Source organism: Panicum virgatum, chromosome 8K, assembly GCF_016808335.1.
Source record: "Panicum virgatum strain AP13 chromosome 8K, P.virgatum_v5, whole genome shotgun sequence".
Taxonomy (NCBI): Eukaryota; Viridiplantae; Streptophyta; class Magnoliopsida; order Poales; family Poaceae; genus Panicum; species Panicum virgatum.
Genome location: NC_053143.1, coordinates 38,067,274 through 38,128,221, shown reverse-complemented (window position 1 = coordinate 38,128,221; position 60,948 = coordinate 38,067,274). Strand labels below are relative to the sequence as shown.

Genomic DNA, 60,948 nt, shown 5'->3' with positions numbered 1-60,948 from the left:
CCAAGTAACTGCCTGGCCATTCCTTGCAAGTTCAGATTAAGTATTGCCACATAAAATATCGTGTGGTTGCACTTAAAGAGTTAGGCAAGATGAAACAACAACTCGGTCCTTAAACGAGAGAGGATGGATAAACCAACATAGCTTAGTCATTTCCCTAGGCGTTTCATGCCGAAACCTTAGCCATTCAGGCATACCAAACCAGGGACCGTAACACCATCCTGCTCACATGTAGCGTCGATAATAACCGCTCGCATTTCCGTTTCATAAACATTTTCCCTTTTGAAAATCCCACACAAGTTTCTCAAATCATTTTTCATAAACATTTACATGAAATAGTAAATAATATCTTTTCCTAAGCGTAGCAAAGTCTAAGCTGAGCTAGGGTGGTTATCCTACCATGTTTTAACTTTTCAACAAAATAATGCAATAGAGATATATTTAAATGGCTCGTGGTTGTGTTTATAAAACTGGGTATTTTATGCATCAAAGGGATCTAGTGGACTTGTCGTTGCTTTGTCCGGTAAAGAGTGAGGACTTGCGGAACCAGCTTCTTGACCATGAACACGAACACACCAGCCTCCGTCTTGTGGTACTAGCTTTGAGAAATGGCTTCTTGATACTCAACGAAGCACAACAAGAAAATACACATACAAGCGAGCTTATCAATAATGCAATCCAGTGGTCATGGAGGATGGATGGGAGCTTCCACTAGGATATGAGTCTGGCTTATTCTTGGGACAGAATGGGGATGCTTACCAGTGGTCAACCAACAACTGACTTGAAGCTCGATGTGAGGAGTGGAACGAATAGGGCACTTGGGGAGCCTAATGCTTGCTGAGATCGGGCGAGAGAGTGCGAGTGGTGTCAGTGTGTGAGAATGGGGTGGTAACTCAAGAGGTATATTTATAGATGGGGTGAGCCTGTTGGAGTGGGTCTAGGTAGATAGGTCTTGTGATGAGGTAAAGTTTGGCGGAAGAATCGCTCGAATCGGGGTTCGGATGGCGGAGCTATGAATAAAAAGAGGGGCAAGGGCAATTCTAGAATTTCAGAATATGTGGTCAGCTTAATAAAGTGTATGGTTGTGTAGAGGACAAATTTAGAGGAATTTAGGAACAAAAATTATCAAAATCGGAGTTTAAACGGAGAAGATATGAAATTTATATGGCCTAGGGGTAGTTTTATTCTTTCTGCGAAAGTTCAAGGGTAAATTTAGACTTTTCAAAAGACTGCTGCTGGGCTGATTTTATTCCAGCTGCTAAGGGGTGAAAATAGACCTAGGGTAATAGTCTGGGGGTTATTTAGGTTTTCTGGATAGAACTTCATAGTCACCGACATGTGAGCCAAGTGGAGGCCTCGGGCCTACATGTAAGATTAGGCTGACCACAGCGGGGGAGCATCCTCTCCCCCATCCCTATTCCCTACCCCACCTCCCACTCTATCTATAGTGCATCTACAGCGTGATTCCGTTCTTTGCTCGTCCATTTGCTCGATCCATTGTGGTCAGCTTAAGAGAGAGGAAGGGAGTATGAGTGGTGGGCCTTGGGGGGCTGTGGCCCACCTTTCATAACAGAAAGAGATGGAGGGAGCGGGCAGAAGGGGCCCAGGCGGGGGCGCTCGGTGTCGGGAGTCGGCGACGCCGCCGAGACAGCATAAGCTCACTGGAGCTTCGCCGGAATGGAGCTCCCGGCCACCAATTTCAAATCTAAGGATACTGGGAGAAAGAGGATGATGACGTGAATCCATCCTAAGGTTTCCAGGCATGCGGGGAGGGATGGAGGTGAGTCGGCCATGGGCAGCCATTGACGCCGCCTAGGAGCTCCGTGGAGAGCTCGGCACGGGCTCCGGGATGGGGAAAGAAATGGGGGCGAAGGTAGAGGGGGTGGTGGAGGTGCTCCCTATCAGAGGAATTGGATTATGGTGGCTTGTGAGTGGAGTGTTTTGCTCCACGGCCATGGATACCGGTGAAGTACGCGAGCTGCTCGGGTGAGCAATTGGAGGAGGTAGAAGGCGAGCGGCGAAGCGGGACGGCTCGGCAAGCTCGGCGTAGAGGAGGAGAGTGCCCTAGGGTGGTATTCATAGGCGGTGAGGGGGCGACGGTGAACAGTGGGGGCGGCCATGTCTGTTTGAGTTCTCGCGTGCACTCACAGTGATGTTCGTAGGGAGGTGGCGACGGGGAAGACGGCAACGGAAAGGTCGCAACGAGGAGGCTGCTCCGAGGGGGAGGTGACAGGGCTAAGCCAGCACGCGTGCTAGCGTGTAGCACAGAGGAGGGAGGAGGAGGAAGGAAGAAGATGACAGGTTATAGAGAGGGAAAAGGTGAAGGAAAGGAAATGATTTTTCTTGAGATTTTTGGGAGGAATTCTTTGTAGAAATAATTTTAGAATATTTTGGGGGAACTTTAGGGTATATTTTGGAGATGACTTTCAGGCCAAATGTATTTGGAGAATATTTTTGGGGATTTCTAGAGAAAGATTTTCGGAGGGAGTATAGGCTCTAAATTTAGGGAATTATTTGGAGATGATTTTGGGATATATCGGGATAGAATTTTGAGAAATATTTTTGTGGTATGTTGACCACAGAATCTTGTAGAGCTCAAACTTGTACACAAACATTTTAAATTCATTCATTTTGAATTTAGGACAAAGATAGAGAAAATTATCGGGAGTGATTTTTCGGGCGTTGCAATGACCAAAGAAGCTACCGAGCGAGGCGAGAGGGCATCGACCAAGCTTGAAAGGCGGCAGAAGGTAGGAGAATAACGCAAGGAGCCGACTGAGGATGCAACAGTGCCCGGGAGCCCACACCAAGGACCCCCAGGACACAAGGGACCGCGCCCAGCGCTAGCAGGCCTCCTCCATGCCGAGGAGGGAGAGGGCACCGAGCGCGCCTCAAGATGACCCAAGGGCGCAACTTCCCATGACCAGGCCATCCGCCGCCAAGGGCCACCAACGTCGAGACCACACCGCCATGGACGACCAAAGAGAGAAGGGGGAAGAAGGGAGAGAGGGGGGTTTAGTCGGCTCCGGTGTTAGGCCGAGCCACCCGTGCCATGGACCTTGATGGAGTGGGAGGAATGAGGGAGAGAGCGTCATTGCGGGCCTCGAGTGCTGCCGCTATTGGGCCAAGCCACCCGAACCATGGACCCCAGTAGAGGGGGGGGAAGGAGGGACATGCCGAGCCACCCGTTCCATGAGCCCCCGGTAGAGAGGGAGGGAGGGAGCGCCGCTGCGGGCGCCAAGCCACGCCATCATGGGCCTCGCTAGGGGCACTGGGCCGCGTCCAGAGCCGCCCAGCTACTACTGCCAGATCTAAGGTGGGAGGGGAGGCCGCCGCCGCGGATCCCGGTCGGCACCGACGCAAGCCAACAGCCAGCCCACCACCATCGGTCTGGGCTGCCGCCAGCCATAGGAATGACCAAGACAGAGGGAGGAAGAAGACCATCGCTGCCATCATGCCAAGTCCTAGAAGGACCGGTAGGGAGGAAGAAAGCGGAAGAGGGAGAAAAGGAAGGAGGGGAGAGGGGGCACTACTGCCACCGGAGGCCCTGGGGCTCGGCGGCTGACAAGGTCTAGGGGCGAGGCTAGGGAGGAGGCGACAGGTCACCCCTGAGTCACCACCAGGGACGGCGTGAGGGTCAAAGTTTCGGCGTTCCTTTGCTAGAATGCTGCAATTAGAGACTCAATAGTGTAATTAGCTCAAACGAATGTTTAAGATTTAACTATTACTCCCTACGTCCCAAATTATATGAGGTTCTAGGCTTCTACTAGATTCGTTTGTTTTCACATGCATGTGGTTTGTATACATGTCTAGATTCATCAACATGCATATGCACCTAGACAAACAAAAAGTGGGCTAGAACCCCTTATAATTTGGGACGGAGGGAGTACTTAACATCTTTAATATATGTTTGATGGGCACAGCCCGCACATAAACTTAGTCTGGCTGGGCCTTGGCTCCACCAATGTTGCACGGGGTTGATTGGGGTTGTTTGGTTTGATGCCTAACTTTGACTGGATAAATTTAGAACAATTTTGAGCACGATTGAGTCTAAATAAAATTTGGCAAATAATATTTTTCTCAATCACACGGTTTATTTAGGGTCACAGTAAGTCGTGTGAATGAGAAAAAAATTATTTGGCTGAATTTAATTTAAATCAAAATGGGGTCAAATTAGTCACCGGCTAAAATTAGACATCAAACCAAGCAGCCGCGTAACTGGGAAAGGCCCAACCCTCCTTGGATATGGTGAGTTTTTATCTGGCAAAAGAAAGGCTTATTGGGAGAGTGCGGGATTATTAAGAAAAGGTATCTATTTCTTTTGAGGGTGACTCTAGCAGATCTTTTATCTCACCTTTCACATTCAAAATTCAAATTCCACTATGTATACAGTGCATTCACTTGCTCAAACAATGTTTAAGCATGGCCATATATACAATATGGTGGACTCAGCCTTTAGATAGCAGTGCACAAGGGTTTATGAAAATTACGAAGGAGAATAGGAGACACCTAGAGATGCTCGACAAGCATGCAGGAAACGAACTAATAGAGAATTAAATAACAAGAGTTTAAAGCAAACAAAGGATATAAAAGGGATTCTAAACTACCTCTAAACTAGCCCTAAACTATATCTAATCTACGTCTAATCTATACTAAATATATAATAAGATAAGCAATTAGAACTCAACAAGAACAATGATCAAAAGGGTATTAACCAAAGTCTAATCTAGCTCTAATTGGATCCAAGACAAGCATGATAAAGCACACCAAAGAGATTAGAGCAATGAGATAAAATCACCATGATCACAAGAACTAGAAACACAACTATATCATTAGTAAACTAGATCATCGATCAAGAACGCTAGATGAACATAACCTTTAAAGACATGATCTAATCAACAAGCATCTAGACCTAAAGTTAATTAGAGCTAGAACAAGAATAATTAGAACAAGAATATGATAATTAGACATGAATAATACTTCATTAGTAAATTGTATCATACTTACAACCACGGCCGTAGCTTCTTGATGATACAATTAGACCTCTGGAGCTAGGTAATTAGAGCACCATGCAAGGGCTCTAATCACCTCTACGAATTAGAAGAACTCTAATCCTACACTAGAAACTCGACCCTCAGCTCTCCTCTAGTTGATGTCCCTCTTCTCTACATCCTATCGCCTTGATAATGAATTGGAAGGTTGAACCAGGGGCCTACCCCGACTATATATACCCTGGAGAAGGTTCTATAAAAAGGAAACTGCAAACCGACTCAGGAACAGGGGGGTCGGCCGACCTCAGCCCTTCCTTCGCCCGTTTCTTTCCATCTTTCACCGGTAGATTGCTTGACGCTTAAGAAATATATGTGCGGGGGTTCTTGGACTCTTAGGGCTCTAGAATCTTCGGTATTCTTTGAGGTTGGACGAGGCCTTCTAGCTTTTGATATATCAGAAATATTTTCTCCATAAATTCTTCCATAAACTTGTAGCTCTTGATATCTCTATGAAGTTTCTGATTTAAGAAAGCCTTGATTAATACAGTGACAGCCCATGAATTAACCAAGCCCTTCTCTTGTCATCTTCTTCATAGAATAATGTCTCGGAGGTCTTTTCTTACTTGCCACCAATTATGATGAATTTCGTGAGAAATCGGTCAAAAACCTGTAAAAATCACATATAGCAAATTTCCAAGACAATATTGCAAAATCCACAATAATTGGTGATAATTGTTAGTAAAAGATAAAGTTGACGCATAAAAATAGTGAAAAACACGCAAAATGATATAAAATATTTGTACATATGTCGCGGCAACAATCTGTGAATGAAGTCTAGCGCAAATTCATTCAGCTCTGCTGCCCATTTTCCAATTCTTCCACTTGCTTCCCTATTTCTGAGCACGTCGTTCAACGGCTAGGAGGACGGCACCATTATTTTGTGTGCCTGGAAGTAATGCCGAAGCTTACGCGAAGCCATAACCACGACGTATGCTATTTTCTCAATCTCTGAATAATTGGACTTCGTGGGTGTCAATGCTTTAGATACGAAGTATACGGGCGACTGCTTCTTCTGCCCATCGACTTGTTTCTCCTGCACCAGCACTGCGTTGACTGCCGAAGGGGCCGCTGCTATGTAGAGCAATAGAGTGGCTCCGTGTTCCGGTGGTGACAGTGTCGTGAGATTGATAAGGTAACTCTTGAGCTCTTCAAATGCCTTCGGTTGCTTGGGTCCCCATTCGAAGGGGTTTGTTCCTTTAAGGACTTCGAAGAACGGCAGGCTCTTCTCTGCGGAACGCGATATGAATCTACTGAGCGTGGCCAGTCTACCTATCAACGTTTGCACGGATTTCTTGGTTGTGGGTGGTTGCATGCAAAGTATAGCATCGATCTTTGAGGGGTTCGCTTCGATGCCCCTTGCTGAGACAAGCTATCCCAGGAACTTGCCCTTCGTGATTCCAAAGATGCTCTTGTCTGGTATAAGTTTCAAGCCTACCTTTCGGATATTGTTGAACGTTTCTCTCAAATCGGCTGCTCTGCTGGTCCTGCCTTTTCTGCTACGATCTTCTCTTTCTCTGGCTCTGCGTGGCCTTCGTCGGCCTCAATGTTGGTCACTATCTGGTAGCCCTGAAAGAAGTTATTTTCCACTCTTCGTGCGTTGTCTTGGCTTTCGAAGACGGATAAAACTCCCCTTGGTCCGGGTATCTTCATACATAGGTAGGCGGAGTGTGTTGCGGCTTCAAGGGCGTTGAGGGTCCCTCTCCCTAGAATGGCATTGTATGGGTATTCCAGTTCAACGACGTCGAATGTGATACACTCAGTTCTTAGGTTCCCCACGTAGCCGAAGGATACCAGTAGTTTCGCTTTTCCCAGGATGTCGACCCTTTTGCCTCCGAAGCCGCACAGGGGATTGCGGGTTTCGTCAAACACGGTGTCGGGGAACTTCATCTGTTTTTACGCCTTGTTGAAGAGGATGTCTGCTGAGCTTCCATTATCGACCAGGACATCATGAACGATGAAGCCGGCAATTTTGCACGAGATGACCATTGCATCGTTGTGGGTGTAATCTCTCAAGCAGAGATCGCTCTGGTTAAAGGTGATTGGTATGTGGGATCACCTCGTTCGCTGGTATGGGCCTCTGACCCCAATGTGATGTACCCTTCGATCGTGCTCTCTTTTCTGCTTCTTGATTTCTGGTTCAAGGGTGGAGCCCCCATGATAGGGAATATGTGGTTGGCACGCGGAACTGTGTTGTTTATGGGCTGTACTTTGGTAACATCTTCAGTTTTGGGTTGCTCTCTCGGTGGCGGTGACAGCGCTGGGTATACTGGTGGCGCTGGTAACTTCTGTTGTGGATGTTGGTGCCGCTGTATTTGCTACTGGTTCAAAGGCTCGCCATTGGTTTGGTGGAGGGTGTAGTTGGGATGCAGTAAGTCTGGGATGCCGTAGTTCACGGGGCAGTACTGGGGTATGTTGTTCACTTCTCTCGGTTTTGGGTCTTGTGCTTTTAGCTTGGCATCGTTCGATTCCTTCAACTTCGCCTTGGTATGCTCACAATTCGTGGTCGTATGCCCCTTGTCGACACCACAAAAGGTGTAGTAAAGCTGTCTTCTGGAGCTGTTGTTGACTCTTCCAGCGAAGCTCCTGCCTCTTCCTCTCGAAGTGTACCCCCCTCTGTATGAGTTGTTCTTTGTGTATGGTGTTTGGGTGGCTTCCCTAGGAGGCTGCTGCTGTTGATCTACGCTCATGACTGGCCTTGGCTACCTTGAATTGCCGAAGTAGTTTCTCTGTGCTGAACCGCCGAAGTGCTCATGTGTCTGCCTTGGCGATGGGCTTGCCATGGCCTTGGTCTTGTTCTGTTCATCCCGTTTCTGGCGAAGGTTGTTGTCCGCATGGGAGTACTCGATTATCTTGCTATAGAGCTCTTGAATGGTCCGCGGGGACTTCCTCACGAAGTACTCCGCACATGACCCGATTCGAAGCCCGTTGATGGCTGCTTCGATGACAACAATGTCCGGGAAGTACTCATTTGCTTCTTGCTTACAATTGAAGAGTGATTGAGAGGTGACTGGCTACTCCTAGTAGTCTTGAAAGTTTTCCATTAAGGCTTCTTTCAGTTGTGCCCATGACCGGAAGGAGCCTGGTGGTTGCGAAGTGTACCACCTTTGTGCTGCGCCCTACAATGTCATAACAAGTGACTTTGCTAGCACGTTGGTGTCTCCCCTGAGGGCTGATATCAAGGCTTCGTAACTCATCAGGAAGGGCATCGGGTGGGACGTACTGTCCGTCGTATGTTGGCAGCGGCGCTGGTTTATAACTTGCTGGCCATGGCGCAGTCTGAAGGTCACACGACAGTGGCGAAGCATTGTCTACGATGGCTTCGTACTGGGGTCGCTAGGGTACTTCCTCTTGAGTACGGTGCTGGTTGTCACTTTGCTGCTGACGTTGCTGGGCGTCCATGTGGTCAGCTTGGCCTTCGTGGTCTTGTGGCTGGCCCATGTTGCATATGTCCATTTCTGCATCATCGATGTCTTTCCTGAGCTGCATGATCCGCTAGAGCCTTCGCCTCTTTTCTTGCAAGGCGTTGTTGATTGAGTCCAGCTCTTGTATTTCTTCCTCGCTGATGTCTAGAATGACATCAAGCTACTGTAGTGCTCTCTTCTTTTGCTCTACCAGCTGCAGTCTGAAGCCTTCGTCTGTGTTGGTTTGACCGGTTACTCCATTTTGTGTGGTTTCATCGTTGGTGGAAGTCGGCTGGACCGAAGTGCCATCTCCTGTGGGTGGTACCGATGTTCCCATGGCCACCGACTTCGAGTTCGCCTTCTTTGCAGGTGCCATGGGTATCTTGGACTTGTTCACGTGGGAACACCGCGGGTGGGCGCCAGATGTTGGGGGTCTGCAGATATATAGGTGTGCAACTGTAGGGCAACACCAGATGGGAACGGATGTAGCTCGTGAAGGGGATACTGCATGCACGCTTCGGGAAAGCAGGGTCGAAGTGCGCATGTACCCTTCGCTTGGTGAGGTCCTGGGTTGCGGTGAAGGGAACGGTGATTCTTAGTTTTGAGCGAAGCGGGCGGACAGGGAATAACGGATCGAGTAGGCTGAAGCCTCCCAGCTTTGTATTACGGCGCGGTCAGACGTGCGGTTACAATGACGTGACCGGGGACCAACCACCTCTCGATGGGTTGGCCTCCCCTCTATTTATACCAGCCTACCTACCACCCTTCTAGAAGGGGTGTCATTTACTGCCCTACCCCTTCTTTACAACCAGAGTGCTCTCACACGAACCCGTACCCCTAACCGTAATTTACACGGGGGAGTGGTTGGCCTTTGGGGGAAACCACCCCTGGCTCGTGTACTTCGTAGTTCGGCCCTTGGCACCTTCGACGCCTCGAGGCTTCGCTCCCGGTTGCCTTCGGCACTTCTTCGGGAGAGACTTCTCGCTTTATCCCTTCACACATTCCGTTCTGGCTTGGTGCGACGACACCGGGCCTTCGCACGCTCTTCGCGGCGAAGCCCCCTTCGAGCCGCCCGAGCCAACCCGAGGTTGCTGGGCCTTCGAAGCACCTATTCCTGCAAGGAATTTTCAGGATCCGATCGTCAGTGTTGTTTGTCACCGAGAGCCTTCTCCCCAACATAACTTATAACCAACTTTCATCACAATCAGATAAATCTTGCTCTTGGAGCTAGACCAACAGGCGCTAAGCCAATGCTTAGTACTACACCCATTCACAAATGTATGACGTCGTTGATTTTTTTTCTATATATTTAATCATTTGTCTTATTGAAAAAATATATTAGTTATTTTTTATTTTGTTGTTATTTATTTTATCGTTAGAGTCAGTTTGAGTATGACTAGAATTTATACATGTTTGCACAAATATTTAAATAAATATAAGTTTTAAAAAAGTCAATCGTGTCATACATTTGTAAACGGGGGGAGTATTGGTCAAGAGTAGTTGCTTTGAAGTTAGTTCCGCCGTCAATATTAGCGGGCTCTTAATTTGTAGGAACAATAACTCTGATCCTTGTCACTTGAGGACTACATAACCGATCAAGAAAAGAGCGACAATGACTCAACAAGGTTCACTGCAGGCTGCAGCGTACTCGGTACGTATCTTACTATTTTCGGACCTCCAGATTAATCCTAGCGAGATGTTCTAGGAAAAAAAGATAAATTCTAGAAATTCTCACAAAAAAGCAAAACATCCATCCAACCATCCATCTGGTAGCCAAAACAATAACAGCCGTTGGATCTATTATGTTTTCTAAAAAATTACCCACTATATCATTATAAAAGACGAGTTAAAAAATAACCCCCTAAATTTACATATAAATTATCCACCATACCATTATAAAATGTAAATTAAATTAACCTCCAAATTTATATATAACCACCATCACTACTAAAAAACGTTGATTTGTCCCGGTTGGGAAACCGCTGTTGTCCCGGTTTCCCAACCGGGAACGCCTGTACCGCCTTTTGTCCCGGGTGTGGCAACCGGGACAAAAGAGGACCTTTTGTCCCGGTTGGTAACACCAACCGGGACAAAAGGGTGCGCCAGCCACAACCGGGACAAAAGGTCTCTTTTTTTTCATGTTTTTCTTTTCTCAATTCTTTTTCTATTTCAATTATACTTTTGCATTTCAATTAAACTTATGTATTGGAATTCAGTGTGTATGATCTCCACTAATATATACATATATATATAGTTACTTATATAATATTTGTCCTAGATAGTTTTCATATATAAATTAATTCACTTATATATATATATATGTATACACATATCTATACATGTGAATTCCTTTACATATGAAAATGTCTAGGACCAATATTATATAAATATATATATACACATATATATTATTGGAGTGCTTATATATATAATACATACATACTCCATCATATTTGCATAGGTATATTCGTTCTTAATTACATAGTAGAATTCGCCTTTTGGAAATTTAATACATACATACATACATACTCATAAATAGAAATTTAATACCTATGAGTCACATATATATTTACATAGTTATATTCGTTCTTAATTACATATATACGCGTATATTGTCATATTTGTTGTGATTGTCAATATTAGATATTCCATCATAGTAGAATTCGTCTTTTGGATCGAGGACTTGCTCAACAATAAATCCGGAGATTTGTTCTTGAATCGCCATAATCTTTTCCTCCGGTATGAGTTTATCGCGCATCTCCCCGACCTATGGAAAAAGGGGATAATTAATTTCGACTAATTACAAGTAATTGGGTCGATGAATTCGATTACAGAATAGAAAGAGTTAGACGGAAGGAATCACTCACGCAAAGTTGTAAGGAAACAATATCATTTGCTTGTTGTGATGAACGCTTATGTACTTGAACAAGTTTTGGAATATCTCATCGGGATTGTCACGTAGAAGCCTCCAATTACAAGTAATTGGGTCGATGAAGCCGAGGTGAGAGTATCCCTTTCTTCTTCAAGTATGTATCTCCATTCTACATGATACCGAATAAATCAAGAGATCAGTATGTTGAGATCATGCAAAACAATACGTAAGGAGAGTAAAATACTTACAGAACCCACAAGCCGACCATAGAGATGTCGAGGGCCTCCTGATGGAATAGTTGGTAAATTTCTTCCCAGTTTATCCATATAATGGCCTCCCCCCGTAAGAAATCGTCATCTTTGATCTTTGCGCCCTGCATGAAGATGCAATCGGCCATCGCACGCATGTAGTGCTGGTGCAGCTTATACATTTGCGTTGGAAGCACAGACACTACTTCGGGGGGTACAAGAGTTTTGCCGATCTCAAACGTCCATTTGACGACCACATCGGCCTTTGGAATATCTTCTCCCCCTGCAATCTGAGCGGCCGTCAGGTTTGATTCTTTCAGAAATGTAACAAAGTCTTGTTCTTGCGTCATCTGTCCCACTACGAGAGACTCTATTGATTGTTTCTTTTGGGCTCCGAGCTGGGGAACGTCGGACGACGACGACTTTGATTGTCTCTTCTTTTTCTCAGTAGTTTTGATAATTGTGCGTTCGTAGTCTGAAGGGGGGTCTCTCGGAATGAATTTTCTCTTATTTGCTTCGCACATTCCCTTAAAAAATTTCAAATCTATCGGATTTATCACTTTCTCGGGCTCCGGCTTCGGCTTCGGCTTGAAGTGCTCTTTAACTCTTTCTTGAGTTATCCGATCGCATTCTTCAAGGCTCATGTCCCAGGGTTTAATAGGAGCCTCCTTGGTTTTCTTCTCCTTTTCCTTCTTCTTCTTTGGAGGTTCCTTAGCCGGTGCAGCTACCTTCTTTGCCGGCGGCCATTTCTGCTTCTTTGCTGGCGGCGGAGGGGGTGACCATGGAGGCGACGGTGACGCTTGAGTGTTCATCGGCGCATGAGATGATGGTGATGGAGAATGTGCCGGTGAACCTTGCCGAGATAGTGCTGCCCTTGGGGAGTTTTGCGGAGATGCCGGTCTTGGAGAGGCATGCTGAGATGCCGGTCTTGGTGTTTGATCATCCGACTTTAGGACAATGTAGCGCTTATCCCATAGGATGTAGCCATGAATGGCTTCTGCTAGTGTCCTCTCCCCATCGCCTCCAGGAATATCAAGCTCGAGCGTCTCCCAACCCTGGCACACCTGCTCCACGCCAACTCTTGTGTATCTAGGCGGAATTTGTTGGCCGTGGTACACGTCGCCTGGTTCGGTTGGCATGGCGGTACCGTATGCAACAGTGAACATTAAGTTCTTAACGGCAGTCTGCAGGTCACAAGGTGTCCGGTGGGTGATCTCATCCACTGGAAATCGCTGCGGGGTCGACGCTTCAACTGCGGCCTGGATCCCCGTCTGTGGAAGCGCAGCTGCTTTTCCGCTGAGACAGGTGATCGGCTGCGACACTAGGCTCTGGAGGCACCGTTTGCGCTTGCTATTGCTGGCTCATTGCTACGGCCACTTGGCGTTGAACCTCTTCCTCCAGTCTTTGATCGTGTGACATGAGCCATTACTCTAGCCTTCGCAAGTGCTCCCGCTCATCATTCTTTCTTCTCTGCCGACTTCTATATGAATCAATGTAATCCCTGAACCCATACTTCCACCGAACCACGCCTTTGCCTCTTGTGCGGCCCGGATGCTCTGGATTCCCAAGGGCGTAAGTCAGCTCGTCCCTCTCTCTATCCGGCTGGAATGTTCCCTCGGCCGCTGCTTGTATGGCCTCCTGTAGTCTCTGGGCTGCTCGCTGGATGTTTGGCCCATAGATGCAGTCACCAGTCATTGGGTCCAAGGTTCCCCCGTGACCATAAAACCAGGTCCTTGACCTTTCAGGCCAGTTCATGGTCGCAGGTTGGATGCCTCTGTCAAGCAGATCCTGCTCCATCTTCTCCCATTTGGGTACTGCAAGCTTGTAGCCTCCTTGGCCTAGAGTGTGATGGTACACTTTCTTCGAGGCGTTGTCTTTGGCCTTCTGCACCTTCTGAAGCCCAAGCTCTGAAGACTTGTATTCCACAAATGCATCCCAGTGACCCCTGAGCTTTTCGAGCTCGCCGGTAAATACGGGTGTGGTCCCGGTCTTGATATATTTCTTCGTCAAAATTTTCTTGAATGATCGCAGCTGTTCGGCCATCTTACTCAGGGTCCAGCGCTTGCATATCTCTTCGGATTCAGCTGGAACCGTGAAGTTTTTCTTAAGCTCCCGCCAGCACCATTCTTTTTCTCTTTCGGGTACCGCATCGCGTTCCTCGCTTGGATTGGAAGCTTTCCAAAGCCTGAAGCTGATCGGGATGTGGTCCCTGACAATACATCCGGATTGTCTTATGAATTTTTTGGCGGCAGCTTCTGGAGCGATCGGTTCGCCATCTGGACCAACTTCCGTTATAATGAACCGCCCTTCCAGTTTTTTTGTTGGGCCTCGTTTCGTCTTTTTCTGCTGCGACGATGATCCAGACGGCTATAAAAAAACATTCATAGTATTCATATAGATTCAGATGAAAATATGATTGTCACTACAAATAAGTATAGTTGTGATGTGTACATTAGCACTTTGTTCAGCAGCAGCGTCATCCTGAATAGATGGTGCCTCAATTCCATCACCGGACATATTCAAATATATGTCGGTATTGCTGCCATCATCAGCTTGTTCAGCGACATCTCCTTGACCTTCGCCAATCATATTCAACAGGAACTGTTCGTCTTCCGCGTCTGTGTGTCGCGGGTCCATCGTAACTAAAATATGAATACAAATAAAACCCTTAAAAAATTCTCTAAATAATCCACATATTTGCGAGCATTTAACTAAGTACCGATCGATGGATGAGGTCGAGTAATATTCTCTAAGTAATTCAAGAAATAAACTTGAAATATTCTATATATGAAATATTCTAGACGGTTTTTTCACTAAGTACCGATCGATGGATGAGGTCGAGAAATATTCTATCTATAATTTCACTAAGTATCGACTTTGAAATACTCTAGATGGTTTTTTCACTAAGTACCGATCGATGGACGAGGTCGAGTAATATTCTCTAAGTAATTCAAGAAATAAACTTGAAATCATCTATATATGAAATATTCTAGACGGTTTTTTCACTAAGTAATTCAAGAAATATACATGAAATATTTAAAAGAAATTTAAACTCACTTTACACATACATACATACATTCATACATTTAAAAATTTGTAAATATACCTTTATTTACACAACTAATTATGATTTCACTCTTAACAACTAATTATGATTTCACTCTAAATTTGATGAGCCCACGCAACCACAAAACGCCCAGCTGCTTCCAGGGAATGATCCCCACTAGTACACACGCCAAAATCAGTTCCTTGGCCGCCCGACGCTTCATCCTCATCTTTTTTCTGCTTGCAAGTATCGACGTTTCATCTTCTCATCTACCACTACCAGCCAGCTCACATGAATCCCATGGATGCACGCTTGCCCTCTCTGATTCTCTGCTGAGTGCTGACTCCTAGGCGCCCTAGCAGTGGAGTAGCCGAGCACGCATTGCCCAAGATTGCTTTGCTTCCTGACTGGCCGGCGGCCACAGCAGCATAATCTCGAATCAAGGTAAGAAACCTGTCAAGTTGAGCCTCCAAATTGAATAACCTAGTCGTTTTGGTTTTTCTAGGTGCATAGCTTTTGATACGTATCTAGGTATATATCATGTCTAGGTGCATAGCAAAATCGATGTATCTAGAAAAGCCAAAATGACTAATAATTTGGGATGGAGGGAGTATTTATTTAGACGGTAGTCCTGCATTGTGTAGAACTAGAGTTTTCTGATTAGTTGATTAAATGAATATAATGATAGCAAGCAACTGAAATTCATTAATTCGTACAAATGGTAGCCAAATCATGAAAAGGTTTTTTAAATAGAAATCACTAGAAATTGATGGTGCTAATAGCTCAAGAAATCTATGTCCAGCTGATATCAATTGGGAAGAAAAAATCAAATTGCTAGAATTCTGGTAAAAATTATCTACATAGTTATTGTTCCACAATGCTAGATCAGTGATCCATCTATTAGTAGTACCTTAATTTCTTCTGGTAGCATGTTACTGCTCAACCTTTAAATAAATTACTTCAAAGCTCAAGACGCTGAAAACAATAATTAGCTCCTGATAGTCATTCATCAATCGATTCTAACACTATCTGAATGACAACATCATCCAGCAGGTCCTCCACCATCAGATCCTCCATGTCCAATGCGGTGCGCAATACCAATACGATGAAAGACGAATTTTTTTTACAACAGCTTGCTAGTATACCAATGCGCGCGCGGAGTGGAGGCCGGGGGCGGCGAAGACGAGGGCGGCGGACGTCAACGGCGGCGGCGCTCGCAGGGACGACGGCGCTCGGTGACGTGGGCTCGCGCGGCGGGGCTTTGGGCGGCGACGTCGACGGCGGCGGTGCTCGGGGAGCTCGAGCGGTGGGGGGAGCAGGGGAACGGACGGCGGGAGGGAGGAAGGGCGAAGGAGGGAGGAAGCTAGGAAATATATGGGGGGGGGGCCTTTTGTCCCGGGTGAATCCACCACCCGGGACAAAAGGCCCCCCCCTTTTGTCCCGGGTGAAGCCACCACCCGGGACAAAAGCCCCTTTTGTCCCGGGTGGTGGCTTCACCCGGGACAAAAGGGGATTTTGGGCGGGCCGGGAAAATTCCCAGCCCGCGGCCCACCTTTAGTCCCGGGTAGATCTACCACCCGGGACAAAAGGGGCCGTTTTCCCTCGTTCCCGCCTAATGTTATGTTTGTTTTTGTTTTTTTTACTTCTCTTTTAAAATTGGCTTTCATTTGTTAATTTAGTTAATAAAATTATGATTCCAAAAATTATGGAACAAAATTTCTTATCTCTATATAAACTTGATACACGCAACAAAAATAATTAATTTTCATTCAAGTGATTGGGTCAATGAAATATCTAACTTTTTTGAAATCATATTTGTTATTTTGACCATGCAAAAATATATTAGGTGAATTTTTTTTTCAAACTGTTGCTTTTCGACAGAAAGTGGATTCTATCACGATATTAACATTTAAAAAGTGAATTTTAGATAAAATTAAGCAATTTCATGATATTAATGAGTAGTGTGTGAGTTTGAGAGATAGTGTGTGTTAGTGAGAGAGTATAGTGTGTTAATGTGAATGTAATTTCATGAAATAAATAAAATTTGTTGAGTAATCCATTATTGAATGAAAATTATAATTGAGTCTAGTAATTAATTGAAAAATATATAAAATAATATATATGACACATAAAGTATAATTGTACAGTACATATATAATAAAAGTATTCGAATTGCGATTATGTTTTTATACAATAATATCAAATGATTCAAGTACATGAAGGATTAGCGGTAACAGACTTTCTCTTCACAAATGTCCCTTGATTATGATCACGGCGCAAGTATGGAGCATCATCATTGGCTAGCAGGATGCATGGATCAGCATTTCCTTCGAAAGGTGGAATGGTAACAAAATTATTATATTCTTCTGAAAAGTCTGTCTTGTCCTCCACTCCAACGATGTTTCTCTTTCCTGATAGAACTATGTGTCGCTTAGGCTCATCCTTTTGCTTGTTTATCCCCTTCTTTGGCTTGCTGGACATGTCCTTAATGTAGAAAATCTGAGCAACATCCTGGGCTAGGACAAATGGCTCGTCTCTATACCCAAGATTGTTGAGATCAACTATTGTCATCCCATACTCATCTTTTGTTACCCCTCCTCCAGATAGCTTAACCCATTGGCAACGAAATAGAGGCACCTTGAAATTGGGACCGTAATCCAGCTCCCATATCTCTTCAATATAGCCGTAATATGTGTCCTTTTTTCCATTATTGTCCGTGGCATCCATACGAACACCGCTGTTTTGGTTGGTACTCTTTTTATCTTGGGCTATCATATAAAATGTGTTTCCATTTATCTCGTACCCTTGGTATGTTAAGATATTCCAAGATGGTCCCCTACCCAATAAGAACAGTTGTTCACTTATATCCATGTTATGCATTAGATGCTTCCACAACCAGCTGCAGAAAGTGTTCATGTGCTCACGTGTAATCCATGCCTCAGACTTTTCCGGGAAATTGGAGAGCAGAATTTTCTTGTGTTCCTCTATATATGGGTCAACCAAGGATGATTGTTGAAGAACCGTATAATGCGCTTTCTTGAATGAGAAATCATCTGTGCAGACATAAGATTTCTTTCCTAATGTACCCTTTCCAGTTAGTCTCCCCTCATATCGCGATTCAGGGACTCCAATCGGTTTAAGGTCATCAATAAAGTCAACACAAAAGTCAATGACCTCCTCAGTTCCGTAGGCACTGGCGATGCTTCCTTCTGGACGAGCTCTATTACGAACACATTTCTTGAGTACCCCCATGAACCTTTCGAATGGAAACATGTTGTGTAGAAATACTGGTCCGAGGATATCAATCTCTTTGACAAGGTGCACTAGAAGATGTGTCATGATGTTGAAGAAAGATGGTGGAAATATCAGCTCAAAGCTAACAAGACATTGCACCACATCGTTTTGCAGCTTTATCAAATTCTCCGGGTCAATTATCTTCTGAGAAACTGCGTTGAGGAAGGCACATATCTTTACGATGGTTAACCGGACGTTATCAGGCAGAATCCCCCGCAGCACAACCGGAAGAAGTTCGGTCATAAGCACATGGCAGTCATGGGACTTGAGATTTGTAAATTTCTTCTCTGCCAAATTTAAGATTCCTTTTATATTGGATGAGTATCCAGATGGAACCTTTATACTGCTCAAGCAGTCAAACATGGTTTCTTTCTCTTCCTTGCTAAGAGTATAGCTGGCAGGACTTAAGTATTGCCGTCCATTATCTCGCTGTTGTGGATGTAAGGCATCTCGTTCTTCCATACGTTGCAATTCTTGACGTGCTTCTACTGTATCTTTTGTCTTTCCGTACACTCCCAAGAATGCTATCAGGTTGACGCAAAAATTCTTCGTGAGGTGCATCACATCAATTGCATGACGAACATCTAAGACTTCCCAATATGGTAGCTCCCAAAATATAGATTTCTTTTTCCATATGGGCGCCATTCCGTTTTCGTTCGGAACAGGTTGGCTACCAGACCCCTTTCCAAAAATAACTTCTAGATCTTTTACCATGTTGAAGACGCCTTTACCACTACGGTGCATCGGTTTTGTTCGGTGGTCCGCTTGGCCTTTGAAATGCTTGCCCTTCTTTCGTACCGCATGCCTGATGGGAAGAAACCGACGATGACCCATGTATACAACCTTCTTACAGTGAGTCAACCATATATTATTGGTATCATCTAAACAGTGTGTGCATGCTTTGTATCCCTTGTTCGAATGTCCTGACAAGTTACTAAGAGCAGGCCAGTCATTGATCGTTACGAACAGCAATGCTCGTAGGTTGAAACTTTCCTGTTTGTATTCATCCCACATCCGTACACCTTCATCGCCCCAGAGCAATAAGAGTTCTTCGACCAATAGTCTTAGGTACACATCAATGTCATTTCTGGGCTGCTTTGGACCCGGGATAAGCAATGGCATCATGATGAACTTTCGTTTCATGCAGAGCCATGGTGGAAGATTGTACAGACAAAGAGTCACGGGCCAAGTGCTATGACCACTGCTCATCTCACCAAAAGGATTCATGCCATCCGTACTCAAACCGAACCTTATGTTTCTCGCATCCAAATCAAATTTAGGGTACGTTCTATCTATTTTTCTCCACTGCGACCCATCAGCGGGGTGTCTCAACATCGAGTCTTTCTTGCGTTCCTCTTTGTGCCATCGCATCAACTTAGCATTATCTTTATTTCTAAACAGACGCTTCAAACTTGGTATTATAGGCGAATACCACATGACCTTCGCAGGAACTCTCTTCCGGGGAGGCTCCCCCTCGACATCTCCAGGATCATCTTTTCTAATCTTGTAACGCAATGCACTGCATACGGGACATGCATCCAAATTCTTGTACTCGCCTCGGTAGAGGATGCAGTCGTTGGGGCATGCATGTATCTTTTGGACTTCCAGTCTCAAAGGGCAAACAAGTTGTTTGGCTTCATACGTTGTGGCAGGCAATTCATTGTCCTTAGGAAGCATTTTTTTAACAAGTTTGAGTAATTCACCAAATCCCTTGTCGGATACACCATTTGTCGCCTTCCATTGCAGCAACTCCAAGGTGGTGCCAAGTTTCTTAAATCCATTTTGACAATCTGGGTACAACAACTTATGGTGGTCCTCTAACAACTTCTGGAACTTCAACCTCTCCGTTTCACTCTCACAGTCTGCCTGCACATTGTGCAATGCCTGCCCCAGATCGTCGCTGGGATCATTTTCTGCTACATCTACTTCGGGCTCTTCCATGGGAATATCGTCATCGAATGCACCGATTCCAGCATTCCCGGGAAAGTGGTCATCAAAATCTTCTTCTTCATTGTCTTCCATGGTAACCCCCTGTTCTCCGTGCTTCGTCCAACAAACATACTTTTTCATGAAACCATTTGCGAAAATGTGGCTGTGTAGGATTCTTGAAGATGAGTAATCCTTGTTATTGTTGCAATGAACACACGGGCAGCACATAAAACCATTCTGCTTGTTTGCCTCAGCCACAGACAAAAAATAATGCAGGCCATCAATGAATTCTTTCGAACGTCGGTCAGCATTGTACATCCATTGCCGGTCCATCTGCATTTTAAATAAATCGATTTGAATTCTTTACACGTATCGAATAAATAAAATATATCAAACCTAAATTAAACTAAATGTAACATAACATGAATAATTAAAAGATATGCAATATCCATCATACATCTTGATTAATTAAAAGGAGTACTTAATCCATTACAGAACTTAACAAAGGAGTACTATACATGAAATTTAAAAATTCGGTCAACAACTCATAGGTTTTCAACCGTCCTTGCGTTGGAACGCAGAATGTTCTAACGGATTTCTTGCTGGCGCAGAAGAAGATGGCGGAGCTGAAACCTCCGAGTTTGGTGGTGACGAACCGTAACGCCGCAATAAATCTTCAAGATCAAACGGAGGTTCCTCGCCCCTTGCCATGCATTCTCTATATTATTTTTCCAAATAACGGAGCGCTGCCCTATGAAAAGCACTAGGTTTTTTGGACCGACGACCTACTCGAGTTGTGCCCTTCTCTCCAGAAGGACAACGATCACCCCCACCGGCGCCACTCCCTCCAGCTGCTGAAGCCATGTTTTATTGAAAAATACCTTTATTTTCCACAAAATTATAAATTCTTACCATTACAAAGCAAAAATTATTTACTATTACAATTACAATGATCAGATTAATAACTCTTGCAAATAATAATGAAATTTGATAAAAAAGACGAAATGTATCATTAATCCTCAAGAAATCTCTAATTAATTGAAAGAAATCTCTATAACTTCTAATTACTTTGACACCCTTTAGTTCCAGGAGTACACTCTTTTCAATATCCATAAACCCTCTAGAAGAAAAATAAACCTTTATTTCTGAAAATGTATATGTCAGTAACCTCAACCCTGCGGTGATGACACTGCCTTTCGGGGGGACACGGTGCGGTACAAGGATGTCACCAATCGGCCAGTCGCAGCACCAACATTTACGATTAATAGGCACAGCACTTGGCACAGGCAGCATGCTCGTTGATATGCTCTCAGTACAACAACGGGCATGCTGACTGCGTCAAATGCTGTCTTCTTATCAATCGGAAGTGCTGGTGATGCGACCAACCGATTTGCGACGTCCTTATAGCGCATCGTGTATCCCCGAAAGGTAGTGCCATCACCGTTGGATGGAGATTAACGACGTATACTTGTTACGAAATAAAGATTTTTTTAGCTTCTAGATGGTTTCAATGTGAGCCTGATTAAATACATCACTAGAGTGTCAAAATAATCCATTCATAATACAAAAAATTCTAATATACTCATTTCATTAATTCATTCATGAATAAAAAAATCAACTATCCACAATATGGTCATATATACAAGTACATCACATGAAGTGTCTACAATCATTCTAAAAATTTCTACTATCCACATACTCATCTAAATCTAAAAGAAAATCACACCTACATATATATGCAATCTAGCTAAATGTCCAAGAAATGAGCTAACTACACATTTTACATGTATTAAACTTAACGTTAGTAGCTAAATTGATAGTGATATAAGTTGTTATAAAAAATATAGATGCACTTTTGTTTATCTAATTTTAAATAGTATAATTTGGTAATTTAAATACAGATTTAACGTTAGATTTCTTTTTTAAGAACCGGTATTTACATACAACTAAAGGGCTAAACACATTATATATTAAATTGATTATATCAATTTAGTTTGAATTATAACTTATATTATACTATCTCTCTTAATGCATATGTGTGTAGTTTAAATGTAGATTTATGTAGTCGTTGTAAGTCATATTACGTAATAGCATAATGGGTAATTTAGAGGATTAATTTAGGATAATCTTTCATAGTTACGTATATTTGCAGTTACCATGTAAATTTAGGAGGTTATCTAGAAATATTCATAATGGCATGTTGGTAATTTTATGTAAATTCAGGGGATTACTTTAAATTATATTTCATAATTAGCATGGTGTGTAATTTATATGTAAATTTAGGAGGCTTTACCAATGTCTTTGATGTTTTTATTCATGTGACCATACAGTAGGCCGTAGCGGAACTGTAGCAGTACATTTTCACACCTAATCAAACAATTCATATTGAACCGAGGGCTCTGCGTTAGGTACTAAAATTGGCACAAAAATAAATACAGAAGCGAGAAGTCAGATGGTTGCCATGGAAAGGGAAAGCACAAAGCACATATTTTATTGAAGATCAGTATATCTTGAGCAAGTTACATGCATCCAAAATCTGCATCATAAGTACCTGTTGAATTTAGTCTACTGATGACACCAAAATAAAGAGATCATATAAATATGTAACAATAGCACATGGTAAAATAAATGACAACAGATAAGAAGTTATTTGAAGTTGTATCATGGTTATAATTAAATTTGGAGTAGAATTATTTCATGAAGTACACATTCTTAAGTCCAGAATTAAACAAAGCCCTGCTTTGTAATATAAAGATGGGCACTGTGAAGCATCTTGGGGTTAATAGATGACTTTAATTATTTGATGGAAAAAATGAGTTGGTTCATAGTGATGTCGTTATGAAGGTAATTTTTATTTTTAGTAGAACAAAAGATCGGAAAAATTTTAGACCATGACTGGCTTGCTTTGTTTTTTGTTTTATGGACTCCATGCAAAAGTAATTTACTTTAGTGTGAGATATTGACCATGAGGTATACATACCGATGGTGCATCTTGATGACCGTGTAGTGGCATTTTGCGACAGGCAATAGAAATATTCATCAATTAAGAGAGGACCTCTAAATTGCGACTACAAACTATATATAACACATTTTAACACTTGCGAGCAAAACATTCATAGCATGGAATATAATCAGCATGCTGCCTAATAGAAGCTAAATTAAAGGCCAGTCTTTTTGCTATCCTAGATACTTTGGAAAATCAAATTTAAATATGGAGCTCCAGAGTTGCAAAATCTATGGGAGCATAATCGCTAGGATGATGCACTATACAGAATGTTGTACCACCGATCTTTTATAGTTTTCTTAACAGTGAGATCTATTTGTTGACCATTTTATATTGTGACACATGTTCTCAAATCAGCTTCTGGGTACACCAAATATACTGGGTTACAGGTTTCATCCCTTGCACAAAGATAGATAATGTCTTATAATGTACATCCTTCTAATCAGTTATTGTTTCAAAGCATATCATACTATGAAACTGAAATTAGTAGAAAAGAATACTTTGACATAAAATGCATTTAATTTATGTAGTACAATAGTATCCTGTAAAGAGATAAATTGTATTTTTGGTCTTGAAATAGTTTAGGAAAAAATGTATTCTGCTCTATGGAACTCTGAGCTCACCTGAAGAACCTGCTTAATTTATCCGTGTATTCAGGGCCTAAGGCAACTAATCGGCCTGAAATGAAGGAGAGTTTTAAGACAACAACCATGGATATATGACTTACATGAGAAACAGGGGTAGTTAGATTTGGCCACCTCTCACAAAGTGATTGGTGTGGACTTGTCTTGTGTGCAGCCTGTGCTAGGATTGGTCTACTCCAAGATAGTGCGGGCAGGCACCCACCACTACTGTAAACGCGATGAAGAGAATTCATCGACTTGTTATGTGACACTGCTGAATTAACGTCTTAAATTAATGGTTGGAGCAAAAGAGCATGAAGTCAGAGCAGGGAAGCAGCTTTACTACATCATGCCTATCTTTACTACAACTTGTTGAGCATTACCTCGAACACATCATCCACATCTCTGAAGCCATATATGCTTGTGGCTCTTTAGTCTGCCGTCACATGTTTCACAGCAGGAGCTAATGCTGAAGACAAACCAAGGGGCGAGTAAAAGGTTGAACACTTGAACATGTCAGATGTGGTGGACGACGACCATGATGGATCTTGCTAGTGTGGCAAGAGAAACAGAGGTTCTTGTTCGCTTATCAAGGAGCAGGGATATGATCTGCAACACGATGTCATGGCATAAATTGAAGACGAATTGGTCTTGCCAGGATGAACACATGCCGTGTCATATTAGCATCAGCTACAGTGGCTCTGGTGCTCGGTGAGGATGGTCTCGTCCGTGAGATACTTCTTACCTTGGACTTCCCAACCTGCATACCACCGGCATATGCCGTATCTCGCAGTCGTCCTCGCACGGTGCCGGTGCCGCGTCTCCTACCACAGAATAGAATGGGGTTAGGATCGACTGGAAAGAGGGAGTGGATGAACGGGTCATGAGAGAATCTGACGTTATGCCGCCGGCTGAGCATGTAGGCCAGGGGCTTGAGCTAGCGAGGGAGAAGGCAGGGGCGCTATGTGGTCTGGTCAACTCATGGGGGCTCGATCAACCTTGCCCTCCCAAGCTCCGGTGGTTGTTGTTGCCGACCTGCTGTGCCCATGGTCAGATCTGGGAGACGGGGGAAGACGTGGCAATAGAGACAGTGGAGGCGGCAAGGGGATTGCACACCGATTTTATCCCCCCCCACATGCGCTTCGGTTGGTTGAGCGCGTGAGGCCTACGTAGCGGCACGCGGTGCAGTGCAGTTGGCAGAGACATAGTGTCCAGTGGAAGAATGGAGGAGGGGGGCAGCCAGGCCGGTGCCGCTATGGGCATAACAGGAGAAGAAGGCGAGCGACAGCGTATCCTATCGGCAAGGCCCTAGAGCAGGGGAAACGGTAGCGGCCCCAGAGCGACGCCGGGGGGCGGCACCGGCGCCTTCCCAAGCAACAGGACAGCGTCCTTTCGGCAGGGAAGATGAAGACGTTTACAGGGCCACATGAGTTCAGAGGAGCCGGTAGAGCTATGGGGTAGAATGGAGCCGGAGAGGCAGATGTCGGCGGCGGCTGGTGGCGGCGACGACGGGTGTCCAGACCCCCGCAGCAGGAGAGGAGTCCATGAGCCCCGCGACCGAGCTGACAGCGGGTCATAAAACGTAAAAGCCCATGATGAACAGTGCAACACGGTTTCGCGTGGAACCGACGCTACGGTCAGAGGAGCGGAGGAGTGTGATGCTGCGATGGACGTACAGGAGCGCAAAATGCATCACAGGGCGAGAAAGCTACGCATGTTATGAACCTTACTATTTTTGTGAGAATTTTTTAATATATTTTTTTCTAGCACGTCTGGTTGGAATCTCTAATTAGTAATAGTAAGATTTGATTTGCCAAATTTAGACCTCAAACCAAACAGCCACATAAGTGGGAAAGGCCCAACCTTCCTTTTATTTGGGGCATATGGTGAGTTTTTTTGGCCCAAAAAAAAAGCTTATCGGGAGACCGCAGGATTAAGAAAAGGTACTCTCATAATAATAAGATACATAGAGGTCTACGAAAATTAGGAAGGAGAATAGGAGACAGCTACAGATGCTCGACAAGCAAGCACAACAAAGTAGCGACACCAGGGCCAGCAGGGCAAGTGGTCTGGTCCACAACAGCAATGCATGGCATCGGTGTCTCACCCATCGTTTGTTGATCGGTAGTTTTACAAAGGCTTGGATGTGGTAGCAGCATGTAATGCAATCCATGCACACTGGTGTATCGTCACAGAAACGCTACCCCTCACCTTTAATCTTCAATTCATCTCCTGCCTGATGGCTTCTTGGAGAGGACCAGTGGCCGTGGCCCGTGGATTTATTGTCAAGCTGGCGCCGCAGGTGGACGTGCTCTATCATCACAAGACGACAGGCGCGTTCTTGACACGCTGCGGGTGGAACTCGGTGCTGGAGTAGATCACAATCTAATGGACTTCGCAATGTTGTGTTGGCCTTTATATGCGGATCAAAAGATGAATAAGACGTTTATGGTGGAGGAAGCCGATATCGGCAATTCGGCATGTTGCTGGATGGGTGGCGACATGGGTTTGTTAGGGCTGAAGAGGTGGAGGTCAAGGTGAGACTAGTGATGCAGTGCAAGGCAGGGGAGCTCCTTAGAGAGAGGGTGACAACGTACAAAGAGGCCGCGGCCATGGCGTGGAAGGATGGTGGTTCGTCCAGAATGGCGCGTTTGTCCAGTTCTTGTCAGATGTGCGCAATGTTAGATTGGGCTTGACGCTTGGCTGATGCACAGGATCGTGGGGGCTGTGGCACAGAGGATTTTGCGAAGACGCCATTGGTATGGTCTATGATGCATACACATCCTATCTATATGGTTTCTATTAAGGCCAGTTATGTAAGTTTGATGTAAATTACCCACCTTTATAATTGTTCAAATAAAAACTGTCGCTCAAATCTGCATCCACATCATCGACATATATTATTACAAAACATTATAAATAAAATTAAATGTATATATATTTCAATAAACCACCCAATTCCGCCATTAATACCATATAAAAAATGTTCAACTCAAACCGGTAACTGATAAATACTCCAACTGCTTCTAATTGTAAGGAGTGTGACTTTTTTACACCAAATTTGACCCAGTTGTCTTATTTAAACAAATCATTATTTTTTTATTACGATTTAGTTTATCATATAATATACTTTAATCATGAGATGATTTTTATCATATAATATACTTTAATCACGAGTTTATTTTTCTAGAGACTCAAAAGTGTAATTAGCTCAAACGAATGTTTAGAATTGCACTATTACTAACATATCTACTACATGTTTGATGGGCCCGACCAGGCCTTGGCTCCGCCAATACTGCACGGGCTTGACAGAGGCTGTTTGGTTTGAGGCCTAACTTTGGCTGTCCAAATTTATACTAATTTTAACCACAATTGAGTCTAAAAGTTTTTTCAGCCAAACAACATATTTTTCTCAATCACATGGTTTGTTTAGGGCCCCAATAAGTCGTGTGAATGAGAAAAAAAATAGTTAGCTAAATTTAAATTTAAATATGGTCAAAATTAGTCTAAATATGACCGGCTAAAGTTTGACCTCAAACCAAACAGACACGTAGCTGAGAAAGGCCTGACCCTCCTTTTACTTGGGGGATACAGTGAGGATTTTTTGGCAAAAAAAAAGCTTATTGGGAGACTGTGGGATTATTAAGAAAATGTATCCATTTCTGCCGACTTTAGCAGATCGTCTATCTCACCGTTTATATTTAAATTCCACCCTACGTACGGTGTATCCAAAGTGTTCAAACAACGTTATGCACGGCATCTGGACTCAGCCTTTGGATAGTACTAGTACATGGAGGTTTATGAAAATCAGGAAGAAGAATAGGAGACAGGTAGAGCAGGGCCAGCCCGGCAAGTGGTCTGGTCCACAGTTGCAGCATTCACGTCTACGAAACATATGATACTTTTCATCACATATGAGCATGAAGTGGAGAGGATAAATGAAAACCGGCACTAATGACCGGGCCGCAACCCCAATTGCATCCATCTAAGATGAAAATGACCTCTTTTTTCCCCTTAAGAACAACAATAAGTTATAAAAACAATATGGTAATACAAGCTACAAAGCATATATAAATTTCTAATTTTAGCTTTCCTTGTGAAAATAGCATTTCGGGGTAAATTACCAACTTGTTGTAACTATATCCGTATTTAAAGAAAATATATGTAACATGAAAAATAATTGTTAAGACATATAAATGAAAGAAAAATATTAATAAGTCAAAACATTACAGATAAAGGTTATGAAGTATTGCTCAATTATTTACAGCAAAAAAAATTAGTTAAATAATTTTATAGAGCAAGCTATCATTTTTGTTCAAATTTGAGCAAATTCAAATTTGAATTTAAAAAACTCAATTCAACTGGTTCGTACCGGTATACTGACCGGTTAGACCGGTTTACCGGTCGGTTTGACCGGTTTGAATTCAAATCCAAATTTAAAATCGCATGTGTAACCGGTATACCGGCCGGTTTGACCGATTTACCAAGTGGGCCTTAATGGGCCGTCTCATTTTTTTTCTTTTTCTTTTTTGTTTTAACTTTAAATGCCCAAAAAGTATGTTAAACGAATGAATTTTTGAAAAAAATTGACACCATTAGATTCATCACACCTTGAAGTATTTTTAGGAATTTTTTAGAAATTTATAATTTTTTTAAATTCAAATTTGAATTTTGAATTTTGGCCGGTTGGGTACCGGCCGGAACCGGAACCGGTCCGGACCGGTTTGACCGGTAACCGGTCAAACCGGACCGGTTCCCACCGGTTAGGTGAACCCTGGATGCAATAATGCGAACACTTCTGCATCTGTTAGGCATTGCCACTGTGTGTTTGCCTCCACTACATTAGGGGCATCCTGTATTTCTTCAGATCATCGCGTCCATAACATTATTCTCCCCCACCGCAACGCAAGAACTTGGGGTCTTGGGCAACTGCGCAGCAGGGCCTGCAGCTGCAGGGGCATACATACTGCTACGACTGAGCGAGCCACGAAAACCATGAAGAAGACCGTCGTGCTGTACCCGGGCCTCTCCGTCAGCCACTTCGTCCCCATGCTGCAGCTCGCCGACGCCCTCCTGGAGGCGGGCTATGCCGTCACCGTGGCCCTCATCGACCCCAGCCTGAAAGGAGACATCGCCTTGGCCGCGGTCATCGACCGCGTGTCCTGCTCCAAGCCGTCCGTCGTCTTCCACAAGCTGCCACGGATCCAGGACCCTCCCACCATTGTCCACGACGAAAATTTCATCGTCAGGTACTTGGAGCTCGTGGCGCGCCACCACGGTCACCTGCACGACCTCCTCGTCTCCATGGCTCCTGGCAGCATTCACTGCTTGATCGTGGACATGATGTCCATAGAGGTACTTGATGTCACCGACAAGCTCGGGATCCCAGTATTTGCCTTCTTCCCCATGAATGCCTCTGTCCTCGCCGTGTCCGTTCAGCTGGTTTCATCGACCCGTGCTGAAGGCCAGCCAGCTGGTTTCGAAGAGGAAGGAGACACGCCCCAAATTTTCTATGGCGTCCCACCCCTGCCGCCCTCTCACCTCTCTGATAAGTTGCTTGGGAATCCAGGGAGCGAGGCAAAAAAGGTACGACTGAACATGATGCGCAGAATCCAAGAAACCAAAGGAATTCTAGCGAACACGTTCGTGTCGCTCGAGGCTCGTGCGGTGAAAGGTCTTGGGGATCCACGGTGGTTCCCCACGATGCCTCCGCTGTACTGCGTCGGGCCATTGGTCGCCGGGTACAGCGAGGCCACAGAAAGGCACGAGTGCCTGAAATGGCTCGACGAGCAACCAGATCACAGTGTTGTGTTCCTCTGCTTTGGGAGCGTAGGGACAGGCAACCACTCCGAGGCGCAGCTCAAGGAGATCGCCGCTGGCCTCGAGAGGTCCGGCCACCGGTTCCTATGGGTGGTGAGAGCCCCTTCCCACGATGACCTAGAGAAACCATCAGACCCCTGCGCTGACCCAGACCTTGATGCCCTTCTGCCCGAGGGCTTCTTGGGGAGAACCAATAGCCGTGGTCGCGTAGTCAAGCTATGGGCACCGCAGGTGGAGGTGCTCCACCACCGGGCGACGGGGGCGTTCGTGACGCACTGCGGGTGGAACTCGGTGCTGGAGGGGATCACTGCGGGCGTGCCGATGCTCTGCTGGCCTCTGTATGCGGAGCAGAAGATGAACAAGGTGTTCATGGTGGAGGAGTACGGGGTTGGCGTGGAGATGGTGGGGTGGCAGCAGGGCCTGGTCACGGCGGAGGAGGTAGAGGCCAAGGTAAGGCTTGTGATGGAGTCCGAGAAAGGGGAGCAGCTCAGGGCACAGGTGATGGCACACAAAGAGGCTGCAGACATGGCGTGGAAGGATGGTGGATCGTCTCGCGCGGCGTTTGGCAAGTTCTTGGTGGACGTTCACGCTGGCCCTGGGGCTAGCACGCCGCTGAATTACTAGTAACATGATTATGACGTTCTTACGCGCGTTACATTATTATATTACACTCCTACTCTCTTTGAATGGAGGGAATAAGCTATGCAGTCCTTGAGGTTTTCTTCATGCGTCATGTACCTTGTTAGTTGTTTGTACATCTTTTTCTTAAGCCCACATCTTTTGGTATTGCGACAATGTAATAATGTTGATTGTGTTGTGTTGTTCGTATAATTTGGACAAGATATGCTTTAAAACAAGTTTGTTCCGCGTGCACCATGCATGCATACAGCCCAGAGAGGACTTGTAGCTCCACTAAGATCATTTTTAAATAGTTTCAAAAATTATTTTAATCTAAACTTTGAAGAAAATAACTCATCTAAATATCTTCTACATAGTCATAACTTCAACTCTACGATTTTCTAAGCTTATAGTAACCAGCTCCACCTCCAAAAAATTTATATAGCTGGAGCTATCCCAAACAAAGCATGAGGCCTCTTTGTCGGTTCATCGTCGACTAAAGCTCTTCAAAAATAAATATTAAATGCCATATGGCTCGTGACTTTTTTCTACCATAACAGGATTGTAATTGACTATGTTATATATGAAGGGTACTGGTCCTATGAAAAAGGGAGAACTATGACCACATATGGAAAAAGCATATTGAGTAACTGATAACTAACTTTCATCATAACCAGACAAATCTTGCTCTTTGAGCCACACCAAACGGCCTCTAAACTAATGCTTAACCGGCCTCTAAAATTGAATTGGTTAAGAGTAGTTGCTTTGAAATTGCGTACTTCAGCCATCAACATTAGCTGGCTCTTTAATTTGTAGGAACAATAAATCTCATCCTTGTCACTTGTGTTGAGGACTACAGTACCGAGCAAGTAAAGAGCGACAATGACTCCATAAGGTCCCCTACAGGCTGCAGCATCCTCCGCATGTGGAAAAATTCAGCTTGTACGTAGAAAAAGATAGTAGAACTTCTCGATGTGCGGCCTGCCATCACCCACGCACTCGTCATCGTCGATGTCCACTGGAAGCTTGGAATCTCTATCTCCTAGAGTTAGATAGAACTGAACTGCCATGTGCTGGCAATGAAGAATTCCCCGTCAGGGAATGCCTCCCCATCCCCGTCCCCGTAGGGAGAAAAATTCTCCATCCCCGTCCCCACAAACAGCAACGGAGACAACATTCTTCTCATCCCCATTTCCGTGGGGATTTTCCGTCCCTGTCTCATTTTACTCATTGTCATCACCAATTCGTCTCAAATAAAGATAAGAAGACATGATCTTAGTGTGGCTACCTCTAATTATAACATTTTATGGTTGGTTAGTGGAAGAATTGGACACATGGATGGAAATGTGAAGTATAATGTATGATATATTTTATTAGATTTTATAGGTGACACATTAAATAGGGATCCCCACGGCCAACGGTACGGGGGATGCTCCCCCATCCTCATCCCCACCAAACCCGACGGGGGAGAAATTTCCTCACGAAGATCGCCGTGGGAAGTAAAATGCCCCATACCTAGCCCCTAATAAAGGAATTCCCCATGAGAAATTGGGGATCGGTCCCTATTGCCATTTTTTTTAACTCCTATTGTGAAAAATCATTTCGGAAGACGGTTACACATGCAACTGCTATCCTGACCGTCCCATAGAAAGAAGAACAAAGCTGTTGCGTTGGGATATGTGCTATTTTGTCCCTTGTATATGTATTTCATTGTATTTTTATTTTTTTTCTTCCATTTTTGTCAGGTATAGGCAGTGTTTCATGGGCTGGGTGGCGTTTTTGACAACTTCTACTGTACAATGACATGACATAAAGATGTTTTCATGAGACATAAAGTTTGATGCTTCATGTACCCCCTCACATGCTGCACAGGTGACTATTTGCATGCTTTATTGTACTGGACAGGTGGCACATTTTCCCACCATGTATTTATTATTTAATGCATATTTTGAACCGGAGCCTCTACGCTGCATGCCCAATACAGACTTAGCAACACAAATAAACACACGTAGTACATGTGAGAACAGCCTACTATGACAACAAAGTACAATAGTTAACTTAAATCTAAATTTTTCTCTGTTTTGTTTCTGAAGAACATCAATATTTTTTCTAATGACATAAAATTTTTGTACACCTAAATATATGTCAATGAACTTGTTCTCAGCAAGTCATACTTTGACTAGATCAAATGTAACAAATATAATACAATACACCTGTCAAAAGTAAATGATAAATCATGATGCACCGGCAGGAACATTGTAGGGACAAAACTCCTTGACAGCTTGTACAATTTATTTCCTAGGTAAATAAGAATAATCTTCCTACACGGAAATAATTGTTCTCTCCATTACTCAACCACATAACTGATGAGGTACATAAAAATAATTTTATGTTGTAATATGGAGTGCAGATTAGGTACACCAAAATGAGATTGAAGGACAATTCCTCGTTTATGAAATATGAAGATGAACATACTTCTTTTTATAAATATTTAATGGGGTTTCTTGATGATCTGAGCTTCCAATGTCCTCAAAATTGATTCAGCAACCACAAGAACGACTTTCCAATTCTCGATTTTGTTACACAAAGGTCATCAGTCGTTCTTGCAAAAGCGAAACAGCGGCCTAACTGCTCGGTGAATGGAGTAATGGTTACCTGAAAGGAATTCAAGACATAGTTTAGATAGGAGCAAGATGTTTCAAATATCTAAGAAATGACCAAGTAAAATAAAACCCGAAAAATGGTGTACTACAGACGTGTGCTCCTTTAGAGCGAATGTGTACTACAGGCGAAGGCAGACAGCCCTCATATACAAATATACAAATCCTTATCGAGGAAGGATTCCGTGGCTTCTGAGGCATGCCACGTGTCAGCCATCGATTGAGCTATTTTTAGTACAACTGTACTTTTTGATCCAAATAAATTGAAACATGTACATATATCCTTATACGTTATTATGTTGGGAATATATCAGGTGCAAACTAGGTCCTTGGTGCAACCGTGAAAACAACTCATCTTTGGTGTAACCGTGAAAACAACTCATCTCGTGCATCCAACTCCCATCCTACAGTGAGAAGCATTTTACAGTTAACCCCTCGCTTATTCTATTTTTTTAAAGGAGATTCCTCCGCTGATCCTATCATGCCGTTGGATGTTCATCATCATGTGTGTAGGGATGGCCGTTTTTACGGTTGCACCATGTGCTCGGTTTGCACTGGATATGCTCTCCATTATGTTGGTTCAAGTTTGTCTGTTCATTTTGGCCACGTACGTTCGATGCAGCGGTAGCCCAAAAATAGAATAATATCCAGACCCACGTTCATCCTGTAACAAGGCAAACATGTCAGTAAATTCTTTTACTTTTCATACGTGCTCTTCTTACTCCAGACTTTGTTTGTGAAACCACACGTCGACCGTACTCATTGATCAATGCATGGCAAGCACACTCAAATTATGTCTACATACATCGTTCCAACAATGCTTATAAACTCTGGCTGATGCAGCAACTGCCCACAAATAGAATAATACCTAGACGCACGTTCACCCTATAATAAGATAATTAGACTCATTAACTCTTTTACTTTTTTATGTGTTTGTTGTTATTTTTCTCCACCCCTTCCTCGGAACACATTGACTCTCCTCATCGATACATGATAAGCACACTTAAATTACGTGTATGTACTTCGTTCCAATAATGCTTATAAATACATGTCCTATACATCAGCAGACCAGAAACAAAATAATATATAGCCCCACGTTCACACTACAATAAGATAGGATGCATTAATTTTTTTTACTTTTTTATATGTCTGCTACTCTTTTGCTTCAGCCTTTCCCCTCTGTATGTGACAAGCACACTCAAATTTACGTGTCCATACTTAGTTCTAGCATATGCTTCTAAACCAAAAACACGATCGCATCAACAAACCCATCATGTAGACTCGCACTAATATGGGCGTGGTGTTAGCGTGGCTTATCTCCTAATTTTCTATATATCCAGTCAATCAAGGGAACAAAAATGGACACCAAGTACAGTTAAAGACATGTATCTAATCTAGTACGAACAGGCAATAACACATAAAAATTATACAGCCAAACTATATGATATCAAGGATACGTCATCCTTTTCGGGTATTGTTCTACGAGCTACCATATTTTTAATTATCGTAAAGGTTTAGGTACACCTATCATTATAGTTTAGGTACACCTATCATCATGCTTTAGGTACACACCTGATGTGCAGTATGTTGGAACAAGAAAAGAAAAATAGCAAAACTAGTCTGTCCATCCCGTCCGAGTTTCTAACTAAGAATTAAGCACGGATTATAAACTCCTACATTCTGATTGAACATGTATAGGATTGAACATGTACGCGATTGGGATATGAGTTAACTATTACTCCCTCCATTCTCGAATGTTTGTCACGGTTGACTTTTTTTCAAAACTTTCATCCTTTGTCTTATTCAAAAAATTTAATGAACTGTCATTTATCTTATTAGGATTTGCTTTATATCATTGATAGTAGTTTAAGTATGACGGGTGCGGGTGTCGGTGTCGGACACGGGTGCGGGTCTCCGATTCGGCAAATCCTAAAAAATAGGATTCGGGGACTTGGCAAATATATCAATTTTTTTATTTTTACAAATAAAAAACAAATATTACTCTATACATCCAGAAAGCATGAAACAAGCAATGAAACACGTAATGAAATGTTGAGATACTCACTATGATTCTATCATTCTGTGACGTGTGAATAACTGAATATTGAACGTCTGAACACTGAATATATGAGATTAGATCATGATCACGTCTTTGTTAACATCGAATAGTCACCTGTGAGGCTTTGAAGCATCCAGCAAGGTAGTAGAAATAAGCAAAATAGAGTTGTTTTCATATCGAATAGTCTCCCTTTTTCTCTTTTTCCCTTTTTCCCCGGCTCTCTCATCCTCTCATTTTCTCCGCCGCTCCCTCTGCTCCTCCCCCGCCACCCTCTACTCCTCCGCCCCCTCTGCTCATGCGCGCACCGGTCGCCGTTCCCTCCAGCTCGCGCTCGTGCGCCGACCGCCGCCCTCCCTCCTCCCTCCAGCTCGCGCCGCCCTCTGCTCCTCCTCCCCCTCTACTCATGCTCGCCGCCGCCCTCCCTCCTCCCTCCTCAGTCTCGGGCTGGTGGAGGGCCTCGCGGCAGAGTTGGGCCCCCGCCCCCGGCGAGATATCCACCCCGAGACAGCGAGCGCGCGGACCGGAGGGTGTGGTGGCCGGCGATCGTCGGCGGCGCGCGCGCAGAAAGTACTCCCCTTGCAGCGTTCGACGGAGGCGGACGACCTCGGCATGTGGCAGCGGGGGACGACCTCAGTGTGCGGTGGCCGGATCCGGCTCCCTCCTGGAGGCGGACGAGCTCGATGAGGGCGGCCAGATCTATCCCGGCGATGGCCGGATCCGGCTCCTTCCTGGCAGCGGCGGCCCCCTCCTCTCTCCCAGCGGCGGCGGATTCCGGATGGACGCGGTGAGGAGTGTCAGATACGCGTCATGCCGCGTCGGACGCGAGTCGACGCGGCAAAAATATATTAGACTCGCGTGTTCCTGTAACACAGCTTGACACCCGTGAGCTGCTAGAGGCTGAGATTATAGGAATGCAGGAGCAGCTAGCCGGCTTCATCTTGGACGAGTTGTTAGCTGAAGATGGAAAGTTCAACATTATACATGCTCTGCCACCTCAAGATTAATACAATTGTACATTTAAGTGATGTAATTGTTATATGTGCTTTTTGTCTATGTAATAATTGTAGTATGTAACTGTGATACTCAATTTGATACAGTCGTATAATATTAGTGCCAGTTAGATATATGTGACGTATTGATAAGCAACAATAGCCAATCATTACCTCATCAGGACAAAACAGGCAGTGATAGTCCTACCATCACTACCGGTAATACTAATAGGGCGTGATACCAGCAATATCACTGCTGGTTAGGTTCCTGAGCAGGCAGTGACACCTAGATTATCACTGTCGGTTAGAAGCAAGAACCGACAGTAATACAAGGAATGACACTGCCGGTTTGTGAACTAAACCGGCAGTGATATTCCGAGTAACACTGCCAGTTGGTGTACAGAACTGGCAGTGATATATAGTTATCACTGCTGGTTGTGTAAACCGGCAGTGATGACCAAGCCCCATCACTGCCCATTACGCTCTACCGGCGCCAAAACCAACAGTGAATGTGTTTTTGACCCGGCAGTGATCCAGTAGTGGTTGACTTCTCAATTTGATAACATTTAAGCAATGTACTAATACACTTGGAACTGTATGCATGCTTTTTCTACAACTTTGGTACGGACCAGGCGAGGAACTTGCAGAATAGGTGAGGAAGCTCACAAATCGAGCAGGGACCATACCTTAATCTGCTTGGGCTTGATGCTGCTGAGGATGGGGCAGTCCCTGATGTGCTGCTGCTTGCCAGCTAGGCTTGGGGCATTCACTATAGACGCGCTCCAGCATCTTCACTTGCTTCGTAGTGTACCGCACATACTTGCCCACGTGCACCTGCGGTGACCATGGCGTCGACAGTCTGCCGGATCCGCATAGATAGGCATAATCACAATCAAAATGAAGTATAAGTATTCCAATGCCAACCAAGAAAAACAATAGTGAACAGGCTGGCAGAGGCACAAAATATTAAGTTCGACAGCACAAGTATTTTTCTAACTACATAGTACCATCAGAATACCACATGTCAACACATGAAGCTTAGACATATTGCATTATGCTAACTTTATCCTTGTGTTGCATCTGATTCAAGTGCAGACATGATTAAAGAAGTCAAGTATTGATTCAGTTTGGCTATTTTTCCATCTCAGATTCTATATTTCACAAAACAAGAACCTCATGATTAAACAAGGGTTTTTATAATATCCCTTCTTAGTTTCTTGATCAATCTCAGTGAAAACTCATCATACACATTGCTCCCAAAAACAATAGATCAGATCATTCATTCCATGGTTCAGACAGACTGAGCAGAGCATACACCTACAATTTGTCCAGCATATAGATTCTGGATAGATTAATATGTACACTTAAGTACAAACAATAGTTCCAATAACATACAACTAGAATATGTCTTCCATATAGCAACCGCATAACAAGTACATCCAGAGAAATCTCAAGTCATGCAACTAGCCTCAATCATTCCGTACAACAACTAATATTTGATTTTTGGAATGTTAAAACTTCATAGCGAAAATCGAAAACCAGCTATTTTTGCTACACAATGACATGGACAAATCAAGAACAAAGTACATAATTGATTTGGCAAGTACAATAGGAGCTAATTATGTGAATTTGTAAGGGTGGTGATTTGCAATTACCTGATTCAGGACAGCCACTCAGCCACAAGTGTTCACGCATTCACCAGAAATATTGAGAATTATTGATAGTACAAATCGTCCAATTAAACCATACTTTATCCATAGAGATCAGACACAACTCTAGGTACAGGATCAACTCTACAACCCTAGCAATGTTAAATATTAAGCATTGGTAAATTTGATTTTTAAATGACAAACAACTCTACTCAGATCATTATAGATATGAACAGATGTAGCTATCTGTTCACATCACTCTGTTCTTTAATGTACAATGGCAAATATCAACTGGCATAGTATTCATCCACAATCTACAACCTGATCATGTGGGTGGTTTATTTGTTAATTAGAATAATGTTGTGTACCTTTCAACACCCTACAAATAATTGCAAAATAAGAACATCCATATGGAGTTGTGACTTGTGAGTGCATTCTGTACCGTCTTTCATTTGTTAGTAGCTAGCACATTGGAAACCAGTTATACTTTAACCTCCTTAGTTTTCAAGGGAAATTTAGTTAGTTTCCCAGATGCAGGAAATTACATGAAATTTTGATCTGTACCTATTTGCAGAATATATATATACTTGCTTTGGTGCATTCTAATTCGTCCTGGAACAAATATATCGTTTCTAACACGCTGTTTCAGGAATCAGTACACACCTGAATTAACCAATCAGGCCTAATGGAAATGAGAAATGAGAGCATACAATTTTCCTCTTACTATCAGCCATACCCTTTTTTTTTGACAAATCAGTAGCACCAAGCACTGAATAAATCAGCAAAGGAGACATGAGTACCCATATCTTATCTCTGAATCAATTCATTCTCACTGTGCAACAAAAAGGCATCAACCATGGGTAGGAATAAGTAACAAAGCAGCCATACAACATAGTTCACCAAAAGGTTAAGCATGTATGCTTATGCTTACCCTTGGGAGAACCAAGAACCACACAAATACAGTTCGTACTATTACCAAAGTTCAAGCTATGCATATGGTTTGTCACTTTGTCTAACTTACAAAGGGAAAAACTAAACTAAATGGAAGCATGGAACAATTAATTGAGTGCTGTCTAAATCTCACATGTAAGCATGGATGCATACCCTTGTCTTGTTCTTCACCAAAATGGAAAGAAAAAGGGAAGTAGAGCGAGCACCTGTCCTCCCCTTTGCTGCTTCCTTGTGTCATTGCCGGGTCAGGAGCCAATGACGCAGCCCATCCTCATCAGGCCGCTGAGCGTAGCTCCGCCCCTACTCTTCCAGCCGCTAGCGTGCCCTCAACCTGTCAGGCCAGAGTATTGGTACCAGTACCAAGCATGCCATGTGAAGAATTGGTATTTGGTAAGGTAAAATACGAACTAAGAAACAATTAAGTACACTTATGGTTAAAACTAAATTGATTCATGGTATATAAAGTTGGGCATCTGAACTTTTGAGAACCCCAACCGAGTCAAACTATTTTTAGAAAAAAGAATTCAATCTCACATTGTTCTCGCTGTGAGTTGTGAGCATTGAGACTCTCCTCAATTGCTAGATCTACATTTTGTACTACTGAATAGCTAAGAAAGAAGATCACAAGAATTCTGATCCTCACACATTTTGATTCACGAAAAGTTGTTTAAGAATGCAGAAGAACACAAGACGAGATTAACTGTATTTCCAATGAAATGATCATGTGGCGACTATGCTGAACCTCTAGATCCTATTTAGTCAATCAAATTTGCAGTTCCACTTTGCTAAATAGAATCCACTATCAGGGCTTGCAAACACTGAAAGAAAATTTACTTCTAGTAAAAATGTAGCATGCAGGAGGATGCAGCTAAGGTCTAACAGCGGAGGCTATCTCACTTACATCTTCCTGGGGTCGTCGACCTCCTCAGTGACCTGCCCCCGAACACCACCTTCCTGAACTCCTCTGTCGACTGCAGGGTGAGCGAGCGTATATGCTCAGGCGGCGGGAACTGGAGGCGGAGGCATCCGGACATGGAGTCCTACAGCGGTGGCGGCTGGCCATGGTGCAGGCACTGGATCTGGCGAAGGAAGCCCGCGCGGCACTAGATCTGGTGGAGTGAGCCTACGGAGCACTAGGATCAAGCGGCGGAGGTGAACAACCATGGCGTGTGGCTGGATCTGGCGTAGGGAGGCGATGCGGCACCGAATCCGATAGCAAAGGAGGAGCAGGGTTGTCAGTATCTCGATACGTATCGTGGTATCTTACGATACTACGATACTACTCAGACTAAATGATGCGCACGTAGTATCTTTTTTGGTAGTATCTAAGTAGGATCCCGATACGTATCTTAGTATCCTTAGTATCCCGATACAAGTGCGATACTAGAAAAGCAAGTTATATGCCTTTGTAGCATCAATTGTGGAGCTAGGTTGTGGACTACCAAGCGGTACAGGTACTCGACAAAGCATCGTGTCATTTGGTACAGGTCTTGTGGGGCTAGTATATAGCCTTTCAAGTCACCGCTGGCAGAGCAATACGTCACTGAAGCCTAGCCCCATATAAAAGTCAACCATGAGATCCAAACTAATGAAGGACTACTTGAAGTCGTATATGCATGCATTAACTGCTAAGTAAGAGTAATTTACTAAATTAATTTTCATATGGTATATTTGTCAAATTAAATTAAAAAAAATATGTTTCATAGGATCCCCATACTATGGTAGAATCCTGATCTTACGATTCTATTAAACCAAAAACGATCCTATCTAGTATTCCGATACTGACAACCTTAAGGAGGAGGGAAGGCGGCGGCGGTCATGGCGAGGCTAAAGGACCGAAATGGCGACCTAGAGGGGGTGAATAGGGAGCCAATATAAATTCTTGCAAACAAGAACGTGGCCTATGCCCCAATTCGACCTCGAACCTCTCTCCTAGCAAACGTGCAAGGTAACATAGTACAGAAAGGCAACTTACCTAGGATACGGCTAGAAAGGCAAGGGTGGAAGCTCTTGAACTCAAACTCACACCAACGGATGCACAAAAACCAAAGCCAACTTGAATGGACTTGCCAACCGGAGATAGCAGACACAGCGCGACAAAGTTGCAAAGATTGAAGCCAAAACCTAAGTAAAAGACCTCCAAACATTCCTCAGAAATTACCAAAGCTTCACCAGGGAGTTGGGACCGAGCTCAGGAAAAATAATCTCAATTGGATCAAGTTTGGTATGCCGGACGGCCCGCCTTTTAGCGCAGGACAGTCCGGCATTAACTGCAGAAAGTTCTCCAAAAGGAAGAGCAAAACCCCAAACTGGAAAATTCCATAAATTCTGAAAAAATACTAAAGCTTCAGGACCCACTGTGGAACACCTCCACAAATTTTCGTATCATTTGGATGAGATTTGAGCCACCAAATAATCACCGGACGGAACACCGGACGAAGCGCTGGACCGTCCGGCGCTACTGACAGCCTGAGCAACCCCTCAATAAAAATTTCAAACCCTAAGCAAATGAGCTCCAAAAATTATGCAATTTTAACTGGAGCTTCATAACATGTCAGTGAACATCTCCAAAAATTTTGGGCTCATTTGAAGTTGGTTTGGATGCCAGACCATCCGGCGTTAGGAGATTAACAGTAAAAACAGAGAGCAGAATCAGCAGCAGATCTTGCACAAAATCGACTCAAACCTCAATGAAATCTTGTCTAGAAAATGTGAAACTTTGGGGAAACAATCTCTATCACAAGAACGAGGTAATACAAAAAGATCCACTGAAAAAGATCTCAGATTGACCTCAAAATGAATCACACAAGAGAAGGGGACAGATTTTGACTGATTTTGGGAAAACGAAATCAAACACTTGCTAGTGGTTTCTGGGGTCAATGCATGATTGGAATATGTTATACCACCTCATATCAAGGTCTCTAACCAGCACTGACGAGCTCAAACTTAGATTTGAAGAAATCACCAAAAGAGCTCAAGATCAAAGGGAAAATAGGGAATTTCAGGGAAGATCTTGTGCAGCAGATATGGAGGACTTGTCTTGATGATTTTGCACCAGATCTAGCACCCCAAATCCACCACAAACTTGCACTAACTTCCAGCCAAAGATTGAACTCGAAAATCACAAGAAAATGGCTCCAAAAATGGCAAAAAGGATAAATTTCAGCACATAGAGAAGGGAGACAAATTGAGAAGGAAATTGGACTTTGAATTACTTTATGATGTGAGATTACAAGCCACTCCTTGTAGCAATCGAAGCATGGATGGCAAAAAGCTCAAGCAAAGAGCCTCTCCCTCTCTTGCTCACCAACCCTAGCCTAACTCTCGCAAATCGAAATGAGAGGACCTCTCCAAAGGGGGAAGGAGAAGTGGCTGCCACAAGCAGCCCACACACATATATATAGGCCTCAACCAAAAGACCAAAGTGCCCTTACATGAAGTACTCAACCCAAATACCCTCTGGGGGTAATTCCGTCCAACTTTTCCATCTCTCATGAGACGGACACGACGCCTTTATGACTTTGCTTCGTCTCGATGCAAGCTTCACGATGACGCCACATACACCGACTCCTCGAGCCACCAAGTCACATTTTTGGGGAAACTGTGAAACCGTCTCCGGTGGTAGTTTTGAGAAAACCGCCAAAACCTCTGATGCACGACGCATGTCTAGCCTCCATGCTGAAACCCTAGACACCATCCCTCCTAGGCTTCCCAAGACCCTAGACACCCGTCCCTCCTCAGTGAAGTTCCCGAGGCCCGAGACGCCCGTCCCTCCTCAGCGTCCTGAGGCCCTAGACGCCCATACCTCCTTGGCTTCTTCTGAGGCCCTAGAAGCCCGTTCCTCCTCGGCTTCCCAAGGCCATAGCGCCCATTCCTCTTCGACTTCGCCGATGTCGCCGCCATCTCCTCTTGTTGGTTTTGAGGCCCAAACCAACCAAACCCGCATTCCACATGTGCTTGCATCTTGGCCCAGGATTGGATGCCCAACGGCATCGCCCGGCCCAAGTCCTAGTCCCGGTCTCCCTCCACCGCCGCACAGTCCATCGGTACGACTCCTCCGCGGCAACTCTCCGTCGACTCGTGACGCCCGTGTACCTACGCAACCACAGACTAAGAAAACACACATCTTCTCGGAGTGCATAGGTTAATCCACCCAACTTACCACCCTAAGCACCACATGCCACCTACGTGACAAGAACACACCACACACAGCACCAACACACGCAGCACAACCCTCCGATTAGCCTTAACCGATTAAGCACACAACCAAAGAATGCTAAACCTGCAAAACCTCCAAATCATCAAAAGACAATCGCTCATCATAATATATGAGGTCAAGGTACTTGTCCACTTGACCTCTCAAAGGCAGCGGCAGTGGTGACTGTGTAGGTGAGGAGGCGGCGGCGACACCCGTGTCGATGAGGAGGAGGCGGCAACGCTCACGTGGGTGAGGATTGTGGATACGGCAGCGCCTGTTGTCCTCCTTTGTCGTCGTCAGCATTGGATGGTGGAGGTGGAGGAGGTGGCGGCCCTAGAGCGACCGCAGTAGCAGGGGCAACGAACGAGGTGGACCGAGAGGAGCACGGAGAGCAGGAGATCGAGATAGATGAACAGTAAAAATCAAGTGGAGGAGGTTGGGATTCAAATGATTTTGAATTCCCAGAGAGGCCCGTGCATGTGATATATATCCTTTCGATGTATATGTATGAAATACATATATGGTATATAATTTTATGTAAATATCTATCATCTATCCTTGGTACATATCTCAATGTTCATCGTTACTAGTCCTTGGATGGTCTAGATAAGCACTATATGTGTAGTGGTATACAATTTGTAAGTGTCTGTCCCGTCGCCCTATAATAATGGCATCTTTTGGTGGCATTGATATGATGCTCTTCGCATCCACAACATTATTCTCTCCAAAATCAGGCCTGCCATGAAGGAGACAGTTGTCCTGTATCTCGGCCTTCCCGTCATTAGTCACTTCGTCGCCATGATAGATGTAACTCGTCGACACCCTCCTGGCAGGACGAGGGCTACTCGGCCGCTGTGGTCACACTCATCAACGTCAGCATGGAGGCAGACATCGTACCGCCTTCGTCATGCCATCGACCATGTACCTCCTACAAGCTATTAGTCACCTTCTCCCTCAAATCCAGGAGACCCTTCGAGCCAGGGGAAGCCAGAAACTTGAATTTTTCATCGTTAGGAGGGGCCAATAGTACTAATTTTTTAAATTTCATTTGAATTTAAATTTTTTTTAGTACAAAATTATCAGCACTAGGGGGCTAGGCCCATGCCTGCCCCCTCTGTGTCTCCGCCCCTGCTTCGAGCATCACCCACTGTGTGGAGGTTCTCCTCGGGTACATTGCCTTGTGAAGCGCTACAACCAATGCATCCATGACTTCATCTTCTCCATGGCTCCGGGGAGCGTCCACGCCCTATATTTCGACACCAATGTAGTAGATTCTAGAATCAACACACAACTACTTAGGTTGAAAGACTTTAATATGGACCCTATAGCTTAAAATGAAGTTTATGATTGTCTAAACTCTAGAGACAGATTATAGTTTACCAATCAATGGCTCCTGCTTAACTTCCAGGCATCTCACCTCTTATCCCTTCCTTTTAACATCTACATCCCCTCAACCCCCAAACTCTCCCTGCATCATAGTGTGGCTGCCACAAGCCCCTCCGCCGTACTATGCCACTTCAAAGGTGTGCAAGGAGGATGGTTAGGGTGCAGCAACATGTAGAAGCTAGGCAAGATGGCTTGTGGCGTCCAGAGACCGGGCGGTAGGCACACAAAGGCAGGATGGGCTGGCAAGAATGGAGCAGTGAATGGGGCCATGCACTGTTGTGGCGGAGCCAGCCTAGATGTACGCTACTAATGTTCACTGAACCATATATATGTAAGCAATCATTTTTTAAACGTATGGAGAGCACATTTTTCATTAAGTAGAAGGGATTACAACAAAGACAAAAGAAAACAAACAACACACAAGAGCATAAATAACCAACTAGAGAAAGCAGAGGGGAAGAGAGAAACCGGGTACAACTCAGCAAGCTAACTAAGGCCGCGGTCGGACATCAAACTCCACTCTAAGCAATCCGAAGCCGAACGGATAGAGAATTGAAGGCAGCTCCAACAATGTGACGCCCTTAGGAGGGGGAATGATGCCAACAGTGATGTCATCATCCGTCCTTTCGAGAACAACTCAGGAGGAACTGAGTTTTCAACCGAGGAGCCCTGGAAGCATGGGCAGCACCGATAGTGCCCTCAGGAGGGAGAACTACGCATCACGCAACCACTATCAGCTTGGCACAAGCCAAGCGAAGCTTTCACTCGCTAACCAACCTCCCAGCAGGACCCAGCGAGCCGCAATGGCGACGACCACAGAAGAGGAGACCGACACCAACATGACTGAAGCACCCCAGTCCTTTGGAGACCCAAATGTGTACAAATACTAGTCTCAGGAGGCTAGTACTCACATTTATACATCAGATAGTTACAGATTGGAGACGGACCTAATGCGGCAATCAACTTTAAGAGTTCGTCCACGACACACTCGATAAGGAAAAACAATAGAAGGACTTGTAGTGCAAAGTCCAATATATGCAGCGGGAACATCACAATGGCCCAAATGCCATAGGCAATTTTGGTGCAGGCATAACCCTTACTCGATCTGGTCTTCTTCTCTAAAAAACAACAACAAAGCAATGATTGAGTACAATGTACTCAGTAAGTCCACCTTCTCCCATGGACAGGGAGATGAAATAAATGCATTAAGTCAGTGGAGCTTAGGTAATTTGCAGCAAAAGTATTTTAGATGCAGGGGTTAATTTATAAACATTTTTCTTTTGTAAAAGCATCCTCTCATCCAAGAGAAGCTTTAGATATCCCACTTTCTTTTTCCTTTTTCTTAAAAACTTACCACTGGACTTCCCATCCATCCTACCTCATAGTATCACCTATCGGACCAAATCTTTTTTAAATAAAACATTTTCCTTTTTCAAAACAAACTCTCTAGTTGTGGAACCGATCCATAACTCGTCCCTCACTATGGACACTGACTATTCAAATAAATTTTAGACTCTACGCAGAGTTGTGCACTTTACCTACCAGTTCGGATCTCATGACATGTAGCTTGCATGTTTGATCCTCTCTTAACCCGAAACATGAAATCATTCACCTTGCAGTTACTACAGAGACCCTAGGGCCACCACCTCGCCCTAACCTGGGCTAAAACAGTTTCCCCTTCCCTGGTCCTCCGATGCTCGCAAGCCACCAAGTAACTGCCTGGCCCTTCCTTGCAAGTTTAGATTAAGTATTGCCACATAAAATATCGTGTGGTTGCACTTAAAGAGTTAGGCAAGATGAAACAGCAACTCGGTCCTTAAACGAGAGAGGACGGATAAACCAACATATCTCAACGAAGCACAACAAGCAAACACACCAGCCTCCATCTTGTCGTACTAGCTTTGAGGAATGGCTTCTTGATGTTCAACGAAGCACAACAAGCAAATACACATACAAGCGAGAATATCAATAATGCAATCCAGTGGTCATGGAGGATGGATGGGAGCTTCCACTAGGATATGAGTCTGGCTTATTCTTGGGACAGAATGGGGATGCTTACTAGTGGTCAACCAACAACCGACTTGAAGCTCGATGTGAGGAGTGGAACGAATAGGGCACTTGGGAAGCCTAATGCTTACCAAGATCGGGTGAGAGAGTGCGAGTGGTGTCAGTGTGTGAGAATGGGGTGGTAACTCAAGAGGTATATTTATAGATGGGGTGAGCCTGTTGGAGTGGGTCTAGGTAGATAGGTCTTGTGATGAGGTAAAGTTTGGCGGAAGAATCGCTCGAATCGGGGTTCGGATGGCGGAGCTATGAATAAAAAGTGGGGCAAGGGCAATTCTAGAATTTCAGAATATGTGGTCAGCTTAATAAAGTGTATGGTTGTGTAGAGGAAAAATTTAGAGGAATTTAGGAACAAAAATTATCAAAATCGGAGTTTATACGGAGAAGATATGAAATTTATATGGCCTAGGGGTAGTTTTATTCTTTCTGCGAAAGTTCAAGGGTAGATTTAGACTTTTCAAAAGACTGCTGGTGAGCTGATTTTATTCCAGCGGCTAAGGGGTGAAAATAGACCTATGGTAATAGTCTAGGGGTTATTTAGGTTTTCTGGATAGAACTTCATAGTCACCGACATGTGAGCCAAGTGGAGGCCTCGGGCCGACATGTAAGATTAGGCTGACCTCAGCGGGGGAGCATCCTCTCCCCCATCCCTATTCCTTACCCCACCTCCCACTCTATCTACAGTGCATCTATAGCGTGATTCCGTCCTTTGCTCGTCCATTTGCTTGATCAATTTTGGTCAGCCTAAGAGAGAGGAAGGGAGTATGAGTGGTGGGCCTTGGGGGGCTGGGGCCCACCTTTCATAACAGAAAGAGATGGAGGGAGCAGGCAGAAGGGGCCAGGCGTGGGCGCTCGGTGTCGGGCGTCGGCGCCGCCGCAGAGACAGCATAAGCTCACTGGAGCTTCACCAGAATGGAGCTCTCGGACACCAATTTCAAATCTAAGGATACTGGGAGAAAGAGGATGATGACGTGAATCCATCCTAAGGTTTCCAGGCATGCGGGGAGGGACGGAGGTGAGTCGGCCATGGGTAGCCATTGACGCCGCCTAGGAGCTCCGTGGAGAGCTCGAGACGGGCTCCGGGATGGGGAAAGAAGTGGGGGCGAAGGTAGAGGGGGTGGTGGAGGTGCTCCCTATCAGAGGAATTGGATTATGGTGGCTTGTGAGTGGAGTGTTTTGCTCCACGGCCATGGATACCGGTGAAGTACGCGAGCTGCTCGGGTGAGCAATTGGAGGAGGTAGAAGGCGAGCGGCGAAGCGGGACGGCTCGGCAAGCTCGGCGTAGAGGAGGAGAATGCCCTAGGGTGGTATTTATAGGCGGTGAGGGGGCGACGGTGAACAGTGGGGGTGGCCATGGCTGTTTGAGTTCTCGCGTGCACTCACAGTGATGTTCGCAGGGAGGTGGCGACGGGGAGGACGGCAACGGAAAGGTCGCAACGAGGAGGCTGCTCCGAGGGGGAGGTGACAGGGCTGAGCCAGCACGCGTGCTAGCGTGTAGCACAGAGGAGGGAGGAGGAGGAAGGAAGAAGATGACAGGTTGTAGAGAGGGAAAAGGTGAAGGAAAGGAAATGATTTTTCTTGAGATTTTTGGGAGGAATTCTTTGTAGAAATAATTTTAGAATATTTTGGGGGAACTTTAGGGTATATTTTGGAGATGACTTTCATGCAAAATGTATTTGGAGAATATTTTTGGGGATTTCTCGAGAAGGATTTTCGGGGGGAGTAAAGGCTCTAAATTTAGGGAATTATTTGGAGATGATTTTGGGATATATCGGGATAGAATTTTGAGAAATATTTTTGTGGAATATTGACCACAGTATCTTGTAGAGCTCAAACTTGTACACAAACATTTTAAATTCATTCATTTTGAATTTAGGACAAAGATAGAGAAAATTATCGGGAGTGATTTTTCGGGCGTTACAATGACCAAAGAAGCTACCGAGCGAGGCGAGAGGGCATCGACCAAGCTTGAAAGGCGGCAGAAGTTAGGAGAATAACGCAAGGAGGTGACTGAGGATGCAACAGTGCCTGGGAGCCCACACCAAGGACCCCCAGGACACAAGGGAGCGCGCCCAGCGCTACCAGGCCTCCTCCATGCCGAGGAGGGAGAGGGCACCGAGCGCGCCTCAACATGACCCAAGGGCGCTGCTTCCCATGACCTGGCCATCTGCCGCCAAGGGCTACCAATGTCGAGACCACACCTCCATGGACGACCAAAGAGAGAAGAGGGAAGAAGGGAGAGAGGGGGGTTTAGTTGGCTCCGGTGTTAGGCCGAGCCACCCGTGCCATGGACCCTGATGGAGCGGGAGGAACGAGGGAGAGAGCATCATTGCGGGCCTCGGGTGCTGCCGCTATTGGGCCAAGCCACCTGAGCCACGGACCCCAGTAGAGGGGGAGGAAGGAGGGACAGGCCGAGCCACCCGTTCCATGAGCCCCTGATAGAGAGGGAGGGAGGGAGCGCCGCTGCGGGCGCCAAGCCACGCCATCATGGGCCTCACTACGGGCACTGGTCCGCGTCCAGAGCTGCCCAGCTACTGCTGCCAGATCTAAGGAGGGAGGGGAGGCCGCCGCCGCGGATCCCGGTCAGCACCGACGCAACCCAACAGCCAGCCCACCGCCACCGGTCTGGGCTGCCGCCAGCCATAGGAATGACCAAGACAGAGGGAGTGTCACACCTGGTTTTAAGAAGAAAACCGAATGCATAGCTATATGTATGCCAGGATCAAGTTTCATACATATAGAGACATCATAAGTGAATAATCAGTAACAGTATCATGTAAAAGAGAATTAAAACAACAAATAAAAGACTATCAGAGTTATACAGCTTATTCTGGAAAAGCAGACTCCAAACTTCACAGGCAATCGACTGGGGGTTGCGTACGCCTAGAACTCAGCAACATCTTCAATAGACTCCACCATAACTCTCTCCTTCTGCGCAGCAGTAAGCAAGGGTGAGTACACTTATGGTTGGTACTCAGCATGGCCACAAGAAATAACCAGAAAGTGATTTAAATCCATCTTTAAGTTTATTAATCATGTGAGGGTCCAAGCCGCTCGTGACCGTGAGCATGGCTGATATATCAGTTTTACACTCTGCAGAGGTTGTACACTTTCACCACAATTCGCGTAAAAGTTCCGAAGAACTTTGAACCCAACCACGCAATGTGCTAGCTAGGCACAATACCACACTTCCGAGGTGTGATTGCATAGGGACGCTACGAGGCCTTTACAAAGATTTCCTAACCTATGACAATCTGCTAAGGTTTCAAGCCAAAGCGGTCATAACACTGTCCTAATGAGGTGGTACCTTGCCAAAGGACCATTAAACAATACCAATTGCCCCAAGAGGAGCAAGCTATACCCCGCCGATGCATCCCCTCTTGCCCTTTCGGTAAGACTGTCACAAGCTAGAGTCTCTAATTAATCAGCCAAGACTAGAGCCATATAGTATTGTGGTTGTACGGTTTTCTTGGGTGGTTCTCCATGTTCCAATTAAATCATCATAATACTCTTGTAAATAAGCATAGATAGAAAGATGGTTAGGGTCACTTGCCTTTCACCAATGAAAAGCTACTCTTACTGCTCTTCAGCTTTTGCTCACTCGGAGAACTTGATCTTCAATCTTCAAACGACGATCCTTCTACTCGGGGCAATTAACGAGCAAACATACAAAACAACAAACAAAAGATACAACTAAGAACAATACACCAAAACAAAGAAAGGCTTTAAAAGAATGTACTAAAGGATAGGGCTCACTGCTACGGTTACGAGAGCGCAAGAAATGCGGAAAACGGAACTAAAACAGCGATTCTATAGACTAAATGGTGCTTCAGGGATCAAGTCGCGATTAACTACGGACACAAAGGGCTAGCAAAAAGTATTTGCGAGGCACAGTAAAGTGTGCTCACAAAGGATTACAAGGTGATAAAGCTATTGTACACGTCATAAGGATCACGTGAGCGCAAGAATCGATAAAAACGGAGCTAAAACGAAGAAGTTATGGCTAAAACATGGTTCTAGGGACTTATCTGCGAAAGATTTGAAAGAAAATTGGCTAGCTATAAAGAAACCAAGGACTAAAATGAGATTAAACCTAAACTACAGGGGCTAGCTTGCAAAACTACGCACTAAGGATGGCGGGTTCTATTTTGGAAAAGCTCAGGGTGTTTTCCGTAAAGATTTGGACTAAAACAGAAATAGTTTTGAACTGTGACGGATGGAGGGTTGATTTTGGAAAAATGGAGGGGTTTATTTGCAAAAATGACCACGGTTGACCGGTATTTGGTTTAGTTGACTCGGGTCATATTAGATCTGGGCCGCTGGATCTAAATCGGACGGCGGGAGTGGATTGGGGTAAGCTGGCAGCGGCGCATGGCAGAGAGTCTCCGAACTTCGCCGAAAACGGCCCTCCGGGGCCCGAAATCGAGCGCGACTAGGCCGGGGAGCAAACGCGCGGGGCGGGAAAGTGATCTAGGGCAGCGGCGCAGGCTCTCATGGCCGGAATGGAGCTCGCGGCGGATCATGGAGGGGCGGCGGCGACGGTGAGCAGGACCGAGCGGAAACAAGCGCGAGGGAGGGGGAAACGGGCCGGCGAGTTCCTCTACCTCGACGCGAATCTCCGAGATGGTTCGAAGACGGCGGGGGCACGATAGAACGGCCACGCGGCAGCGGCTCCGAGCTCCAATCGGCGTGGCGGTGGAGGATAGGGTTTTGCGCGCGGTAGGAGACGGCTCTGTGGCGAGCGGCGGCGGAGCAAAGCCGGCGGGCGCGGGCGCGCGCGCAGGAGCGAGAAGGGGAGGGGAAAAAAAGGTCGGAGAGCTCCCTTGCTACCTTGCGAAACTCTGGGGCGGTGAACTTGTCGAGGAGAAGGCACGGGGTCGACGGCGAAATGGTGACGACTCGCGAGAAGGAAGACACCACGACGAAGAGGACGACGAGCTGAGCACTAGGGTGGTGTCGGATTTCACCGGAGATGCACGGATGTAGAGGATGGTGGGATTCTGAGGAAAAGATTATTTTAGGGATTCCCAAACAAGGAGCCTCCCTATAGTTAGTCTATATTTTTGTATGGAGTTGCCATGAGAGGTTGGTTTAATATATAGGGAGAAAAGTCTCATCATCCCACATCAACTAGCAATGTGGTACTAAACCTCCCTCCCATGCTAATGGGCTTTACGTGCCTTTAGCCCACTAGGGAACACACGAATGGGCCCTTGAGGTCCATCAGAGATTTATGTACTTTTGATAGACTTAACCCATTTAAAATTCGAAATTAATTATTTTCGAAATTAAAATAATTCTAGAAAAATCTAGAATTCATATTTAAAGTCCGAAAAATATTCCAAATGGCCCGAAAATTCTAGGAAAAATCGTAGAAATATATTGGGATCTAACGAACTCAAATAAAATATTTGGAGCTCATGAGAAGATTTGGAAGAGCCTCTAAAAATTAGAGTTTGCTCTAGGGAAAAATGGGAAAAGATTCCAGAAAAATCCGGAAAATTCCCGGGAAGAACTTTTGATGATAGAACACATTTTGAAAGGTTTTCACACTCAACAACACTATGCATGTGGCATGAATGCATCACCAGAAGAACAACATCATTTAATTTGAAAAACAACCAATATTTATTTTCTTTTACACTAAATTCTCTGTGAAGAAAAATAAATGTTGAGAAAATTTTAAAATTATGAGAAAATTGTTGTTTTATTTTTAATTTTAATCACATCCTGAAATTCAAAAATTTTAGGGTGTGACAGAAGAAGACCATCGCCGCCATCAAGCCAAGTCCTAGAAGGACCGGTAGGCAGGAAGAAAGCGGAAGAGGGAGAAAAGGAAGGAGGGGAGAGGGGGCACTACTGCCACCTGAGGCCCTGGGGCTCGGCGGCCGACAAGGTCTAGGGGCGAGGCTGGGGAGGAGGCGACAGGTCACCCCTGAGTCACCACCAGGGACGGCGTGAGGGTCAAAGTTTCGGCGTTCCTTTGCTAGAATGCTGCAATTCGAGACTCAATAGTGTAATTAGCTCAAACGAATGTTTAAGATTTAACTATTACTCCCTACGTCCCAAATTATATGAGGTTCTAGCCTTCTACTAGATTCGTTTGTTTTCACATGCATGTGGTTTGTATACATGTCTAGATTCATCAACATGCATATGCACCTAGACAAACAAAAAGTGGGCTAGAACCCCTTATAATTTGGGGCGGAGGGAGTACTTAACATCTTTAATATATGTTTGATGGGCACAGCCCGCACATAAACTTAGTCTGGCTGGGCCTTGGCTCCACCAATGTTGCACGGGGTTGTTTGGTTTGATGCCTAACTTTGACTGGATAAATTTAGAACAATTTTGAGCACGATTGAGTCTAAATAAAATTTGGCAAATAATATTTTTCTCAATCACACGGTTTATTTAGGGTCACAGTAAGTCGTGTGAATGAGAAAAAAATTATTTGGCTGAATTTAATTTAAATCAAAATGGGGTCAAATTAGTCACCGGCTAAAATTAGACATCAAACCAAGCAGCCGCGTAACTGGGAAAGGCCCAACCCTCCTTGGATATGGTGAGTTTTTATCTGGCAAAAGAAAGGCTTATTGGGAGAGTGCGGGATTATTAAGAAAAGGTATCTATTTCTTTTGAGGGTGACTCTAGCAGATCTTTTATCTCACCTTTCACATTCAAAATTCAAATTCCACTATGCATACAGTGCATTCACTTGCTCAAACAATGATTAAGCATGGCCATATATACAATATGGTGGACTCAGCCTTTAGATAGCAGTGCACATGGGTTTATGAAAATTACGAAGGAGAATAGGAGACAGCTAGAGATGCTCGACAAGCATGCAGGAAACGAACTAATAGAGAATTAAATAACAAGAGTTTAAAGCAAACAAAGGATATAAAAGGGATTCTAAACTACCTCTAAACTAGCCCTAAACTGTATCTAATCTACGTCTAATCTATACTAAATATATAACAAGATAAGCAATTAGAACTCAAAAAGAACAATGATCAAAAGGGTATTAACCAAAGTCTAATCTAGCTCTAATTGGATCCAAGACAAGCATGATAAAGCACACCAAAGAGATTAGAGCAAAGAGATAAAATCACCATGATCACAAGAACTAGAAACACAACTATATCATTAGTAAACTAGATCATCGATCAAGAACGCTAGATGAACATAACCTTTAAAGACATGATCTAATCAACAAGCATCTAGAACAAAAGTTAATTAGAGCTAGAACAAGAATAATTAGAACAAGAATATGATAATTAGACATGAATAATACTTCATTAGTAAATTGTATCATACTTACAACCACGGCCGTAGCTTCTTGATGATACAATTAGACCTCTGGAGCTAGGTAATTAGAGCACCATGCAAGGGCTCTAATCACCTCTACGAATTAGAAGAACTCTAATCCTAGACTAGAAACTCGACCCTCAGCTCTCCTCTAGTTGATGTCCCTCTTCTCTACATCGTATCGCCTTGATAATGAATTGGATGGTTGAACCAGGGGCCTACCCCGACTATATATACCCTGGAGAAGGTTTCGTAAAAAGGAAACTGCAAACCGACTCAGGAACAGGGGGGTCGGCCGACTTCAGCCCTTCCTTCGCCCGTTTCTTTCCATCTTTCACCGGTAGATTGCTTGACGCTTAAGAAATATATGTGCGGTGGTTCTTGGACTCTTAGGGCTCTAGAATCTTCGGTATTCTTCGAGGTTGGACGAGGCCTTCTAGCTTTTGATATATCGGAAATATTTTCTCCATAAATTCTTCCATAAACTTGTAGCTCTTGATATCTCTATGAAGTTTCTGATTTAAGAAAGCCTTGATTAATACAGTGACAGCCCATGAATTAACCAAGCCCTTCTCTTGTCATCTTCTTCATAGAATAACGTCTCGGAGGTCTTTTCTTACTTGCCACCAATTATGATGAATTTCGTGAGAAATCGGTAAAAAACCTGTAAAAATCAAATATAGCAAATTTCCAAGACAATATTGTAAAATCCACAATAATTGGTGATAATTGTTAGTAAAAGATAAAGTTGACGCATAAAAATAGTGAAAAACACGCAAAATGATATAAAATATTTGTACATATGTCACGGCAACAATCTGTGAATGAAGTCTAGCACAAATTCATTCAGCTCTGCTGCCCATTTTCCAATTCTTCCACTTGCTTCCCTATTTCTGAGCACGTCGTTCAACGGCTGGGAGGACAGCACCATTATTTTGTGTGCCTGGAAGTAATGCCGAAGCTTACGTGAAGCCATAACCACGACGTATGCTATTTTCTCAATCTCTGAATAAATGGACTTCGTGGGTGTCAATGCTTTAGATACGAAGTATACGGGCAACTGCTTCTTCTGCCCATCGACTTGCTTCTCCTGCACCAACACTGCGTTGACTGCCGAAGGGGCCGCTGCTATGTAGACAAATAGAGTGGCTCCGTGTTCCGGTGGTGACAGTGTCGTGAGATTGATAAGGTAACTCTTGAGCTCTTCAAATGCCTTCTGTTGCTTGGGTCCCCATTCGAAGGGGTTTGTTCCTTTAAGGACTTCGAAGAACGGCAGGATCTTCTCTGCGGAACGCGATATGAATCTACTAAGCGTGGCCAGTCTGCCTATCAACTTTTGCACGGATTTGTTGGTTGTGGGTGGTTGCATGCGAAGTATAGCGTCGATCTTTGAGGGGTTCGCTTCGATGCCCCTTGTTGAGACAAGCTATCCCAGGAATTTTCCCTTCGTGATTCCAAAGATGCTCTTGGCTGGTATAAGTTTCAAGCCTACCTTTCGGATATTGTTGAACGTTTCTCTCAGATCACTGATGTGATCTTCTCTTTAGACACTTCGAACGATAATGTCATCAACATATGTAAGAACATTTCTTCCAAGCTGGTCTTCTACGACCTTCGAGGTCATAATGTTAAAGCTCCCCCCAGTATTTTTGAGTCCCTCAAGCATGCGAACATAGCAATACGTTCCGAATGGGGTTGTGAAACTTGTTTTGGGCTCGTCCTCTTTGTGAAGCCAGATCTGGTGGTATCCTGAGTAATAGTCTAACAGGGACATCATCTCGGAGCTGGCAGCAGCATCCACCAATGAATCAATTCTGGGAAGTGGGGACTCGTCTTTTGGGCACGCTTTTTTGAGATCTGTGAAATCAATACACATTCTCCATTTCCCACTGTGCTTCCTGACCAATACCACATTAGCTAGCCACTCTGGGTACTTGATTGGTCGTATCACGCTGGCTTCGAGCAATCTGTTGACTTCGGCCATGGCCCCTTCAGCCCTGTCTTTTGACATTTTCCTTTGTTTCTGTTTCTTAGGTTTCATGGTTGGATCAACGTTTAGAGCATGTTCAATTATGCTTCGGCTGACACCGCAGAGATCCTTTGCTGACCATGTGAAGACATCATTGTTTTTCTTCAGGAAGTCTACTAGGTTGGTCTGTTCTGTCTCTTCAAGCTGCGTGCCAAGGAGAACTTTCTGATCGGGGAAGTCTTCGTCCAGGACTACCTGCTTCGGCTGCTCTGCTGATCCTGCCTTTTCTGCTACGATCTTCTCTTTCTCTGGCTCTGCGTGGCCTTCGTCAGCCTCAATGTTGGTCACTGTCTGGTAGCCCTGAAAGAAGTTATTTTCCACTCTTCGCGCATTGTCTTGGCTTTCGAAGACGGATAAAACTCCCCTTGGTCCGGGTATCATCATACATAGGTAGGCGGAGTGTGTTGCGGCTTCAAGGGCATTGAGGGTCCCTCTCCCTAGAATGGCATTGTATGGGTATTCCAGTTCAACGACGTCGAATGTGATATGCTCAGTTCTTAGGTTCCCCACGTAGCCGAAGGATACCAGTAGTTTCGCTTTTCCTAGGATGTCGACCCTTTTGCCTCCGAAGCCGCACAGGGGATTGCGGGCTTCGTCAAGCACGGTGTCGGGGAACTGCATCTATTTATACGCACAGGGGATTGCGGGCTTCGTCAAGCATGAGATGACCATTGCAACGTTGTGGGTGTAATCTCTCAAGCAGAGATCGCTCTGGTTAAAGGTGATTGGTATGTGGGACCACCTCATTTGCTGGTATAGGCCTCTGACCCCAATGTGATGTACCCTTCGATCGTGCTCTCTTTTCTGCTTCTTGATTTCTGGTTCAAGGGTGGAGCCCCCATGATAGGGAATATGTGGTTGGCACGCGGAACTGTGTTGTTTATGGGCTGTACTTTGGTAACATCTTCAGTTTTGGGTTGCTCTCTCGGTGGCGGTGACAGTGCTAGGTATACTGGTGGCGCTGGTAACTGCTGTTGTGGATATTGGTGCCGCTGTATTTGCTGCTGGTTCAAAGGCTCGGCATTGGTTTGGTGGAGGGTGTAGTTGGGATGCTGTAAGTCTGGGATGCTGTAGTTCACGGGGCAGTACTGGGGTATGTTGTTCACTTCTCTCGGCTTTGGGTCTTGTGCTTTTAGCTTGGCATCATTCGATTCCTTCAACTTCGCCTTGGTATGCTCACAATTCGTGGTCGTATGCCCCTTGTCGACACCACAAAAGGTGTAGTAAAGCTGTCTTCTGGAGCTGTTGTTGACTCTTCCAGCGAAGCTCCTGCCTCTTCCTCTCGAAGTGTACCCCCCTCTGTATGAGTTGTTCTTTGTGTATGGTGTTTGGGTGGCTTCCCTAGGAGGTTGCTGCTGTTGATCTACGCTCATGACTGGCCTTGACTACCTTGAATTGCCGAAGTAGTTTCTCTGTGCTGAACCGCCGAAGTGCTCATGTGGCTGCCTTGGCGACGGGCTTGCCATGGCCTTGGTCTTGTTCTGTTCATCCCGTTTCTGGCGAAGGTTGTTGTCCGCATGGGAGTACTCGATTATCTTGCTATAGAGCTCTTGAATGGTCCGCGGGGACTTCCTCGCGAAGTACTCCGCACATGACCCGATTCGAAGCCCGTTGATGGCTGCTTCGATGACAACAATGTCCGGGAAGTACTCATTTGCTTCTTGCTTACAGTTGAAGAGTGATTGAGAGGTTACTGGCTACTCCTGGTAGTCTTGAAAGTTTTCCATTAAGGCTTCTTTCAGTTGTGCCCATGACCGGAAGGAGCCTGGTGGTTGCGAAGTGTACCACCTTTGTGCTGCGCCCTACAATGTCATAACAAGTGACTTTGCTAGCACGTTGGTGTCTCCCCTGAGGGCTGATATCAAGGCTTCGTAACTCATCAGGAAGGGCATCGGGTGGGACGTACTGTCCGTCGTATGTTGGCAGCGGCGCTGGTTTATAACTTGCTGGCCATGGCGCAGTCTGAAGGTCACATGACAGTGGCGAAGCATTGTCTACGATGGCTTCGTACTGGGGTCGCTAGGGTACTTCCTTTTGAGTACGGTGCTGGTTGTCACTTTGCTGCTGACGTTGCTGGGCGTCCATGTGGTCAGCTTGGCCTTCGTGGTCTTGTGGCTGGCCCATGTTGCATATGTCCGTTTCTGCGTCATCGATGTCTTTCCTGAGCTGCATGATCCGCTAGAGCCTTCGCCTCTTTTCTTGCAAGGCGTTGTTGATTGAGTCCAGCTCTTGTATTTCTTCCTCGCTGATGTCTAGAATGACATCAAGCTACTGTAGTGCTCTCTTCTTTTGCTCTACCAGCTGCAGTCTGAAGCCTTCGTCTGTGTTGGTTTGACCGGTTACTCCATTTTGTGTGGTTTCATCGTTGGTGGAAGTCGGCTGGACCGAAGTGCCATCTCCTGTGGGTGGTACCGATGTTCCCACGGCCACCGACTTCGAGTTCGCCTTCTTTGCAGGTGCCATGGGTATCTTGGACTTGTTCGCGTGGGAACACCGCGGGTGGGCGCCAGATGTTGGGGGTCTGCAGGTATATAGGTGTGCAACTGTAGGGCAACACCAGATGGGAACGGATGTAGCTCGTGAAGGGGATACTGCATGCACGCTTCGGGAAAGCAGGGTCGAAGTGCGCGTGTACCCTTCGCTTGGTGAGGTCCTGGGTTGCGGTGAAGGGAATGGTGATTCTTAGTTTTGAGCGAAGCGGGCGGACAGGGAATAACGGATCGAGTAGGCTGAAGCCTCCCAGCTTTGTATTACGGCGCGGTCAGACGTGCGGTTACAATGACGTGACCGGGGACCAACCACCTCTCGATGGGTTGGCCTCCCCTCTATTTATACCAGCCTACCTACCACCCTTCTAGAAGGGGTGTCATTTACTGCCCTACCCCTTCTTTACAACCAGAGTGCTCTCACACGAACCCGTACCCCTAACCGTAATTTACACGGGGGAGTGGTTGGCCTTTGGGGGGAACCACCCTTGGCTCGTGTACTTCGTAGTTCGGCCCTTGGCACCTTCGACGCCTCGAGGCTTCGCTCCCGGTTGCCTTCGGCACTTCTTCGGGAGAGACTTCTCGCTTTTTCCCTTCACACATTCCGTTCTGGCTTGGTGCGACGACACCGGGCCTTCGCACGCTCTTCGCGGCGAAGCCCCCTTCGAGCCGCCCGAGCCAACCCGAGGTTGCTGGGCCTTCGAAGCACCTATTCCTGCAAGGAATTTTCGGGATCCGATCGTCAGTGTTGTTTGTCACCGAGAGCCTTCTCCCCAACATAACTTATAACCAACTTTCATCACAATCAGATAAATCTTGCTCTTGGAGCAAGACCAACAGGCGCTAAGCCAATGCTTAGTACTACACCCATTCACAAATGTATGACGTCGTTGATTTTTTTTCTATATATTTAATCATTTGTCTTATTGAAAAAATATATTAGTTATTTTTTATTTTGTTGTTATTTATTTTATCGTTAGAGTCAGTTTGAGTATGACTAGAATTTATACATGTTTGCACAAATATTTAAATAAATATAAGTTTAAAAAAAGTCAATCGTGTCATACATTTGTAAACGGGGGGAGTATTGGTCAAGAGTAGTTGCTTTGAAGTTAGTTCCGCCGTCAATATTAGCGGGCTCTTAATTTGTAGGAACAATAACTCTGATCCTTGTCACTTGAGGACTACATAACCAATCAAGAAAAGAGCGACAATGACTCAACAAGGTTCACTGCAGGCTGCAGCGTACTCGGTACGTATCTTACTATTTTCGGACCTCCAGATTAATCCTAGCGAGATGTTCTAGGAAAAAAAAGATAAATTCTAGAAATTCTCACAAAAAAGCAAAACATCCATCCAACCATCCATCTGGTAGCCAAAACAATAACAGCCGTTGGATCTATTATGTTTTCTAAAAAATTACCCACTATATCATTATAAAAGATGAGTTAAAAAATAACCCCCTAAATTTACATATAAATTATCCACCATACCATTATAAAATGTAAATTAAATTAACCTCCAAATTTATATATAACCACCATGCCATTCTAAAATATAAATTAAAATAACCCCCTAAATTTACATATAAATTATGTATAATGCTATTATAAAAATAACTAGATAATCTTCTAAAATGTATATAGTATTCACGAATACGTCACTATGAAATATTCTTATACAACTTTTACGATGGTTGTGATTAATATGGACCGTCCATCGTGTGTTATAGAAGGATATGTGGACCCGGTAATAAAATAAAATGAGTCTAGTGTTAAAATAGGGTGGGTCCGGTACTCAAATATGGTGTATCCAGTAGTAATACGACATGGGTCCATCTTATCATTCATTGAAAAAATAATTATTTTCTTAAATTCTATTCAGTACTTCACTTAAATAAAACAATACTCTAAAAATACTAAAAGCAGTGTTACTACTTTCTATAATTATTTTTAGTACTTTTCAATCACTGTAAAACACCTCATAATCTTAAATTAACTTCTAAATTACCCACTACGCTATTGTGAAAGATGACTAACAACAACCATATAAATTTACGCTTAAATTACCCACGTATGTATGATGTGAAATAGTTTAATACAAGTTATAATTTTTTACACTAAATCGACGTGGTCACTATTATAATATATGTCATGTAAATACCAACATATGTTATTATTTAAAAAACTCCCCTTTAAATCTACATTAAAATTACTAAATTATATTATTTAAAAAATAGTTAAGCTAAATTATGTCTATTTTATTTTTAAATCATCAACTTATATTGCAATAATTTTACCTAAACAGATATATATTTTAAGAGTACTAGTGTGAAATAATTCGGCTTGTACGTACAAAAAGATGGTAGCACATCTCGATGGGCGAACAGAGCCGGGCGGGTGTGCGGCCTGCCGTCGCCCACGCCCTCGTCGTCGATGTCCGTTGGAATATCTATCTCGTGTCAGACAGAGCCTTTAATGGCATCCTTTAGTGGCATGGATACGATGCTCTTCGCGTCCACAACGTTATTCTCTCCAAAACCAGGCCCGCCATGAAGGAGACAGAAGTCCTGTACCCGGTCCTTCTCGTAAGCCACTTCGTCGCCATGATGCAGCTCGCCGACGCCCTCCTGGTCCTGGAGGAGGCCTACTCTGTTGTGGTCGCGCTCATCGATGTCACCACGGAGGCAGACATCTTACCGCCTTCGCCGTTGCCATCGAGCACGCGTCGCCTCCTCCAAGCCATGGCCATGAGTCACCTTCCATACAAGCTCTCTCGAATCCAAGACCCTCCGATCCAGCATTGTTCACGCCAACGCCATGGAGTTCCTCCTCGGGTACATTGCCCTCGTGAAGTGCTACAACCAGCGCCTGCACGACTTCATCAGCCAATGGCTCCGGGCCGGGCAGCGTCCAGGCCGTGGTCGACTGGTCGTGGCCTCGTGGGCACCGGGTCCATCGAGGCAGGCATCGACCCGTTCTGCGTCGCGCGCCAAGAAGCTCTGGATCCCCCTTTACACCTTCTAGTCTTCTACCCCATGAACAGCCTCCAGCCTCGCTGTATTCTTGCAGTTTCCTTCGATCTGCTCAGACGGCCAGCCAAGATTCAAGGAACTAGAAGATGCCTTAATCGATTTCCATGGCGTCCCACCCCTGCCGGCTTCTTATCTCATGGCCGAAATGCTCGAGGCCCCAGGCATGCAGTGAGATATACAAGTTCATGACGAACGGGGTTCTCACGGCATCCTGGTGAACACGTTCGCT

General features: G+C 44.7%; 1 protein-coding gene and 2 long non-coding RNA genes across 3 annotated transcripts; 1 reads left to right on the top strand and 2 right to left on the bottom strand.

Moving 5' to 3' along the window:
• Positions 1 to 22,126: 22,126 nt before the first annotated feature.
• Positions 22,127 to 23,231, bottom strand: LOC120646295. The gene is made up of 2 exons (XR_005664364.1): positions 22,819 to 23,231; positions 22,127 to 22,374 (listed from the first exon to the last, which is right to left on the bottom strand). It is a non-coding gene; the product is annotated as an uncharacterized LOC120646295 (long non-coding RNA).
• A 572-nt stretch (positions 23,232 to 23,803) lies between these two features.
• LOC120646294 lies at positions 23,804 to 24,284 on the bottom strand. The gene is made up of 2 exons (XR_005664363.1): positions 24,211 to 24,284; positions 23,804 to 24,074 (listed from the first exon to the last, which is right to left on the bottom strand). It is a non-coding gene; the product is annotated as an uncharacterized LOC120646294 (long non-coding RNA).
• Positions 24,285 to 28,289: 4,005 nt separating this feature from the next.
• On the top strand, positions 28,290 to 30,173 carry LOC120644561 (anthocyanidin 5,3-O-glucosyltransferase-like). Its single transcript, XM_039921204.1, has one exon. The coding sequence runs from the start codon at positions 28,461 to 28,463 to the stop codon at positions 29,907 to 29,909; it is 1,449 nt and encodes a 482-aa protein (XP_039777138.1). The 5' UTR covers positions 28,290 to 28,460; the 3' UTR covers positions 29,910 to 30,173.
• The last annotated feature ends 30,775 nt before the right edge of the window (positions 30,174 to 60,948 follow it).

Excerpts from the sequence above, each read along its gene's own strand:
- LOC120644561 (XM_039921204.1), top strand. The coding sequence starts at position 28,461 with ATGAAGAAGACCGTCGTGCTGTACCCGGGCCTCTCCGTCAGCCACTTC.